This window comes from Lycium ferocissimum, chromosome 4, assembly GCF_029784015.1.
Source record: "Lycium ferocissimum isolate CSIRO_LF1 chromosome 4, AGI_CSIRO_Lferr_CH_V1, whole genome shotgun sequence".
Lineage (NCBI taxonomy): Eukaryota > Viridiplantae > Streptophyta > Magnoliopsida > Solanales > Solanaceae > Lycium > Lycium ferocissimum.
In genome coordinates, this window is record NC_081345.1 from 49,223,340 (window position 1) to 49,295,428 (window position 72,089).

The window sequence follows — 72,089 nt, forward strand, 5'->3', positions numbered from 1 at the left end:
ATTTACATTTTTACCCTTCACCATATAAATTGATTTTTTTGCTTTAGGGCTTTAGGAATACGGTAGTTCTAGTTCTGTACTTTCTCTTTATTTGGCCAGCTGCTGCCTCCAAAAGCTAAAACCAGAGAAGTATCAGATACTTCGATGTTATTTTTTGTCTTTATTTTTTTTAGGATCTTATTTTTCCTTGAAAGAGTTCTCGTAATTTATAATTACAAGGTGAACTATGTATCATGATCATAGTATCAGAAACCTTTACAGAGTATGTCGAATCAACCGACAACTTAAGTGACATTTATAGCCTGGTTGACCAAGCTTATTTTTCCTCCAAAAGTACTTATTTTTTCAATTAGTGCTTATTTTGAAAGAACTGAGGTGTTTTACCAAACTTTTGGGAGAAAATAACTGCTTTTGGCGATGTTAGCTTTTTTTCATAAGCTAAAATAAATAGTTTTTGCTCAAAAGCACTTTTTTAAAAAAGTACTTTTGAGAAAAATACACATAGAAACACTTTTTAAAAGCTTGGCCAAACACTAATTGTTTCTCAAAAGTACTTTTTAAATTAATTGGCCAAACACAAACTGCTTTTGGCCAAAAATTTTTTAAAATAAAATTTTTTTAGAAATAAAACAATTATCAGGTTTGATTATTTAATTTATCAAACTTAACCTTAACAATATAAAAATTACCCCAATTTTGGTATTTGGTGACCAATGTTTTACATTTTTTTTTTTTTTTTTTTTGTTGGTAATATTGGTGACCAATGTTTAATTGTTACTTAAAATGATCTTTGTATTACAATAATCCATTGCTAAAATATATAACCAATCGATAACCGCTAAAACAAAAAACAAATCGCCTCTATTTTATCGGTTCAATAATGATTTAGCATATTTAAAAAATAAAAAACTTATTAACTGAACTGATAATTGCAACAATTTAATCGAACTAAACCATGAGCATGACACCCTTACAAAAAACTTATTCGCACCTAATATTTATACCAAGCCAATAGATGGATGATATATGTTTATACATATACACTTTTCACACTTTTCATTATATATAAGCGGCTTGGGGGGACGAACACGGCTCCCCAAGCTTGTACCAACAACACGAATTGTACCCACATTAAATTCTTGTACCATGAGCTATATAATTTGTACACTTTATCCAACTATTTTTATATCCCATGTAGACATGTGTCATAGTACGTACTTAATATTTATTCTCTTCTCATGTATAGACGTATGCACTTTAAATTTAATTCTCCGACACATTTATTTCCTTCGTGCACTTTTACTTGTTTACTTTTGACTTTTCATGTTCTAGCTGAATATTTATTCTCTTCTCATGTATAGACATATGCAGTTCAATTTTAATTCTCCTACGCAAATTTATTTCCTCCGTGCACTTTAATTTGTTCGTTTTTGACTCTTCACATTCTTTGAGAATTAATAAATCCCACGTGCATATATGCCATAGTACTGAATATTTATTCTCTTCTCATGTATACACGTGTGCACTTCTATTTTAACTCTCCGACACATATTTATTTCATCCGTGCACTTTTACTTGTTCATTTTGACTTTTCACGTTATTTAAGAATTAATAATGAAGTACTCCTCTCGTCCCATATTACTTGCCACATTCTTATCTTGACTTTTCACGTTCTTTAAGAATTAATAAAAATGACGTAGACATGTGTCATAGTACTTAATATTTAATTCCTTCTCATGTATAGACGTATGCACTTCAAATTTAATTACGGACACATTTATTTCCTCAGTGCACTTTTACTTGTTCACTTTTGATTTTTCATGTTCTAGCTGAATATTTATTCTCTTCTCATGTATAGACATATGCAGTTCGATTTTAATTCTCCTACGCAAATTTATTTCCTCCGTGCACTTTAATTTGTTCGTTTTTGACTCTTCACATTCTTTGAGAATTAATAAATCCCACGTGGATATATGCCATACTGAATATTTATGCTCTTCTCATGTATACACGTGTGTACTTCTATTTTAATTCGACACATTTATTTTCTCAGTGCACTTTTACTTGTTCACTTTTGATTTTTCATGTTCTAGCTGAATATTTATTCCCTTCTCATGTATAGACATATGCAGTTCGATTTTAATTCTCGTATGCAAATTTATTTCCTCCGTGCACTTTAATTTGTTCATTTTTGACTCTTCACATTCTTTGAGAATTAATAAATCCCACGTGGATATATGCCATACTGAATATTTATGCTCTTCTCATGTATATACGTGTGCACTTCTATTTTAATTCGACACATTTATTTCCTCCATGCACTTTTACTTGTTCACTTTTGACTTTTCACGTTATTTAAGAATTAATAAATGAAATACTCGTTCCACCTCATATTACTTGGTCATATTACTATACTTGACCTTTCACGTTCCTTAAGAATTAATAAAAATGAAGTACTCCCTTCGTTCATATTACTTAGCCACATTACTAAAAACATATGTCTATTTTTCTATTCTATATTTTTTTTTTTCTATTTCTATTATCCTCGTTTTTCTTCTTTGTCAATACTTTAAACGTGAAGAGAGGACGAACAATAGCAATGCAAATTTGTACCAAAAGTTATTTTAATGCTCCTACACATAACTTTCACTTTTGACTTCGACGTTCTTTGAAAGTTAATAAATAAAGTATATATTTTATCATAATATCCATATTTATTGGTATATAGTCTCACTAGCCTCAGAAAATGAATAATTAATGTGAAGGGTTAAAATAAGAAGAATAATTTTTTTTTCCTTGATATGTTAACGTTGACAAGTAAAAGTAAAGGGAGGGAGTGACATTTATCCCCGTTTTCCTTCATTATCAACACTTTACTTATTTACTTTCTTTTGCAGTCTTTGATTATCGTTTCTTTACATTTATAAAATATATTACTTTATATCTTCATTTCAGAATTAAAAATTGGTGATTAATGATATAACATATATCTTTCTAATTTTGTTTTCTTTGTAACAATTAATATAAAAAATTATAATATATTTTATAATTAATTGAATAAAAATATTTTAATCTAATATATACACCAAAATGATTCTTATGTTTGGATCTGAACAGTTACTTAATTGAAAATGGATATCAACCTGTCGGTAAACATATAAAATATTAAAGAATTTAAAAGAAAAAATTTAGAATCAAAATATTAATTTTTCCTCGCATCCTTACTAATTTTCTTTTACATCAACGAACAACTTTCATTGTCATGATAATGATAAAAAAGTCTGACTCTTTCCATCTCACAAACTTTTAATTACAAATAAAGTGATGGTACATAAAATACATTTTGTATATATAATAACAATTAGAATGTTTTTAAAAGTTATTTTCAAAATACAAACCTTAAAGACTGGCTAATTAAAGTGAATAGACATGTTCGGCTCGTGCATTGCACGGGCATGTATTGCTGGTATCAGGATTAATTAACATGCATTTGTACCTTATTAATTTACTTAACTACACTAAATGTACAAAATTTAGTATAACGTGCTACAAAGCACCCAAAAGAATGACTACCAGGGGCGGACCCACGTGGTGTCAAGTGGCTTCAATTGAACCCACTTTGTCCGGAATTTATTGTTTATATAAGGAAAATTATTATTAAATGTGGTTGTATAGAAGAAATTGAATCCACTTGACACAAAGCTTGGGTGTGGAGCGTTGGTCAAGTGGGTTCAAATTTGTAGTTACGACGCGGGATCGATTCCCTTTATAACGTTGCACAGGCTGCTTTTTGCTTTTTTGGGTTCTTACTCCATGTAAGGCAAGGCAATTGGCCAACAATTTTACGAAAAGAAACAAAATAATTGACCGTTAAACCAAATCATAGTCAATTAATGCTAGTCAACTGCTAGCTAATAAAATTCATTACTTTTATATTGTCTTTCTTTATTCTATTTCATCTTTTATATTTTGATTTCTTACTCAAATTCACTAATAATAATATTCTAAAATCTATTTTAGTTTAAACAAAAATTAAACTTTTTACAAATTGAATTTTGGTACTCTGTTCATAGTTTTTTGCTACAACATAAAACTATATTTGTTGAAACTATATATAGTTTGTTAATTTATTTTAATTTAGTTAATTTTTTATTATTTTTGTTTAGTTTAAAATTTAGTGGTATTGTTCTTTTGTTAGTAAATAAAATTTATAATTATAAATGATTTTTCTAATTACATAGAGCTAATAATTTTTAAATTCTTGTTAGTAAATTTTTTGAATTAGATAGTTTTTTTTAAATAATAAATGTAAATATTTTTTCTGATTTTTTTCAAAAAAAGAATTCTCAACTTTGTTATATAAAAAAGAGTGGAGTTTAAAACAACTTTATTTTAAGGTTACATTATTAATAAAAAAGAACAAATAAAAGAGCAACGGACAAATCTAGCTTGTTATGCTCGACGTTGATTACATTATTAGATATCTATCGTTGATCCTTATTCATTAATTGAACCCACTTGTATAAAATCTTGGGTCCGCCACTGATGACTACACTAAGATACTACCTCCATTTCAAAATATTTATCTTGTTTTGACTTGACACGAAGTTTAAGAAAATAAAAAAGATTTTTGAATCTTATGATCTTAAATTAAAGATGTGTAAAATGTATCAAAATGCCCTTTAATTTTGTGGTCTTAAATATGTCATGTGAAAAGTTGAAATTAAAGAGTTATTAAAAAGAAAAGAGATATTTTTTTAAAAGGTAAAAATAAAAATAAGACAAATATTTTGAAACGGAGAGAGTAATAGTAAGATTCTTTAAGATCTTGTGGAAACTTCCTTTTATTTTTTTCCACATACTTGAACGGAAGCAAAATGAAGAGGCCACCACAAACAACTTGGCTTGGAATTTGACCAATAAACTACTCTATAGTCTCTACTTAACGTATTAAAACGTACCAAACAGTAAACCTGACGTTTATTCTCACGTCACATCCGTTGACGTTAGGGCACTACACCACTCCCATCATCACCTTCAATTATATATGCACCAATTTCCTCTCCATTTTACTTCCCTTTCTTCCCCTCACCCCACACCCCCGCCCCCATCTCTCACACATTCAACCCACTATGCAACGAACTTTACCATATAGAAATTGGCTTTCATCCACCACCACCACCACCGCCACGACCGGAGGTAGTTCCTCGGCCACCTCTAGCGGTGGTTCAACCACCTTCGAGTCACGTTCAGGTTAGTAGAAGCAGATTCAGAATTTAAATTTGATGAGTTTAACTGAATTGAGAATTCTTTTATTTTTCAGTATGATCTCTATCATCACCTCTAAGCGCTGTAAAATATGCACCTATATATTGACTCTCTCTTTATAGCTTGCTTATGTTAGAACTACAGCAATACTTTTGAAAATTTTGATTTAAAATTTAATATCCATTAAATTTTAGTTAACACATGCCTCTACGATCCACCTCTAGCAGTGGTTCTACTATCTTTGAGTCATATTCAGGTGATTGCTGAAAATGGATTCAGAATTTAAATTTGATGAGTTTAATTTTTAGATTATAAATTACTGAAGTTATTGTACCTTCAAAATTATAAGTTCAGAATTTAATATTTAATAAAATTTGAGTAGTTTTTCACATATATTTCTACGTTCCGTCTCTGCAGGTGAGAGCAATGAAACCAACTCCATTGGTAACACGAGATCACAAAACAAGAACTCCGTCATCACTATGAGGGTAGCGAAATCAGTCTCGGAGAACGCGATAATCGTCATAGCAACACGTGGGTGCTGCATGTGCCATGTCGTGAAGAATTTGCTATTAGGGTTAGGTGTTAACCCTACAATTTTCGAAGTAAACAAGGAAGATGAAGGTGATGTGATGAAAGAGTTGTCAAAAATTATTGGCGGCGATGGTGGTGGTGGTGGTGGTGGTGGCAGAAGGACGGAGTTGCCAGTAGTTTTTGTAGGTGGAAATTTGTTCGGAGGACTAGAAAGAGTGATGTCCACACATATTTCTGGTGAATTAGTGCCAATACTTAAACAAGCTGGAGCTTTATGGCTTTAATTAATTTTTGACCTAGTCAATTATTGTGTCTGTCTTTTAGTACATCTTAGGTAAAAATCTGATATTTGATAGAAAATCTGGAATTTTCTTTCATTATTCGTCTTCGTATTCCTCAAATTCTATTATACTTAACCAAGTTAAAAGTATAGCGCTGTACTTTTAACTTGGTTAAGGGTAAAACAGGATATTTTTAAAATGGAAAAGAATCTATCTAACAGATTATGATAGCAAGCTCTTCCTCTCTAAGAGCTTAGTACAAACTAAGAAATTAAAATGATTGTTTGTCATTGATTTTTGAGATTTGTATCGACCAATAGATCTCCGAATTGACAAGATTGTTTGTCATTAATTTTCGGGATTCATATCAATCAATAGACCTTCGAATTTGTCAATTCGCTAAGTTGATCTACTCACTTTATTGAGGTAAACCGTAAACCCCACCCTTGCTACCACTTCCATTAGAAAAAAGGAATAAAAAGGAGAAATTGATTCTATTTTCTTCTCGTTTAAAATTGAAAATGAAAATGGAACACACTTAATGTCTCTGGACAAACGAGTCTATATAGAGAACCTTTAAGAGTTTCACTATTTTGTTCATATGAAATTTATTTTATTTAGTTTCTTTGATTTGATGCATCATCCATGAGATTATTAAAGGAAACATATAATAAAAGAAATCAGGAAAATGAATAAAACAATTCATGATGATGAAATAAGGCATCATTTATCAGTTAATTAAAGACAATTATCTGGAAAAAGTTTGTTGTATTTGATGAGAATAAGATTGCTAATTTTTAGTCGTCGGGAGGGAAGGTATACAACATCATAGCATCCATTTTCCCAAAGTTAGGCATTTGGATAAAATCATCTAAGACCTCCATTTACCATATGTTGACTTTATTGTCTATTATAGTCAACATTGATATAATCTTGATCATGACATAACTTCGTCTTCTTTTTGTATGTCTAGAAATTCTTGGCTTCGACGGATGGTTGCTTGAAGTTAATTACAATAGGAGTCTTTCCCTATGGTTTGTGTTTATAGTTTGACAAGTAATCTGAAATAAATTTAAATGAGAAATACGATTTGTCGTGAATATGGGACTGGATCAGTATTGACAAGGCAGCCTATCACCAGATTAAGTGATTACATTTGAGATTCGGATTGATAATAGCAATTGTGAAAGTAAGATAGGCTTTTCTCTGTGTTCTTTTCACTCCTTTTTGAGTCTATTCCTTCTATCATCTACTACCAATTCCCTTATTATCTTTTCTAGTAGTTTGTTTGAGCTTTCAATCAAAGGAATTAGTTCCATGTTTTAGTACACTAAGCGTTCACAGCACTATCAGTGAGGATTTATATAATCAATGTTACCTTGTTGTGGGGCGAAATTGCGAATAGGCAAATTAGATTCTTATCACCGAAAAAAGAAAAGATTGGTCCATTATATCTTTTTCAGTGTAAAAAACATTACATTTTTTATAATTATTTTCAATTTTCAGTTGCAATTTATAACTACTTACATACTTTGAAAATCTTACCAATGTCATCAAACACATTACTTACCATGAAAGTAAAATTTTAATGGTGTAAATTAATAGTATTGAACATCTCACGAACCATGGAAGTCAAATTCTAATGGTAATCTATACATAATATAAAGTTTGCAAGATGGTGATGTGGATGCCTATACATTTCTGCCAAATTGCATTTATCGGTTTTGTGATTTTTTTTTGCCCTTTTCTCCTAATTTTCTGTTCAACAATTTTTCTTAAAAATATATAAATGGCTAAATAAATATTTAATTAATGAAGAAGACGTTTTAAAGGTGACAAATGAAAGAATTTAGTCCTCTAGGTTTCTTCCCATAAACTGTAACAATATACTTCATGGAATAATTTGCAATAATGATCTCATCAATTACTTAAGTAACTGAAGTGACGTTTAGAAAATGCAAGATGATAAGATTTTAGTCCTCTCCATTCTCTTCCCCGAAATTGTAATGGCAGAAAGCTATTATTTATATCATGATATACTTTTCAAAACATATCTCATCATATCCAATGACTTGATGAAGCAATTGCTTTAGGGGGATAAGGCGTTATCAACCCAAGATCATGCTTATGGCAGTGGAAAAAGACAAGGTGGGATCTAAGGAATTTCATTCTACTTGCTATGCATTTGGGCTATCACTATCATTTCCATGTGCTTGCCAATTGCCACTCATATCTATAGATTCTTTTAGCTATCTGATTTTGTTGTTTAAGCTTCACTATTTACATTGTTATTCTAGACTCTATTGAAAAGATTGTCTACAATTCAATTCACCAACGGGTAGCTCTCTATTGTAGACAAAAGAGTACGTATTTCATGAAGGTTGTATATAGACAATTGAGGGGACAGAAGTATTAGGGCTATGATAATAGCATGCAAATATTTAATAGTTTTTGATGCCGCTCAACCAAAAACATGTTATGAACTGACGAAAATCTATCTATAATATAAAGTTAGGCATTAAGGAAGTGATGTGACACTTATCTTTGGTTAAATCCTATTTATCTTTATCTTTTTTCATTGGTTTGGCTTTTTGCCTTTTTGGTTTATTAGTCTCTAAATATTTTTGTTAAAACTTTCTCCTTTCCCAATAATAGAGGTGATTTATTTGTATTAAATTTTATTAGTAATAGCGAATAAGTTTTCCTCACGTCTAAGATCAGTAGGTCACCAACTCTTCTTTTATCCTTCTCTTTTAATGTGATTAATTTATATTAAAGTTATTAGTAAAAGCAAATAACACTCCCTCTTCCTCACGTCTTTATCAACAAAAGCAAAGATCACTAATCATTCTTTTCATTAATTAAAAAAAAAAAAATGAAACCTCAAAATTCATTATTAAAGGGAAACAATTTGCATACTGAAATGCTACAACTATTACTGAAATTCATAACGAAACGATAAATCATAATGATTTAATAACGTGGTTTTTCAGTTATTAAACTCTTTAAAAGAATCAAACTTACTTTGTGCATTCTCACATCTATATAAAGGTTTTCACACTATCATCAACTGATTAACAAGATACAGTTTGAAATTTTTTTGCCAGAAAAATGATTGATAATGGAATAAAAAGAAAGTTTTGCAAGGTTCGACGAAAGAAACATGAAATAAAGAAGGTTACAAAGGCGTTGGGCGATAGTGGAGAGGAGTTTGGACAACTGCGGTGACGAAGAGCCGTTAGTTTGATTCTATTGAGGTTTTTACAATCAAAGAAAAAACTACTCAGGGAAGAACGGAAAATGCAAAATGTAAATTGAGAATCGAAATCAGATGAGTAACAAATAATGAAAAAGTGAAACCTGAATCAGGATCGAAATGAATAGTATGTATTGAGGGCCGGACAAAGTTTTTCCTCCCTTACCAAAGTTTGTTACTTTTTTTACAAAGAAGTGATTCACTTTTTTATAATATTCAAAATCATAACAATAATTTTAAAATTTATAAGCCGGCTGATATTTCATGCTAACTAGGGTGTGCTTAATCTGCTCATACAAATATTATATGTACAAAATTACTTAATTCCCAAAAAAATGATTTTGTGTAGCTTATAACTTTTACTTTCAAATAACTATAAAAAGACAAAAAAACAAAAAAAAAAGTAACTAAAGAAAACCAAAAAAACAAGGAAAAGGCGTACCACGTCGTTAAAACACATGAATAAAGAGGGAAAAATAGAAAGGGAAAAAAATGAAAAATATTTTGAAGATAAGAGGAATGCATGGCCAGATAAATCTGTTTCAAATTTTCTTTTTCTTTGTATATCACATTTCTTCTTTGTTATTTTTTTTTTCAAAATATAGTAAACATCATAAAATCCTTAAAAAAGTAAAATGCAAATATGCATATATAATTTTTATAGATACATATAAAAAGATGCAGTTTATCTTTCCTATTTACAAAACTTTTCTATCTAAAGATTTTTCTTATAACCGCAAGAAGAGCGGACAAGTTTACTAGTTAATAAATCCATTCAGGGTTCCTCTTTCATATATCACCAAAGGTTAAAGTGGTAAATACTACTCCATGTTTAATCAAATATCCCGAGTTCGAGTTTTGGAATAGAGTCGTCTTTAGTAAGAAATGTTTACCTCCAACTTAGACTTCTTGATGCAAATCCAAATTAATTGGAGTCTCAAAGCGAATATCGAACGCCACATGAAAACCTCAAAAAGAAAAAAAGAACAAATCCTCTTTTGTAAATATACCGCCATTCCCTCTGTTTGATATAAGACAGGTTACTAAAATCTTGCCTTAGTCGACTATATATGAAAAACTAAAAAATTTGGATGCACTTTTTTGTGATTATCTAGAGCCTCCACCTTTATATCTTGTTTGATTTTCGAATTTCAATATTTAAGGATAAAGTTCAGGTGATTAACCAAAACCGTCTTCTTTGGATTCTAATAATCTTTACTTTCACAAAAAATAGAAGTAACATTTTGCTTCAGCAACTTTTGAAGTTTCATAATTTCTCCAAACTAATATAAATAAATTCTCAAGACAATTCCCGGACAAGAATCAACTACTCATGAATTTAGAATGCCTCATTATTTAAAAGTACTCCCTCAGTTCCAATTTAAGTGTCTTAGTTTAACAACACAGAGTTTAAGAAATAAAAGAAACTTTTGAATTTTGTGATCTTAAATTAAAAATATGTGTAGTAGTTTAAATCTTGTAGTCTTAAATTTGTCATGTAGAATGTTGGAATTGAAAAACTTACTAAATATAGAAAGAAATACTCTTTTTGGGAAAAAAAAAAAAAAAAAAAAAAAGATACTTATATTGGGACGGAGGGAGTGCTTTGTCATTAAATGGTTGAGTGTCAAAGTTAAACTACGTATGAAGTGCCAAAAACACTTGTCATTACATTATTATTTGAACGGACACTATAATGTCCAAATCAACAATAATACAAAACCTTGTGATAATAACAAGGTATACAATTTGCCGCATCACCTGCTTATATAGCGCCTGTTGAGACAACCTCGTACAAAGAGGGTTATTTTACACCGTTATATGTATATATATATATATATATATATATATATATATATGAAAAATTAGTTTTGTTGTTTGTTATAGGTTGATATGGTTAGATATATGATACTCTTTGTAATTTTAATTAATAGATAGATGATTTTTACTCCATCATTATGCTAATACAACCCAAAGAACAAGAAAAGAGAGAGAGAGAAGAAAAACCTATGCTAGCTATTAACAAAAGCACATATGACATATATAATACCCTTGGTATTTTTCGATTACACAGTCAAATATGATGTTCCATATCATCTTTTCGGTGTTTAAAATTTACTGATCCGACTAATTCGAATTCATGCTAAGTAGATTCACTAAAGATGAATGGGGAGTAAAGCACTTCTTACTAAGAAGCTCTTTGTCCCCAGAGCTCCAATCCCTGAGCTTTTATTACAGGTTAAGGGTTTAGGAATCACAATCATTACACCACACCCCTTTGTAATTTCGTAATATCCATTTGATCCTGATCTCCTAGAGCATTTCGACATACAAAGATCTTCTCTCCTTTTTTTGGGTGAGGATTTAGCCATTTAAATGCGGAATTAGAATTTTGAGCTTATGGGTTCTGAATTTTAAAGTCAGTTTTTTGTATTCTGAATAAATTATTTATACATAATAAATGAATCTTTTAACACAAATACAAGGTTTGAGCTGAGCCAGAGTTACTGGTTCTGCTAAACCGTAAGAAAGAGCTGTCATTGTAGTCTTAAAATTTGACTAAGAAAGCGCGTTTAGGTGATAATGTGAATTAATTCATGCTTAGTGGTCATAATTTAGTACGCGTGTCAACAAATATTTAGATTAAACGTAGATAACCCACTAATTAAAATCATCATCACCACCTAGAGTAGACTAGAATGGCTACTAAAATCCAGCTACTTGGTATGATTAGGGAGTGGGGTTTTAGTGCTTTTGAAAATAAAGTCCATGAAATTAATTTGAGAAAAAATAATCAATGTTTAATGTCATTGTTAGTATTTGAATTGATTCGTTCAATTTTGACAAAGAAGCAGGCTTTAATTTTTATTTTATGAGCTCACTGTGAAGGAACAGTGGTCAGGCTCTCAAGTCAACTATAACTGTACGTCTTTACCAAATTTATAAGATTACAACTATGATTGTGATGATTAAGATGATAATATAGTTATGTTAATTTATTAATTGAAAGATCTAACTAAGATTAATTAAGTCCTTATTAAGAGGATTCTTTAAGTCGTTATTGACCATTATGAGTTGAGAATCTTCGTTAATGGACAAATCACAAATGTATCTACCAACCGACCCCATAGCTTCACATAACATTTTATTACTTTTTTAAGTTTCCTAAATGAATGGACCGTGATATAATTCAACAGTTCCAGAAGAAAATAATTCGTATGACGGAATTAGGTTTCATGGAAAATATTTGTTGGAAAATATCTTCTCTTGTAGTAAGAATTTTCCTAGAAAATGATATTATGTGTTTCATCCGTGATTGAAAATTATTTATGTAAAACTATATACTATTAAAAATTAATAATAATATTAACAAATTGAATAATATTTTGATGAATTGTTCGAGTATTAAAGATTAATAATAATATATAAATATTATTTGGAGTAAATGATTCGAAGTTAACAAGTTAGTTTCAAGCGAAATAGTTTTGACCCGTATTTATTTTTTCATTTGAAAGATATTTTTTGATAACCGAACACCACATAGAAATCTCACACACATACATCTCATATACATGTTTTATTTTTAAACATCTCTATTTCTTTCAGAATTTTTACACTGTATAGCCGGTCACCAAAATAATAGCCGACAATATATATTTTGTATACTAATGATAATATACATATAATATACGTAGTTAGTGTTATTTTGTATATTGGCTAGCGTATGTAATTATCTTTTATCGAGTGACCCAATATGTTAAAAGTCATTTTTTTGCTCTTGAGAAATGTTTTCTTAAAAAAGGCTTCCATCATATCAAAGGTACCTCGAAAATATATTTCAATTTTTTTTTTTGGCTGAAAGCAGTTATTCCAGAAACATTGTCAAAATCTTAATTTTTGCTGAATAACCGTTTCTAAGAAGTTATATTTCGTCTTCAATATAATGTCTTGACCTCATACAAATGTTGGACCTTTTCTCCTTGTGTCAAAAAGTTTCTAACAACACACACATCTCCATATTCATATTTTATTTTTAAAATATAATTTACCTATATAAACAGTGTACTTTTTTCTGATTAATAAGCATGGCCCCCAACAAGAACAGGAAATCATCGTCTATGTCTACTTAAAATTCAAATAGGAAAAACCCTGCAAGATCTCTAGTGTTTAATTTACAAATCTTTCGTATTTTTATTAATATCTTTCTAAAAAGCCATATAACCAAAATAGTGTATTCATACTGAATTACAAAATCGAACTCTTCTCGCCTCCAGCTCCCAAAGATATTTTTGGTGCAAATGGGCTGATAGCTAAAGAAAAGTGGACGGACCAACTTTGACATGTTGGGCCTTGTTTCCCTATTCTTTGGTTGTTGGGCGTTAGCAAGAAACTAAATTTTATTTGGGATGGGCAATTAGCACGATTGTCCTTATTCGGGGATGGTCTTTAATATTTGTCCCTCAAATTGCTGGTCTTTACTTTTTTTCCCTTCGCCTAAAAATTCATGAGTTCTAGGTTCGAACCCTCTACTCACTCAAAAATTTAAAAAAAATAAAAAATCGCAAGGCAAAGTTTGGATTTCGCAAAGCAGAATTTGCCTGCAAAACTCTACTTTAAGGCAGGCAAAACTCTACCTAAGGCAGAGTTTGCTACCTTATAACGCAAAGTTTGCCTTCAGGTAGCAAACTCTACCTCAAGGCAGAGTCTGCATACCTTATAAAGCAGAGTTTGCCTTCAAGCATAAGACAAAGAATTCAAAACTCTACCTTGCGAATTTTCTTTTAATTTTTCTCTGAGCGAGGATTCGAACCCGGAAGTCATGTGATTTTAGGCGAAGGCCAAAATTAAAGCCCAACAATTTGAGGGGAAAAATTTAGTAAAATTTTCACAAACAGCTACCTTTTAACTCTTTCTAACAACCTATAACTACATATTCTATATTTACAATTCGTAACTAGAGGAGCCTATATTTATCTAGTAGTCGGGTATACCAAAATATAGCATAAATATAGCGGAAATACGGACGCGAGTTTTACTTGTGATTGCTATATTTATGGAAACAAAATCGTTTCAATTTTAATTAGAATCGGTTATATTGTTCCCCGATTCACGCAAATATCCTCCCATTCCATATCGATTCCATATCTCATTCAAACAGTTGCCTAACAAATTCAAAAAAATTTGAATTCAAACAAGACAATCATATTTTTAACCAAAAATAAAAAGGCGAAAAACCTTTGAAAAATAACAATATCAAAACAAAGAACATAGCTTGATTATCACGACGAATATATATTTGATTTCATCAAGTTGAGTTCATAATTGAGGTAACGATTTTTTTCACCGCAAACTTTTTTTTTTTTTTTTGTTCGTTTTTCCGAAATTGTTTTAGCTAAATTGAATTTAACACATTGCGTATTCGAAAACAACGGGATAATGACAAGCGTAATCGCGTTGATCCGTCATTCGGTTTTAGAACGATCAACTTGTTTTGTGAATTACAAAATTGATCTTTGTTGTGTTCATTGATAATTGCAATTACGATGAGTTAGTTTGTACGATTATAAATCAATTAGGCGTGGATACTTGTTAGGAAAACTATTTCAATAAAATATATCTTGTTGAAGGCGATTTTCAACCAATTGAAATACACAACGATATGGGAGTTCGTGTGTACGTTGAGCTTAAGAGAGAAAACAGAGTTTTGGGGATGTATCCGATGTGCGTTAGTATTCATGATTTGGATGTTGAGGATTGTGCAACCGGTAATCGTATTATTGGAGATGATGTCTTTATGAAATTGGATATAGCGAGAATCGGGATGATATGAAAGTTTGTGATTCTACGCGAAAATACCGTTGTTTTGTTTGGGAATGATAACAATTTGATAATTTCGAAACCGGAAGCGAAAGGAGTTTTTGTCGATCAAATTTACCAGGATAAGGAAACTTTGAAAATTGCGATGACGAAATACGCAATTCGTGAAAGATTCAATTTCAAAACGAGAGATCGAATGCTATAAGGTATGATTTTCTAAATGTATTCGGTATCGTAAAAGTGCGGATGTATTTTTGTTATATTTGTCCGTATTTATATGATCTTTAATTTTCGCTATGCACCACCAAAGATACAACTTGTTAAAGGAATTACACATTTTATCTTGGACCGGCAAGATAATGTACCTTATCGTGCAGACTTGGCATAAGTATCGGGTCCGATAACTTTGATAATTCCTTCACAAAGTTATCGCGCGGGCATACTTTTAATGGGCAAACTTTTATGCCGGATCCGCATAATTTTGTGAAGGAATTATCAAAGTTATGCGGACCGGCATACTTATACGGGTGCCAAATCCGCATAAGGCGTAAGTATGCGGTCCGCATAACTTTAATTCCTTCACAAAGTTATGCCGGTGGGGGCATACTTTTAATAATGAACACGAAGGGCAATTCCCCGCGAATTGCCCATTTTAAAAATGTTTGATGCAATATATTCGATATATTTTTTTTATATATTTATCTTGTATTTAATTGATTCAATATGTACTATTTGAATTGTATTATGTAGCTACACTCGGCATCTTGGTCGCCGGAATGTAAATGGAAATTCGGAGCGTCGAGAATTGGGGATTCCAAATGTTCGGGGTTAGAGCTTTCGATGACGAACATACATGTCCGTTGAAGGACAAGGTGTATTCTAAAGCGAGGCAACAAGTTGGTTTATTGGAGAAGCGGTTGTAGCGAAAATAACTAACCATAAAAGGAAGGTCACACACAGGGATATAATAGATGATGTTAAGAATGAATTCGGCGTAGATGTTTCTTATATGATGGCATGGAGAGCTAGAGAGAAGGCTATAAAAGATTTCGCAGGTGATCCTACCGATTCATACAAGAAGTTGCCGGCATATATATACATACTTGATAAAACGTATCTGGATCGCTCGTTAAAATGCATAAATCACCGTAAAATGAGTTTATGTATTTGTTTGTAGCACTCAAAGCATTCATAAAGGGATTCGAGTGTTGTAGACCAATAGTTGTAGTGGATGGTGCACACCTTAAATCAACGTATAATGGTACATTTGTGTCGGCAAGTACTTTGGATGGAGCAGGTATGTGTAATTCTATTCTACGAATGTTTTTTTTTTATAAATACAACATTATGCATATTGATTTGCAAATAAAGTCGCTAAAAACATACTGATGTATTCTGGTGTAAATTTGTGAATATTATATGATGAAATACATCGTAAATATGAGGTAAATATATTGTAAATATATACTTGTTGTTTTATAAATGATGGTGCTAAAAATACGGTGTGAGATCAAATTCGGTTGAAATATGTTTTGAATATAATATAAATATAAACCGATTTTTGTAGGTAATATCCTACCACTAGCGTATGGTGTGATAGATTCCCGAGAATAATAAGTCGTGGACGTGGTTCTTTGAACTGTTCAAACGGTGCTTATGGTGTTAGGCAAAATATGTGTGTCGTGTCCGATAGACATGAAAGCATAACACACGCAGTTTCTAAGGTGTATCCTACATCGTTCCTCATTTGGCTTGTGTATGGCATTTGTGGAAAAATGTGACAAAGCAATACACAACAAACAAGTGAGGTGTTGAGTCCTATATTTTATTCACTAGCGAAAGCATACGACGTGATGAGTTCGATAAATTGATGGAGAAGATTGGGAATGTTGATATTCGGGTAAAACGATACCTAGAAGATCTTTGGAAGAGATAAATGGTCTAGGCTTTATTCACCTGTTAATAGAGGATGGACAATGACTTCGAATATAGCCGAATGTATTAATGGAAAAGCAAGTTGCTTTGCAAGAGAGTTACATATTTTTGATTTCCTTGAAGAAGTGAGGAAGATGTTTGGTAGATGGAATTGCACAAATAGAAAAAATGGTACCTATACATTCACAACACTGATGAGGCGGTATCAAGAGATGTTGTCGATCAACGAGTACAAATCAATACGAATGAGGGTAACTTTGTTTGCAACACAAAAATTTAATCTACATTTTTACTATATGTAATGTATATTTATATATATTCCTAATATGGTAAAAATCGCTCGTGTAATGCTTGTTTATTTGTTAAATGGTTCTCGGGTTGAAGCGTCAATCGAATATGTGTACACGGTGAATGATGGACCGAGGCGTTTCATAATAGATTTGAAGAAGAAAACTTGCGGTACACGCAGGATGTTCCAACTAGACGAGATACCGTGTTCTCATGTATGGCGTATTGAAGAATAAAAATTTGACCGCCGATGTATATTGTTCGATTTATTCAAGCCGGAAACGAGTTGAACACATATGATGTGCCGCTTGATCCTCTTCCCGATGAGACCGAGTGGAATGTTCCTAAAAGTATATTAGATGAAGTTGTTATGCCACCGATCTATAAGAGACCCCCGGGAGGCCAAAAAAGAAGAGGGACAAGCCATTACGGGAGTTGATGATTGGTAAACGCGAAATTCGTGCGGTAAATGTGGACGTCTTGGTCATAATAGGCGTTCGTGTGATAATCCGCCGCTCAATAAGAAGAATAAATAAGTCCATTTTGATTTTATTTGTTAAGACAATTCTACTTTAAATTTCGAGTTAAAAATAAAAAATGAATTCATCTTGAATTCATATCGTTCTAGTATGATTGTATTTCACATCGTCGAACATCCGATGTTTTTCAATGTAATGCTATATTGGTGGTTAAATTTGGAAAGTTATGCCAAGCGGGGGCATACTTTTAATGGGCAAACTTTTATCGTTGACCCGATAACTTTGTGAAGGAATTATCAAAGTTATGCGGACCCGCATACTTATGCCAATGCCCATAAGGCATAAGTATGCGGGTACGGCATAACTTTGGTAATTCCTTTACAAATTTATGCCGGTGGGGGCATACTTTTAATGGACAAACTTTTATCTGCCGGACCCGGATAAACTTGTGAAGGAATTATCAAAGTTATGCGGGACCGGCATACTTATGCCAAGTCCGCCCACAAGGCATAAGTATGCCGGTCCGAGATAACTTTGGTAATTCCTTCACAAGTGTATGCCGTTGGGGGCATAGCGAAATTTAAACTCTGCCTTGTGAATTTTTTTTAATATTTGTTTTTCGTATATATTTTGGCTATATTTTAGTTGTATTTTGTCTGATCTCGGTAGATAATACTTATTACGGTTTATATCGTTAACTATATTTGATATATATTTTACATATATTTGAAGTGTATTTAGATGAAATTTTAACTTTTGTAACACAATCGCGTACATTAAAAAATGGACTTATGAAATATATCCGAGTTATATTTTATGTATATTTACGTATTTAACCGGTTAGATATATCTTGCTTTGTTAAATGAATACATTTCACGTAAAATGAAAAATGGAATGTATACATTGAAAAAATAACATACTTGAAAGAAACAACAATATAAAAACCATAAGGTGGTGTTCAATATTAATCATCCTAAAAAAGATTGCTTTGCACATGAAACGATATGTCCAAAATTAAAAAACAAAGAACAAAAGTCGCAACCAACTACGCTATTGTTCAACATGAAAATCAAAAACACAAAAGACTTGGTGGCCTAATCAAGATCTCGTTTATCAACTCGCATCGTAATCAATCTGGTCTTTATCTAATTGGTCTTGGAGGTCGCTCGTTATCACTTCGACGCATTGTTGTTTGACTTATCCCATGCATAGTCGCATAAAAGGGCGCCGTATCTCATACGGAGTAACTTTGCATCGAATTCGGTTGGGATGACGCACTTGAGCTCGAGTATTCGGCGAAAGGCGTGCCACATACACACCACAATCCTCGGAACAAAAATGATCAAAAAATTTACTTATCAAAAAACCACGAAAAAAAGATGTATTTATTGTGTTTTTTATTGGAAGAGATTCTTACATGCTAGATGGAGCTTGTTGCGGAGAGATTGTCTACATTCACAATGTCAAAGTTGTCGGTTTGTTCTCTATTTACTCAAGAAGGATGTGTGGCAAAATCTATATCCGCCTTCTTCTCATAGAAATCGATCATTTGTAGACCGTGTGTCACTAGAGTAGCCAACATTTTCACTCCGACTCTAACGACGCATCATGCCTATGACTCGGTATGAGTTGTATACGTAGATGGACCCGTTTGTAAAAAGAAAAAATAAGAAAAAAAACAAACATATAAAATTTGTAGAAAAATGAATGATCTTTTCATTGGATGAGAGCGAGACTTGTCGGTGAATGATATCACAACCAAAATCCAATGATTTTCCTCTTTTATGTTGACGAGAATTAGTACGTTGTCAACGGTATACCATGGTACATTAGCCAACAACTTGTGCCGTTAATGTACTCACACGACCATCTTCCTTGGGCGACACATGTGGATGAATCGGGGTTTTCCCAAGATTTGTAAATTTCGGCAACTAAAGTGTGAAAAATACAAATCGGCAAGGTGAATCTATAGTTGCTGTTATTGTGATACTTCCTTCTTGCGTAGGTAGTAGAAAATAACATCAATATCTTTTAAAAAAACATCAATTCAGTGACTATAATCAACACTATGTTCAAAACAAATATTGCTGTATAGATATCAAAACCTCATCAGTCCAAAGTTGCCCATCCATAGATAACAAGTAGAACCAGTTTTTGTCGGCTACGGCTGTAACGCCTAAATGAAACCGAAGTTCGGCATCCGCAAGATCGAGTCCTTCCTTGTTCTTTCGTAATGATTTTCATTTGGCTTCGTATATCAACAATGGAAAGAACATACGTTAAGTTTATTGATAATTGAATTACGGGAAAATAAAAAAACAAGTTGTGACAATAAGTACCTTTTGTCATGCGATTTCAATAGATCCTTCTCAAGCCACTTTTGATATTCTTGAAGAAACGAAGTATCTAACGGGGCATTTATAGTGGTGGTCAACAAATGGGTGTTTTTTCCGATAAATGCAAGGACCGATATTTTTGGCGGAAGAACCGCCGAGCTAAAATTGGGACAATAAGGGGACGGAGTTATATTTGCTTGGTTTTTTCTCGGGGCAAAGACTGATGGACAATGATCTCGTTTTTCGAGTTTGAAAACTGGTGCGCCTCACCACTTGAGCTTTGGCCCGCATTTGGTTGTACGGGAACTTGTTGTCCGGTTCATCACTTGAACTGTGGCAACTATCGGTTGTACTCCAACTTGTTGTTCGGTTTCATTAGTTGAACTTTGTCCGGTTGTTGGTTGTACTCCAAGTTGGATTGGTATCCGAGAATCGTGAATCATCCACCGAGACATGGTTACCGGTTATTGTCCACATTAGAGGAGTCCTTAAACTTGACAAATCGGTTTGATCATCGCGTGGTACCGGAGGAGGACCGAGAGGAATAACACATGCTAAAGGGCGTTGATTAGCAAGTCCGCTACCATTTCCTCGATGCGGTAAATTCGAGCATTAGCATTCTCCATATCGATTTCCGAGATTCCTAAAAAAAAAAACAAAAAAAACACGACTGGTGTTTGTCAATTATTGCTTATCAAAACGACATTTCAGTACTTAAAAGCCACATTTCGATTTACATCAAAATTTAAATGGATTGGTGTTATGGGAACTCCGTCATTTGTGCATCACTTTTAACTCCGATTTCTTTATCCACATCAACAACGAAAACCGGATCATTAATTGGCAACTCCAACTCCCGCAACCTAAAACAATAAAAACATGGTTCAAATGAATTTAAAGGCATCGACAAAACGTATACACATATACACATATATAGTACTGCTTTAAAAGTTAAAAGTTTCAGTTAAATATAGAGAAAATATATGGTAAATATGTCTGAAATATAGTAAACAGAAACCAGAATAAGTAACAGTGAACATAATAATCAAAATACAATTAAAATACAGCCACAACATATATGAAAAACTAATATTAAAATATCAATCCAAAACAAATATAGCAACGCTAGTATATATAAACACAATCATAACAAAAATAGCACAAATAGATACATCAAAAAGGACACTACTAACAAATCACCATGTGAAAACTATATATGTAAATACACTATAGGTAAAAATCCAATATTGTCACTTTGAATAATATACCGCAAATATAGAAAAGTGAAAGAAAAATGAGTACCACCGGATGACTCCTCTCAACGCGAAGTGGCACCACCACCTTGATTCTCTTTGGTTGAAAGCTTTCTTGTACCGCCACTTTGATTGCCTTGATAAATCCCACCATCACTATGTAAGTCGCCTTTTAACATTGTGTCACCGACCTTTAAAATTTTCCAAAAGAAAATATAAAGTCTTCCAAATATATCAAAATAACTTAAAAAGTAAATAATTTCATTTTAGTGTTGATTTTTACCTTATCCTGGTGTTTGATTGTCCTTTATCACATCTAACAACTTTTTGAAGTAGTTATCCATGTAGTCAAACACCCAGCTTTGAAAGATAAAAAATAGAATTAGAATCGTTAATTACTCGACACAAGCAACATGAAGTAAAAAACATATTGAAAACAAACGCCTACTTCTTCTTGAAATCAATCTCTTCCTTATCAGATTAAACTCATCCGTTCGGGTGCCGTAGGCATCTTGTTTCCTTGTCCCTTATCCCTGATTCCTTCCGTGATGGTGTTTCCTGAAGGAGGAATGTGAACCGGAAATCGCGTCCGTTTCTTGCCTCGCGGGGGAATCAGAATTGGCACTTTGTTGCGTCGTTTTGCCACCGGACGTACGCGTGGTGTGGTACTAAAATCATCGTAATCATCGCCTACCAACCGCATAATGTACACCATCAACTCCATGTTTGACGTCCGGTATGTCATGTGCAACAGAGGCAATTTAAGAGTTTCAAACTCATGGGTGTTGGCACAACTTCCTCGAATCTACAGACTGTGAACAACAAAATATAGAAACTATATTATCGTATATATCTACATTGCAACATACTAAATTATATGAGAGAAAATATAGTCAAAATATATTGATCACAAATGACTTATTTCATAAATATAGACAAAATATAATCAAAATATAGCATGTAAAAACAAACATATTAAAACAAGCAAATGGTAAAAGACACAAAACTGTTAAAAGACTCTTTTTACGGATTTTTATCGTCTCTGAACATGCCATCCATCAATTTCTGAATTCGGTTTTCCTTCCGTAGTCCGCGCTCAAAAATTCTAAATTAAATTCCCCGCCTTAACTCTAATGGTGGACGGGACTTTTGAGCAACATTCATACAATGTACCCATTTCCTCTGCATAGCAATGCGGCAAACCATGAATCCTATAATATTTCTTAAACCAGCATATTCTCGCCCGACGCTTTACAACCAACTCTCTAAACGCAATCTTTACCCCAAGGATACCATTATATCTCCCGTCCTCTACAACATCAAAATGGGATCCTTGGTATGTTTGTTGAGTTCGACCACCACAATGTACCCACGTATTTATGAAATACAATATTGCCATCTGATCGCGTCATCCCCTTTATCATCCTGCATAAAGTCTTGTTGTTCACTCAATAAGCTCGTGTCTTTTAACCGGCAATTGATTCTCCGATTTCTACCAAAATACTTCGCCATAAGCCTATCTGGTTTTGAGTTATCATAAACAAAATCATTTTCATCGATACACAATTCAGCCTGATCGCGTAAATTCTCTAACAAAACGCAGAACTTTACCATTTATTTCAAATGTAAAGCACACTATATGTACTGCCCCTAAGTTCTTGACCATAAAGCACCGAAAATCAGGCGTTTTTGTACATCCAATTGTCGCATTCGAGATATTTACCAAAACAAGAATTCCTAAACATATCCATCCGTGGATCTGTTAGTTTGCCTCTTCATCTTGCATTACATTAACATTCGTGTATCTACACATAGATGGTGCCACAAACAGGTGCTTGGTAACCAAAAAAATTTAGATACCGAAACAACATGCCAAAAAAACACGTATGATTAACATATATCGACTAAATGTACTTAAAAATATATACACAAAATAACCACAACAAAATAATAAAATCGAATGTACTTAAAAATCTTAAAAATCACCGTAATAACTGTCAACAAAATATACACAAAAATAATCGAACGTACTTAAAAATCTTAAAAAATCACAAATATGGTGAAGAAAAATACGCACTAAATAATCGAAGAAACAAGTGTAAAAAACACAGAAAATATACTTAAAATGCACACAAAATATAGATCCGTTTAATTCATAGATCCGTAATAACTGAACAAAAAAAAAGAACTAAATATACCGAAAATACAAACAAAAATATACCTCTTCATCATCATCCTCATCCACATTACGTTTGGCTTTAGCAATTTTCTTGCCCTTAACATTAACAACATTGTCACCAAATTTTCTCTTCTTTTTGTTTCTCCATTCGAGAAACATTTTTCAATTTTTCTTTTGTTTTTACTCTTCTAATCAACATATTCCTTATAATGCCTAGGATCGTTAATTCTTTTTGAACGATTCTCAAGATAAGAGCCTCCAATGGCGCTTGATGTTGAGAAATTCCCAAAGAAAAATTAGGAATCGCAAATTCGGTTCTATACCTGTATTTCATGGAGAAGTAAATTTCTTTAGTCATTCCAATTGAATCTAAGAAAAAACAACCAAGAACAAACACCGATAAGTTACTTACTTAGACTTGCATTCCCGATTCAAACGAAAAAAAAAACCCAAAATATAGGTTAAATACATGTAAAAAATAAAAATCAGATAGAATCTTACTTTATTTTGGAATTAGATTTGAAACGCGAGAGAAATCAATGAGTAGTTAATTAGAGATATAAAAGGAAGTTGAATAATTGAAAAACGATTTGAAATTGGATGAAAGTAATGGATATGGTGAATAATGCGTCTATTTAGGATGAAGGAGAGAGAGACACGTTTTTTTTTTGCTTAAATTTAGGGTTATAAGTATCGTATTGAAAAAAATGACAGAATTATGTAAGTAAATATGATATATTTTAGCTATTAAATATAATTATTGAAAAGTTTAGTTATGTTCCATAAATAGGTAATAATGGAACCTATGCCAAGTAAATTTTACAAAAATTTAAAAACCTGGGCCTTTGAAGGCAATCCGCACAAAATGATTTGGGATGTACGACGCCAGCGTCCTTCTTCCAAGTGAAATGAAGGCCTAGCCCATTTAAGGGAGTTTCTTAAGGGGCGTTTGATTAAAAGACAAGTTATACAATTTTTATAATAGAGCTATGCACAGTATGGATATAGACGAGAATCCAAATCGATCTACGCTATTCGGATGGTCGAATTTTGAATTTCGGATGTTTGGTTCCAATATGGGTTATGTTTTTTAAAATTTCGGATAAATGAATCGGATGTGGGTTGATATAATTTTAAACTAATCCGATTCGAAATTCGAAACATATGGACACATATAAAAGGTTACACTTTCATTTATTTATCTTATTTTAAAGTCTAAACTAAAATTATGTGCAGTACTTGGATTCAAAAAACAAAAATATATAAAACGATACTCACTAAAAAAAAATAAAAAACTTGTGTTGAACTTTCTTAGTATTAAAACTTGTGTCAAATTCTTTTATATACCCTGAACATGTCAGTTTAGGAGGTGTTAAGCAAATCATCATGCTTTCTCTCTCTCTCATATTTTTATTCCTTCTTGAATTAATTTTGTGCATATATACATGAAATTTTGTCTCTTCCATATAGAAAATTTATTATAAATTTTTTATTTAAACAATCAATGTGTTAAATACACTAGTTTAACATAAACTGATGGATCAAAAGTGCATTTATTCCTTGATTTTTTCTTTAAATTCTTTATAATTTGTCCAAACTGAAAAAGACGTCTCTTGACTGTCCTCACTCCTCACGGCTCAAACACCTTATAAAAGTGAAGAAATCATTACTCACACAGATTCTTTTCCCTCTTTTTCAAATTAAAACACTCTCTCTCTTTTTCTCCTCTCCTAAAAAAGTCACACTATGAGGAGGCTCTTCCGCAGAGGTTCCGTCGGAGAATCACCGCAACAACCATCTCCGTCACCATCGCCGCCACAGTCCTCTCATCCTTCCTCCGTCAACATTGCTGCCGGTCCGGCAAGACCGATCCGTTTCGTGTATTGCGATGAGAAAGGAAAGTTCCAGATCGATCCTGAAGCACTTGCCATACTTCAACTCGTTAAAGAGCCTGTTGGTATTGTCTCCGTTTGTGGTCGCGCTCGTCAGGGAAAGAGTTATATACTTAACCAGGTAGAAAAAAATTCAGTAAAGTTAGAGATAAAGTAAGGCTTTTTTGTAGTTAATTATGTTACTTAGGGTTTGTAATTTAGTGTTATTGTTCGATTTTCGGTTTGAATTGCTAGCACATTGCTGTGGAACTGGAGATACAGAATCATTAAATCAATCTATCAACTATGCCTTAATCCATAAGATAGATTGCTTAACCAGTTATATTTCAGTAAAGTTAGATATATTAAGTCTTTTTTTAGTTAATTGCGTTACTTAGGGTTTGTAGTTTAGTGTTATTGTTCAATTCTGTATGAGAGTGAGAGTAGTGACTGTATTGCTAGGGTTAACAAACATGAAATTAAGCAATTAATTGAATTCAAACGCAATATTATCAAACAAAACATGATTAAGTATTGTCTCTGTTTGTGGTCGCGCTCGTCAATGCAAGAGCTATATACTTAACCAGGTAAAAAATACAGTAAAGTTAGAGATGAACTAAGTTTTTTTTAGTTAATTACGTTACTTAAGGTTTGTACTTTAGTGTTATTGTTCGATTCTGTATGGAAGTGAGTGTATTGTCCAATCAATAAATTAATCAATCAACTATGCCTTAATCCATAAGATAGTCCATAAGATAGCTTGCTAAATCAGGTAAAAGATACAATAAAGTTAGAGATAAATTGAAGCGTTTTTTGTGTTTTTTCAGTAATTAGGGTTTGTAGTTTAGTTATACTGTCGATTCTGTATGAGAGTGAGTGTATTGCTAGAACTATATACTTAACCAGGTAAATTTCAGTAAAGTTAAAAGAGACTTTTTAAGTTCTTAAGTTTAATTACGTTACTTAGGGTTTGTAATTTTAGTGTTATTGTCCGTCTGTTTGAGATTACGGAATCGTTTGGTAGGGTGTATAAGAATAATACTGAGTAAGGATCCGTTATGCTGGCATTATTTTTTATTAGACTGTTTGGTTTATTGTGATAAATTTCAGTGAAGTTAGAGGTAAATTAAAGCCTTTTTTGTGTTTTTTTAGTTAATTACGCTACGTAGGGTTTGTAGTTCAGTGTTATTGTCCAAGCTAAAGTTCTAGGAAAATTTCGTTGAATTCATACGCAAAACAAAAGAAATATCAAAGAAAACATGACTAGAATAGCCATTAACAGCAGTAAAATTCAACAAACACAAATTTAAAAAGCAATTAATTGAATTCAAACGCAATATCAAACAAAACATGACTAATTAATCGAATTCAAACGCAATATCAAACAAAACATGACTAAGTATTGTCTCCGTTTGTGGTTGCGCTCGTCAAGGCAAGAGCTATATACTTATCCAGGTAAATTTCAGTAAAGTTAGAGATAAATTAAAGCATTTTTTTTTTTTGTGTTTTTTTAGTTAATTACGTTATTTAGGGTTTGTAGTTTACTGTTATTGTTCGATTTTGTATGAGAGTGAGCGTTGTGACTGTATTGCTAGGGTTAACAAACACGAAATTAAGCAATTAATTGAATTCAAACGAAAAATGATTTAAGTATTGTCTCCATTTGTGGTTGCGCGGGAGACAATGCTTCTCCGTCACCGTCACCGCTCCTTCGTCCGTCAACATTGCTGCCGGTCCAGCAAGAACGATCCTTTTCGTGTATTGCGATGAGAAAGGAAAGTTCCAGATTGATCCTGAAGCACTTGCGATACTTCAACTCACTAAAGAGCCTGTTGGTGTTGGTATTGTCTCCGTTTGTGGTCGTAGTTTGCTTAACCAGGTCTATTTCAGTAAACTTAGAGATAAAGTAAGGCTTTTTTGTATTTTTTTAAGTTAATAATGTTACTTAGGGTTTGTAGTTTAGTGGTGTTGTTCGATTCTGTATGAAAATGAGTGTATTGCTAGGTTTTGCTTGTCAGTGCTGTAGTTTTGGTTAGAATTGGTATTTTGGAAGCTAATGGTTAACTATTTAATTGTTTGAATACTCGAATTATCAAGCACATTGCTCTGGAACTGGAAATACAGAATCACTTAAATCAAAAAATCATCTGTTGCTTAATCCAAAAGATAAGTAGGGCTCTTAGAGGCCTACTTAAAATTAAAGGTAGTTCTTTAGTTAAAGCAAGGAGAGCAGAAACTGAGGGAAAACACTATGTTCTTACGCGGATGGGGATAAAAGCTACTGAGATTGGAACACACGACCTAAATATTAGTTAATTCCGTTACTTAGTGTTTGTAGTTTAGTGTTATTTTCTAATATTGTATGAGGGTCCTTAATAGGGTTTTGCTTGTCATTGCTGTAGTTTTGGTTGGAATTGGAATTTTATAAACTATTGGTCAGTTATTTAATTGTTTAATGACTTGAATTATCAAGCACATTGCTCTCAAACTTGAATATGGAGAGATACAGAATCATTAAATCAATCAATCAATTAAGGATTAATCCAAAAGATAAGTTGAGCTCTTAGAGTCGTAAAAGGCAGTTCTTTAGTCAAAGCATGGAGAGCATAAACTGAGGGAAAAAACCTATGTTCTGACATGGCATGGGAATAAAGACTTAGGTCGGAACTCACAACCTAAGTAGTAATTAATAACCTTAGAATGGAGATGCCAATGTTATACAGAAAATACGGCTATCTAAAGTGAAATTTGGAGAATTGGGATTTGGAAGCTAGTGTTCAACTAATTAATTGTTTGATGACTAGAATTATCAAGCAAATTTCACGGAGATATATAATCATTATATATCATTCAACTATGCCTTAATCCAAAAGATAGGTAGGGCTCTTAGAGTCCTACTTAAAGTTAAAGGTAGTTCTTTAGTTAAAACTAGGAGAGCATGAACTAAGGGAAAAAACTATGTTCTTACGCGGATGGTAATAAAGGCTACTAAGATTACAACTCACGACCTAAGTAGCACTAAATAACCTTAGAGTGGGGATGCCAATACAACAACAACATTCCTAGTGTGATCCCACAAGTGGGGTCTAGGGACGGTGGGGTGTATGCGACATTGCCCCTACCTTTTGTGAGGTAGAGCTTCCGATTCCGATAGACCCTTGACTCGAGGAAAATGTTATCAGAACAAATATAACAAATACAAGTGTGTAAAAGCTATGGTGAAAATACGGTGGAAAAGAAAAATACTGACAACAAAAATTGTAAAGATAATCCAATTAAAAGAAATAACAGTAGTAATACAATTGAAGAATACGAAATAATAGAATCATGATACTGATACTGCTAAGTAGAAGAGGGAGTAGACAAGGTGCTCTGAGCTAGAGCCATACTGTCACACAAGAAAAAGAGAGATCGATTGACTACCTACTAACCCTCTTACCCTAATCCTCAATTTCTATGCTTTCCTATCTAGGGTCATGTCCTTGGTGAGCTAAAGATGCGCATGTCTAATAACCTCTGCCCAATTCTTTTTCGGTCTATTCCTACCTCTTCTCAGACCTATCACTACCAACCTCTCGCAGCTCCTCCTCACTGGGTATCTGTGCTCCTCCTTTTTACATGCACGAACCATCTCAGTCTCGCTTCCTGCATCTTGTCCACCACTGAGGCCACTCCCACCTTGCCTCGTATATCTTTGTTCCTAATTTTATTTCTCCTGGTGTGCCCACACATCCATCTAAGATCCTCATCTCCTCTACACTCATCTTCTGATTCTATGAATTCTTGATTGGCCAACACTTTGCTCCATATAATATAGTTGGTCTAACCTCTATAGAAATTTCCTTTATGTCTCGGTGACACATTCTTATCACACAAGACACCGATGCGAGCCTCCCTGTCATCCACTCCGCTCCAATACGATGTGTGATATCATTGTCGATCTCCCCTTCATTTTTTTGAATTGTTGACCCAAGATACTTGAAGCTTCCTCTCTTGGGGATCACCTGTGTAACAATTCTCACTTCTACGTTTGCCTCATGTGATGCATCACTGAACCTGCACTTCATGTACTCTATCTTAGTTTTGCTCAACTTGAAACCCTTAGGCTATAGGTTCTGTCTCCAAACCTCTAAACTATTGTAACTCCGCCGCGTGTCTCGTCAATCAATACTATGTTGTCTGCAAAAACATACACCATGGCACCTCCCTTTGAATATGCCGTGTCAATTCATCAATCACCATGGCAAATAAAAATGGGCTTAGAGCTGATCTCTGGTGCAAGAAAATGGGGATGCCAATATTATACAGAAAATACCGCTATCTAAAGTAACCCTGGATGGGAGCTGCGTATAGCATTCTACATCATAACGAATGAAAAGAAAGAGGTAGAGCAGAAATGTGTTTAGAAGAATTCACTCAGCACACTGGATTAGATTGTTGGGAAATATACTTATGAAGGATGTAAGGTGTACAACCTTGACTAATTTATGTTTAGCTGAACATGTTTGTTTATCAAGATGAGTTAGATATTTCTGCACGAGACAAAAGATATTTGCTTCAGTTCATCTACATTGTTTGTTAAGGTTCCAGGAAAGGATTATGACCAAGGAGTCCGGGGATCAGATTCACTGTAATATTCTGCTTAATGTAGATCTGCCCAATGTCAAAGAAAGATACCTTTGTTCCGAGGATGGATGAATAAGAACCTATATTTTTGAGGGTTTCAACTTTCAACTGGTGTTCGCTATATGTGGATGCATATAGTTTTATAGATTTAGGGGTTTATTGGAGCCACTACGAAGAAGTTCCGGGAGTTACGAAGGAAGCTTCGAGCTTATATTGGTCATGGGTTGGGAACGGGAATTGAACTCTATGAGATCGAATGCCTTGGATGACAGGTGGCTACTCTGATTTGTTGTTTTGAGAAGCAGAATTCTGAAGCTTTTTTTGAATCAACTCCTGTTTTATCTAGTTTTATGTGTTGGGAAGTTGAAGGAATAGTCTGTTAGAAGGAGACCATTCTGATTAACCATATGGCATTTTTCTGTTCCCACTGTGTTTCTTCTGAAACTCCTGTTTGCTTTCACCTTATGCAGTAAACTTGATAAACATAGATTGCAGTCAACTCATGGGTCAAAGCTGTAGAACAGTGACTGTTGTTCTCTTGAAAACTCAATTCATTTATGTTAGTAACAAGTCTATTACAATGGGATCACAGTTATCGTTACTATTTACTTATATCTGTATACTTCCGCATGTAACAATCGAATAAATATATACCTGTATACTTTCGCATGTAAATTTAATTACCATATGTAACTTAGTGCTACTTCCTACTTTGCCGAAAACATGTAACTGAGAACCTGCTGTATGCCCAATAGCTTCTTGGCAGGAGTAGTGGTTTTCAAGTGGCTGCAACTCATCGGCCATGTACAAAAGGTATTTGGTTGTGGAGTGCACCTTTAAGGAGAACAGCTCTTGATGGAACAGAGTACAACCTGCTACTGTTGGACACAGAAGGAATTGATGCTTATGATCAAACGGTTAGTTTCCACCCTTTAACATATCTATTATTGGTTTTCTGAAGAAGGATCACATGCATGCTGATAACAGTGTAAAGATTTTGCTACTTATTAACCTGGCACATGCTATATGGCTTATATATTACATTCTTATACATTTTGTATTGCTAAACTTTTCACAAACGAAATGAACTAGTTCTATAACCCCAGAACATGTCTTGTTTTTTCCTGTGTCCTTCCTATCCTTCCTCTCGCTGACTCTTGCCTTTTGTAAATTTCTGTTTTGTTTTGCTGTTTTACAGGGAACATATAGCACACAGATATTCTCCTTGGCGGTCCTTCTTTCAAGTATGTTTGTATATAACCAGGTTAGGAGCACACAAACATGGATCTTGTTTGCTTTTTTGGATATGCCATCCTTACCCCTTTACCCTCACGATTCAGTGAATTTCCTTGTTGCTACAGTCAGTTCGTTTTAGATGTCCTGATAATCTCTTTAATCCTTCAATTTAGATGGGTGGTATTGATGAAGCTGCACTTGACCACCTCTCTCTTGTCACTGAAATGACTAGACATATTCGCGTTAGAGCCTCTGGAGGAAGGGCCAGTGCTTCCGAGCTTGGACAATTCTCCCCAATCTTTGTTTGGTTGCTTAGGGTAATTCAGAGTTTATTTATTATCACTGTAGATTTTCTTCTGTGCTTGCTTGTGAAACTATTAACATACAGATGTTTCTTTCTGCAAAAAGGATTTTTATCTGGATTTGGTCGAGGACAACCGCAAAATAACTCCACGGGACTACCTTGAACTTGCTTTGAGGCCAGTTCAAGGAAGTGGGAAAGATGTTGCTTCTAAAAACGAGGTATTCACTTTATATGAATGTTTCTTTTGCTTACCTGTGCTGTAATTATTCAATTTCTTTTATAACCATCCCTGTTCTGAAAACTGGTTCTTTGAACTTGCGCATGTTTTACTTAAAAATAAAAAGAACTTGTACATGTTTTATGTAATTTCGAACCATCCCTTTTTTCCTTCTAATTTGCTAGCCCCTAACAGTAGATTAGGTAACCATTTGGAACTTCTGACTGCAGATTAGGGACTCCATTCGTGCTCTTTTCCCTGACAGAGAATGCTTCCCCCTTGTGCGGCCTCTGAGCAATGAAACTGAGCTTCAACGGCTAGATCAAATACCAGTCAGTACTTAATATTCTTGCACATGTTCCATTCTCTACTATCTATGGTCTATCTGATTGTGGAAACCCTCTAAATATTCTAATTGTGGTAATTTTCATATGCAGTTGGAAAACCTGAGGCCTGAGTTTAAAGCAGGTCTTGATGCTTTGACAAGATTTGTTTTTGAGAGGACAAGACCCAAGCAGGTTGGAGCAACTATTATGACAGGACCGCTCTTTGCTCGTATAACTCAGTCCTTCCTGGATGCTCTTAACAATGGTGCAGTGCCCACCATCACCTCTTCATGGCAGGTCAGCAATGTTCTTAATGGCAGATATAGTGCTTTTTCCTTTATTTTTCCCACTTCATTGATGTTCTTTCTCTATCTGCGCAAGAGGTGTGTCCAATAGCAATTTTATTCTTTTTCATCACCAACATCTTTGACCCAAAAGAGTGACAAATAATAAACCACTGATTATGGTTTCATGATTATTTCTCAATCATTAGTTAGATTGACATTTGGCACCAAGAAAGTGGCCCTGAACAGAAGGAACAATGACAAATAGAGATACTAAATCTAGGGCTTATACTAGAGATAAGCTATTGGAGAAGGTCAGGTAGATCATTTACAATGCACCTAAACTAGCCATAAATAGAATTCTCAGAAACCAAGTTTTAGAAGAAGAGTTGCAGGTCCTCTCCTGTAAAGGTTGGTTATTTCATAACGAGGACACAACACCATCGAGATATTATTTATTTATTCGAATATGATCTTATTGACGTCTTAAATATAGTGTTAGAATATGTTGATTACTATGAAGAATATGTTTTACCAAATTAAGTCAAGATCACCCTAAAATTGATCCACAGTTCCAGATTAAATATAAAAAAGTATTCATCTAAACATCACACCTCAATAAAATGTCCCAATATATGTGTTTTCTTAGGGAGGCTACTCGTTCTTCTTCTCGTGTTAGAGTTACTATAATGTGTTCTTAGCATTCTTGTGAATTTGGAATTTAATTTTGTAATTTCTTGTTATTGCATTAGATTCGCTGTCTCTTTGTTTCATCATTATTATGGCTCAGATTATTATGTAGGGGAACAACTGGCACTTTTTTTTCTGTTTGGTCTCCATTTTCAAGGACATGAAGTCAAAAAATCAAAAAGAAAGTTTATAGTCTGGACACCAATTGATTTCTGATAAACGACATGCAAGTGTTTGATATCTGACATGTCACGGATATGTAACCATAGCTTTGGTGCCCGTGCTAGTTCTTGCATGTTTTTTGTTTTACCAGACGAGTGAATTAGTCCTCTTCAGAATTCCTATGATATTCACTCTTCATTTTTCAATTTAAAAAAAAAAAATAGAAGGGAACAGAAATCGAGGAAAGTGAAACAACATGACAAACCTACAAGTGAATGATTTTAGTGGAATCTTATGGATGTTATTTAACTAGCCCAGTGCTACCGTGTTAGTTCACTCAGTATAACCAGCTTAGGCACCATAGTGTATGCCAATGCATGTTTTCCTTTTTGATTTTTGCAGAGTGTTGAGGAAGCTGAGTGTCAAAGGGCATACGATTTGGCTGCTGACAGATACATGGCTTCATTTGATCGTTCTAAGCCTCCGGAGGAAGTAAGTGCTGCTTTAGTTTCAATGCTAACATTATCTGGTTGCCTCTAATATTTCAATCATTGCAGGGTGCATTAAGAGAAGCACATGAAGATGCATCTCAAAAGTCCATGACAGAATTTAATTCTACTGCTGTGGGGGCTGGATCCATCAGGATGAAATATGAGAAGCGTCTCCAGAATTTCATAAAGAAGGCATTTGAGGTAAGCTTTTCCTCCACCCTTTACTTCAAATATTGAGGATAAAGTGCATATGAGTGATATAAGCATACATGACCGTGTCATAATACATTCCTTAGCGGAGGATAAGCTGATAATAATTTTTTTTTTTCTTCCGCACCATATTTATCCCCCAAAAATACCAATTTTATTTTGGTAGAATGGCTGGTTCTAGGAAAAATTTCCCAAATAACCGCTTTTATGATTGCTATTTGAAAATAAGTCACAGTTCCCAAACTAATTGAAATGTAGACACTTTTTTATGCGGAAATAATATTTGGACAAAATACCTTCAACTTCAAAAGCGGCTGCAACCTGCTACTTCATCTTATCTGCTTTTTTCAAATTCCATGACGCAGTCCTCCAGTTTCACTAATAGAAGTTTGAAACTTGTCCTGATGTTCTGTAAACCAGTGGATTTCTTTTGCAACTAATTTATTTCCATTATCATGATCCAAAGTTACTGTAACCGACTTCAGTGCTATTAATGTCATTGTTGTTTCTCATGTTTATATGCTCCAAGTAGGCCTAGGCGCTGAGCCGAGCTCAATTGAGCTGCTTATAGCACCAAGCCGAGCTTAATCGAGCTTTCAAAAGAATAACCGACCTCGAGCGATGATGAGCCCGAGTCAGTTTTTACTCTTTAGTTTCGTGTAGTAGTGCTACACTGTTAGAAAACATTAAATCATAATAAGTTTGTTGATTAAGAAAAATATCAACATTACTAGTTAAAATTGGTAATTGCATTCAAATGTTATTAAATTATATACTTTATTACTTTAAATTAGAACTCAATTCAAATGACGTTAACTTAATATTGAACATAGAATAGAACTTTCAGGCCAAAAAGAAAAATTAAAAATATAAAGCAACAAATTCAAAAATAAAATAAAATTACAATATTAAATTTCTTTAATTTCTGAATTCTTAAATTTAAAATGTTAATTACATTTCATACCACCCATAAAGTAGTCTTAAGTAACGATGTGTATAAATTTTAGATACATCGAATTAATTAAAGAAGTACAAAATGACAAATTTATTTTACTAAATAATAATTATTGAATTGACATATAGCTAACTTAATTATACTTAATGGATGAATTTAGTTTCAAAATAATCATTAGCCAACCAAGCTGAGCCGAATCAGCTCAACCGAGCCCGAGCTTCACAAAGCTGAGCTTTAATCGAGCCAAGCCAAATTTTGACTGAAACGGAGTCAAGTTGAGACTACCTAAAATACAGGTGAGCAAAGTCGAGACCCGAGCCGACTCGGCTCGTTGCCTAGGCCTAGCTTCAAGGCTACCAACCTTGAACTCCGACCTAGTGGAAAGGAGAGGACTCCCTCAACCACCATGACAAAGAATGGTCGGTCTCGTTGTTCCTCATGGTGGTGTCGTTGACCTACTTCAGCCAATGGGGAAATAAAGGCTTGGAAAAGAGAAAAAAAACATTAGTTGCTACATTGAAGAAACATAATAACACGGTGAATGTATTGGCTATATAGAGATGGATCAGTTTTATTTTCACGAGGATGTGATGAAAATTTTACTATGAAAAAGGGAGGAATGTCCTGATTTTATTTATATTGGTTAGTGGTCATTTAGAAGGCATAAGGGTGCCATTTTGTACTTATCCACGCTATATTTACTGGTTCTAGTGATACTGGCCAATAGGTTGGCCAACATACAACACTGGCTAAGTTCTAGGGAAAGTGTCGTACGGGAAAAAAAAAAAAAAGGGGGGGGGGGTTATGCTGACAATTATTAAGTGAGATTAGGATTTGAACGATGGAACTGGTGACATGGTTTTTCTTATTATTGCTTCATTGGGGGGTTTTTAAGATGTTGAACTTAGCAGCATTTATTTATTATGTTTTGGCTTTGAACCATGGATTGGCCTCCTGGCTTTCAGGGATGGTTCAAGTAATGCTTTCAGATGGAACCATTATCATTTCTTTTTGAGTATCTTTACATGGAGGGCGTTTTCTATTTTTCATAGAATGGCAGAACTTATTTTGCGCAGAAGTCAAGCTATAGAGGTTTTGGTAATGTTAAGATATTTTTATTGGAAAAACCAGCATATAGGACATTCGTCTCCATTTTGAAGTTGTGAAAGAAGAGAAGACGAGATAATGTTTAATGAATTAGTGAAAGATACACCCAATACTGCTCTAGGATAACGAAATAAGGAAAAGTTCCTACATAGCAGGACTCTGAATTAATCTGTACAATTGGTCTGCTTTTTGTGCAAGTGTACAATTATTTCGCTTAGGCTGGGTATTCTCATCATAACCCTTAAATTTTGGAATGGTGAAACATTCTAGTAAATCTCAATATTGAGTTTAAGTCAATTGCCTAGTTATGAAGTTATTGTTGCTTCTTTCTTCGTATAAGTGACCTGTAGAATAAGGATCTTAATTGTCTCCATTTACAATCCTTTCTCTGCTAACCAGGTGATAATTGAGTCAAAGTTTAGAAATATGTGTTAATGCCTTGTGTTTGATCTGTCTGTTTCTTCCTGGATGTGTGCTTGTGCAGTATCGTTTTTGTTCTTATCAGTTTAATAGCTGTACATGGGCCATCTGCCCTCATGATATTGACTATATGTTATATGGACTGAACCCGTTGACATTCTTGCTGGGATCCAGTTAAAGTTCCGTGGTCCATCAAATGGAATGACTTTTCGACCTCTAGATAGTTTTATCAGGATGTTCACGTTTATGAGTGTGAGTATCTAAACTCTGCTACTGAATAGCTCTTTCTAATTGCTGATTCGGTTTTTTTGTTGATGGCAGGATCTTAAAAAGGATGCCTTTAGGGAGGCTTATCTACAATGTTCAAATGCCATACAGGACATGGAAAAGGAATTGAGGATGGCTTGCCATGCTCCTGATGCAAATATAGATAATGTGCTTAAGGTAAGCCCTTATTCACTATAGATATCAGCCTATTTTTAGGTGGCTAAACTGGAATTCAGGCTTATTGAGTTACCAATATCCTAAATGCATATGCTATATGTAGGTTCTTGATCGTTTAGTGTCCAAGTATGAAGCAACTTGTCAAGGTCCTGAGAAGTGGAGGAAATTGATCGCCTTCTTACAACAAAGGTTTGTGTATTAACAATTCTTTATTGAAGCACTTGCAATTGGAAATGTATATGTCATATCACTTTGATTTTCCAGCTTGGAAGGTCCACTTTTTGATCTCATCAAGAAGCAAACAGACCAACTTGGATCAGAGAAAACTACTCTTGCATTGAAGTGCCGTTCCATTGAGGATAAGATGAACTTACTTAACAAACAACTGGAGGCTAGTGAGAAGTATAAATCCGAATATTTGAAGCGTTATGAAGACACAATCAATGACAAGAAGCAGCTTGCAGATGATTACACTAGTCGCATTACAAATTTGCAGAGTAAATATAGTTCTTTGGAAGAGAGATATTCAAGCTTATCAAAAACTTTCACTTCAGCTAAACATGAGTCCGCAGACTGGAAAAGAAAATATGAACAACTTCTGTTGAAACAGAAGGCTGATGAAGACCAATCAAGTGCAGAAGTATCTGTTCTAAAGTCCAGAACTGCTGCTGCTGAAGCAAGACTTGCTGCTGCCAAAGAACAAGCTGAATCGGCTCAAGAGGAGGCGGAAGAGTGGAAACGTAAATATGACATTGCCGTCAAGGAAGTTAAGAATGCTCTTGAGAAAGCAGCATCTGTTCAAGAGCGTGCAAACAAGGAAACCCAATTGAGAGAAGATGCTTTAAGGGATGAATTTTCAAGCACTCTGGCTGATAAGGTGAAAATATTGCTATGCATATTCTTGATAAAAAAGAAAGTATTGCTATGCATATTGGTTTAATCTTAATGTGCTGCTTTGTATCATTTTTCTCCTCTTCCCTATTGTGCTCGCTTAGTTTTCCAATATGATATTTAAAGTTCTCGTTGTTGATGAAAATGCAGGAAGAAGAAATAAAAGACAAGGCATCTAAGCTTGAGCATGCTGAACATCGTTTAGCAACACTGAATTTGGAGTTGAGGGTGAGTTTCTGCTTTTTGTAAACCAACTTAACTTTTATTTGCACCAATCTTGTGTATGATAAAGGGGTGAGGGTGGGGTGGAGCAAAGTATGAGTCAAAAGAAAAGGAAGGGGGGGAGGGGGTGTGTGCACTCTCTGTTATTTTAAAATGGGCGCGCTGAAAAGGGGATCCGAACGCGCACATTGAGAATAAGACCAAAAGAAACTTCATTAAGGACCATTTGAGCTCTGCAGATTGTAATGCTCCTAGTATTTTGGTTTTCACGAGCTTGTGATGTTTCTTATGTTGGCCCTCTGAACTAGCTTTAGCATTTGGAATGCAGACTTTTATTTGGCGGTTTAATAACCTTCAGTTGTGTTGTAACCTTGTGAATTGAAAGGTTAGATTGCCGAATGGATATCTCAATTTAGGTCTATTTTTGGGAGGTGATACCAACTTGTCTTTAGCAATACAACTGGGTTTCAAGACTATGTAAATATATGGATATTTACACTCATTATGTATGTGTTAAAATTAAGAGTTTACATGGATATTTGTCCTAATGACTGCCCGAATAGATACAGAGGATTCATATAACCGAACACAACTAGTTTGGAATTAATACATTGTTTATTGATTATAGTAGTATTAATGACTATTCTATTCTTACCATTCTCAAAAATAAAAAGAGTACTAATGGCTATTCTGTGATAATTACTTTTTACAGGCTGCTGAATCAAAGGTAAGGAACTATGATCTAGAAGTGTCAGAGTTAAAGGTTGAAATCAAGGCATTGGGTGAAAGGCTAGAGAATGTAAATGCTACTGCACAATCATATGAAAGAGAAGCTAGGATTATGGAACAGGAGAAGGTTCATCTGGAGCAGAAGTACCGGTCGGAGTTCACTAGATTTGAGGATGTTCAGGATAGATATAAATCAGCTGAAAGAGAGGCTAAAAAGGCAACTGAGCTGGCTGATAAAGCAAGAGCTGAAGCAGCTTCGGCCTTGAAAGAAAAGAATGAAATTCAGCGGTTAGCTATGGAAAGATTAGCTCAGATTGAGAAGGCTGATAGAGCTATTGAAAAGTTAGAGAGGGAAAGAGAAGACTTGGCTGATGAAGTAGGGAGGTATCATCGTGCTGAGAAGGATGCAAGGTCAAAAGTTACAATGCTGGAGGCTCGAGTAGAAGAAAGGGAAAAAGAGATTGAGATGCTACTGAAATCAAATAATGAACAGAGGGCCAGTACTGTGCAAGTCCTTGAGAGTCTGTTGGAGACTGAGCGTGCAGCACGTGCTGAAGCAACCAATAGGGCGGAAGCACTCTCTGTTCAGTTGCAAGCTACACAAGGAAAGCTAGATATTCTTCAACAACAGTTAACTGCAGTTCGGCTGAATGAAACTGCACTGGGTAGCAAACTTAGAACTGCTTCCCATGGCAAACGTGCCAGGATAGATGAATACGAAGCTGGAGTTGAATCTGTCCATGACATGGATACAAATGATAGACCAATCAGGGGAAATAAGAGATCCAAGAGTACAACCAGTCCCCTAAAGTTTAGTTCCCCAGAAGATGGAGGTTCTGTATTCAGGGGAGATGATGATGCTCATAGTCAACAAACAAATGGTGAGGATTATACCAAGTTTACGGTGCAGAAACTAAAGCAGGAGCTTACAAAGCATAATTTTGGCGCTGAACTGCTCGAACTGAAGAATCCAAACAAGAAGGATATCCTAGCTTTATATGAGAAGTGTGTCGTCCAGAAATCATAAATTTCAGCTTGCTGAGTTATGTAGAAAGGTTGTAAGTATCTCAGTTGTAGGCAAAGGCATACAACTTATTGATCAGAAGTTTGGGTGCTGACATCTTCAAAATATCTTTTTAAGTTCTTAATTTAGGGCTTATATCCCCGTCAGGTGGCTACACAAGTTTGCTATATGCTGCTGCTGCCATCGGAGCTTTGGTGTGACATAATTTTTTTCATTCTGGTGTGCAATCTAACTTAGGGATTTTGTTTGATCCTTCCTATTGTGGCGGTTTTAGGGAGAGATGGTTTAAAAAGGCATTGAAAGTCAGATGTTAAATTACCGGACCTTATTCTCTCTTTCTTTCTCCGTTTGTGCAGTTTTTGATGGTTAGTGAGGTTGATGTTTAGTATTTATCATTGTGATTAGTAATATTATGGTTTCTTTACTCTTCCAGGATTTATGCCTCGTTTCCTCACTTGTCCCTTTTACACTGTATCTTAATCAATTACTTTCGTCGTTTTAATTTGTTTGTGTGGTTTTGATTTGGCATAGAGTTTAGAAAGTAAAGAAACTTTTGAATCTTGTGGTCTTAAATTAAAGATATGTAGAATGTATCAAAATGTTCTTTAATTTTGTGGTTTTAAACATGTCATGTGGAAAGTTGGGAGTAAAAAGTTGCCAATAAAAGAAAAAAGGTGCTTTTTTAAACAGACTAAAAAAGGAAAAGTAGGACAACAAATTGAAATGGAGGGAGTATATCTTGATCCCAAACTCATTTGGTAGTAAAGTTGCTCATACGTCCTTTATCATTGGTAACATCTCTTGAAAAATGTTAGAACCACATGATACGCTTGTCTGTTAAGCATGTTGTCTTTTATTAGCTCTAGTTTCTTGTTTGTGCTTCCTATTTGGTGTTTAGTACTTGCTTTGCGCTCAACTAATCTGGATTGGGTAATTCGCAGAATTGCCCTTCTTTTAAATGGTCTTTAAATTTTGCGCTTCATTTGAAATGTTTAAATTTTGCCCATTAACACCATAGGTTCGGAGTTCGAACCACGCGCGGTCAAAATTTTAAAAAAAAAAATTCGCAAGGCGAGTTTAAATTTCGCTATCTGTAACAAAGATACACTTGTTAAGGAATTACACATTTTATCGGGACCGAGCATACTCATGCCTTATGGGCGGACTTGGCATAAGTATGTTGGGTCCGCATAACTTTGATAATTCCTTCACAAAGTTATGCGGGGGCATACTTTTAATGGGCAAACTTTTATCTTGGATCCCGCATAATTTTGTGAAGGAATTATCAAAGTTATCTGACCCCGTATACTTATGCCAATCGTTCCATAAGGCATAAGTATCTCTTGGGTCCCGCATAACTTTGATAATTCCTTCACAAAGTTATCGGTGGGGGCATACTTTTAATGGGCAAACTTTTATGCGGACGGATAACTTTGTGAAGGAATTATCAAAGTTATGCGGACCCGATACTTTATGCTATAAGTCCGCCCACAAGGCATAAGTATGCGGTCCGCATAACTTTGGTAATTCCTTAACAAAAAAGTATCTTAGGTCCGCATAGCGAAATTTAAACTTGCCTTGCGAATTTTTTTTAAAATTTTGATGCGCGTGGGTTCGAACCCCGGAACCTATGGGTGTTAGCGAAGGGCAAATTTTAAAGATTTCAAATATGAAAAGAAATTTAAAGACTAATTCAAACGAAGGGCACTCCGCGCAAAAAAATGATCTGGATTTGCTCCGCGAAGGCCTGTGTCATAAAGCGCGCTCTCGTAATTGGCTGCTTCTCTTCATCGAGCTCTCCTTTCTGGTCTTTTCCAATGTCATGATACAGCTTGTCTTTGGTGAGGCTGTTCTCATTAGCGAAGATGTTCTTCAGTGTCTAGTTACCTTAACCTCTGCAGTGCACGTTTTTTTATCACAAAGGACAAAATGGCCTTTTTGGCTTATGGATGGAAGTTGTAAATAATTGAAGCACTATTTAAGTTCTGAGACTTCCTTAGAAACTTCCCAAAATGTTCTTTTTCATTTTTATATGCGCGGCTTGTCCTTTATGTGGACTGGTTTTTAATTTTTGTCCCTTGAATCACTGGTTCTTAATTTTTTGTCCTTGCTTCTCATTTAATAAAAATTTGTGAGCTAAAGTATCCTCATTTGCTGGTCTACAAAACCAGAGATTCTGGGTTCGATCCCAAGCAGAGCAAGAAAAAAAAAATTCGCACGGTAAGGTTTCATAGGAACTATGCCCATTCAGGCAAAATTACATAGAAACTATGCCTTTTCTGGCATAGTTCTGTAGAATGTAAGTTTTGTAGTAACTAATTCACTCGGCATAAACTTATAGAAACTATGCCTATTCGGGCAAAGTTAAATAGAAACTATAACTTGTCCGGCTTAATTTTTGTAGAAATGAAGTTATGCCGTATAACTTAATTTCTACAGAATTATGCCGGACAAGACATAGTTTCTATGTAACTTTGTCTGAATAGACATAGTTTTTATGAAACCTTGCCTTGCGAAATTAGATTATAGATCCAATTTTTTTTTTCCGATGCCAGAGATATATTCGACCACTTTTTTATTACTTAAATTGCCGAGGAACAAAATTTAAACGCCACCCCAAGACAGGGGCATTCGTGTGAATTGCCCCTTATTTTTTGAAGGCATACCCAAGGTAGAAGAAATAAGCTAAGCAGAGTTTATATTATCACTTGAGGAAATTAGAAAAAATTCTAGAAAAAGAAAGAGGGAAGATGAGCATGGCGTCAAGAAACAGACCTATGAGTCAACATCAATATTAGAGGTCATTTTGTCAACTTAATATTGCTTCTGTAAATCATGAAATGCTAGTATCCAAGATAGGCTAGCTAGGGATGCCTTAGTCCTTCAAACTATTAGATATTTTAATAGCATAGCAAATAAATGGGAAGGTCGACTTTATGAATCAATACAAATATTATTTTAGTTACATGACCATTTTCCTTCTTCGGATCTCGCGCATAGTGAGAGCTTAATGTATTTGGCTGTCCTTTTGCATGATAATCGATAAATAAAGTATATAATTTTTTTGTAGAGTCATTTCTTTTATATTCAAATTATAACTGGTTATATAGGAGATAATTTCTCCAAATAAACTTAGAAATTTTCTAAAACCTTTTATTGTTGGCAGCCAAGAATAAGAGTCTGTTTGGATTGTCTAATTAAAAATAGCCGATAAGCATCAAGTAATGAAATTATTTTTATAAATAAGTAGTTCGGGGTTGGATAAAAGTGCTGAATTTGATAATAAATAGTTGGAATGTTTGGTTACTGCAGCTGGTTTAGTACTTTTACTGTTGTTTGAATACGTGCACAAGAATAAACTTGTGAACTTTAATGGTTAAAAATAATCGGATGATGTATGCACCACAATGAATCTCCAGATTTAGAACCATGAATTTTAGTGATGGATCATGTGGAACTTATTATTTAAGTTGAGGCAAAAATTGTTAGAAGTGCGAATACAGTCCCGCATTGTAAGTTGATAAGAATATTATCAGAGATTACATAATAAGGTACTCCCTATGAATACTATTAATAACGTAAGGACGTTTGAAGAAAACCGTATCAGTTTGACACAGAGCAACAAGATTATATCATGTTAAGAGTGTCATTGGATTGACTTAATCCCACAAATAACTGTCACATACTTTCATGACCTATGCAATGTTCAATCTACCTGAGAATTTTACTCAATCCTAAACCGAGAAGGATAAGAATACCCCTTCTCTTGCTAATCAATATAGAAGGTGGAAAGCCTGTTCTACTGGTGTATTTAATGCAAAAATTTCACTCTTGATCTGCAATGTTGATCATCTAACTACGTGATAGTAGAGGCGGATTTTATTTTTAAACTTTACATATTTGTGTTTGGAGAGTTGCTAAAATGCCACACCAATTTGATCCAAATTTGGCCACACTTATGTAAAAACCACCCTAACCTCTATTGTACAATTTTAAATTAAGATAAACTTTGAGGAGAAAAGATAGAAATGACATTAAGTAAGCATAAATTATTAAATTTGACCTAAATAGTCTTATGAATTTACCCCATTTGGGCCATTGTGGCCAAAATAGTGTGACAAAAACTGATGTGGCAATTTAGCAACTCCCATTGTTGTGTTTGGGAATCTACCATAGTTCATTTGATTTATTGGTGGATTCAAAATTTATCATTCACACAAAATTTGAGACAGAGCTTTTGAATTCAAATAAACTCATAAGTCATAACTTAGCTCTACGTCCATCCCAGCATGACAGAAGATATATAGCAAGTTTTAAAACAAGTGTCAATTTACAGCTAGCTAGGAGTTCCAAATTAGCAAATTAAATCCAAATCATGAACAGGAACATGATGAAATTCTCAAAAGTAATAAAATAAGTCATTAATGTTCACATTACATTTTAAGTACATAACTCATCAATAACAAGTATAAACAATGAACACTATTCACTACCTTAGAAACAGGAAAAACAAAAAAACAAAAAAAGGTCCTAAGCTAATATCATTGCTCACATCTCTCTAATTTTTCATAAGTAAAAGGAAACTACACATCTATTTGGTTACAGGTAACAACTCTTATTCCTCCACCCAAATTATTGTTCTTTTCAATGTTTAAATTACTAATATTAATATCTCTTCCTTATAACTTCCTCATTGTTCCCTTGAATTTGAAGGTACATTAAAAATAGATGAGCTATCACAGTTTTGGCTCCCAACATGGTATGAAATAAAAGGAGGATGATTATAATAATCAATAAAATCTGGGGTTTTTATAATGGGACTATGATCTTGCCTGTTTAATGATATTCTTGGTGACTTGTTGAGTGATTCTTTAATACTTGATCCACATTGTCTAGGCTGTGTTTGGTAAAAAACTTTTGAAACCACCAATTCACCATCTTTTTCTTCTTCATTATCACCTAAGTGATATTGGTGCATTACCCAATTTGTTTTTTCAGGTTTCCTTTGCCTCCCATAATTTGTGTAGAGTACCAAAATCTTCTTGTAACCTTTTAAATCTCCACTTGTAAAAATTGGCCTAGTTTTTCCTGTTTTGTGCCATCTTGTTTCACCACTATCATCATCATGAGTACTGTCTATATGAATTTTTCTCCTTTTTCTATTTCCTGTTGTGTATGCCTTTGAAGGCCTGTGAAAAAAGTGACGCACTTGACCATCCTTGTTCACTCCTATAAGGGAAGAAAAAAGGGAAGTTATGACGACTATTTACGTTAATTTCCCAAAAAAAATATAGGAAAGAAGATTAATGTTTCTTGGAAATGAAATTTTTAATAAAATGACCATGGTAAAATTTATGTTGTTTAGACTTTTCAACAGGTGTGGATCGATTCCTTCAAACATACTCCCTCCATTCACTTTTAGTTATCCACTATACTGAAAATAAAGTTTCACTTTTATTTGTCCATTTTAGCATAATCAAGGAAAAATAAACTTTTTTTTTTCTTCTTGTTTTACCAACATTAATTACTCATTTCCAAATTATTTTTCAAGTTCAATGAGACTATATACCAATTAATATGAGTATTATAGTAAAACACATATTTCATTTATTAATTCTTAAGGGGCGTGCAAAGTCAAAAGTGGACAAGTTAAAAGTGAACGGAGAGGGTATTTTTTTTGGTGGATTAGACACGAATATAGCAAAAATTTTGAAGTCCAAGCAACATAGGTTAAAATTCACTTTTCCAGGCTAGAAATGTATAGCATATTGCAAATCTTGTGGTAAATCAGTTGGTGACATTAATTCCCGTCCCTACTCTCCTGTCTCTCTCACCCTGGTGGAGCTCTGACTTAATGTGATTAAACTGTGAATTGATTAGTCAGGAAAAAGATGTTCAGTTTTAGGCTTTAAAGAAGAGAAGAAAGACCTGTCAAGCAAAATGCTTTAGGAAAGAAAAATCCCAAGCTTATGTATTAGCTCGAGTCCGTATTATTTGTCTTTTAAAGTCATTACACGTCTCTTAAGAAAGACATTTACTAATCTTAATTATAAGAGTGTTTGACTACGTTGCCCTTCATATCACCTTAAAGAAATCACTAAATTAATTAATAATCCATTAGTCAAAACAGTAAGGGCAAATTTAGAAAAAGCTACATAAACAACTTCTTGTTAAAATAAATAAAAAAGAAAAAGAAAAAAAACAACTTGTCAAATGTTCAAACTCAGTTTGTCAAATGACTAATACTGGAGAGTAGGAAGTATGTAATACATGTATATGATACATCATTATAGTTTAACTAGTAGCATGTTTAATATATATTATAATTTTTACCACGTTACAGGTTAATGCTTATCATTGAAATTCTCAATACTTACCTTATAAGTGATCATCTGATTTTTCACACCTTATATTACTCCTCCAATTTGAAACATACAATCGCGTATAGCAGCAAGACACTACAATTTAATTAGGGACTTATAACACACTAGATGGACATTTCCTAATACTTTGTTATTTTTTTTTCTCGCCAAACAGGTCACTTCTTTTCCTTAAACCAAGTATTTCCACTTTTGGAACTTTAAAGAAAGAATGAAATTAGATACAACCAATATGGGTTTTCTGTTAAACCAAATGACTAAAGTGCATAAAATTGGTTGAATAAAAGCCAGAAAATGTGGGAAAAGAATAGATCTATTAACAGATTTTCATGGCTAAAAGAATGAAACAAGTTAGTATGGCCAAAAAGGAAATTATTTAGTGAAATATCTATGACGAATCAATATATCCGTCACAAATCTCTGACAAAATTGTAACATATTTTCTTTTTTGTCATAAATTTTAGATGTTCTTGTGACAAATCGTCATGTTCATCATAAATTTATAACTGAATTGTGATAAATAATCATGTGTCCTTCCCATAATTTAGTCCGCATTAATGAGTTTTGTCCTATAATTGTTATAGGATCCGTCACGAAATTATGATAGACTTGTCCGTTGTAAATATTCACAGATTTGTATTATGAAGAAAAAGAAGGCACTAGTTAGCAAGCAAAATCATATTCTTACATAGGAAATTTCTAAACCATTAGCGGTAGGAAATAAGATAATACTAGTAATATTTCCACACGAATTCCCACTAGACGTTGAAGAATTCACAAAACAAAGACTAAGAAGAAAAGGAAAGATTAACCATACGTAAAGAGAATATATGGGCTAGCTAAATTAGGCAAACTTTTAACCTCAAACTAGGAAGTGAGACCCCCACCCAGTTATTACCATTTTTTAGGCTATATTAACATTGATTTAAGTTATATATACTGACAGATTAAATATTACTTTACACTATTTGTGTGATCCAGCATGTTAGTTGCCAGCTCCATGCGTCTCATTTTATGTAATGGTATTTGACCAAACATAAAATTTAAGAAAGAAAGAAACTATTTTCAAATTTGTAAAGAAACTATTTTCAATTTTTTTTTTTCAACCCCTCCCCCAGGAGGTCCCCTTTTGCTCCATCGGTGACTCTAAGTCACAACCTTCGGGTACCATATTTATTAGAAACCAATTATTAATGTTTATTATAGAGATTTACATGTGATTACCTTATAAATGACAAGATTATGTGTTAATATGTTTTGTATTATTCATGCACAGAACTTAAATTTATTGAAAGTTACACTATTAGAAACAAAAGTTTTTCGCACCGATCAGTGGAAAATTTGTGTTATAAAACATGATTTTCCCACCCCATTCCCACCGAACCAGCTCACTGGGAAAATGCATGGTGGGAGATAGGTTCCCATTGAAACGGTGGGGAACTTTCTAATTTTTTCGTGTGAAAAACCTACTATTAAGCTTTTCCCACCGACATGTCGTGCGAAATAGCCACTAAACATTTTCCAATGGGAAATTCAGTGGGGAAATAGAGATTTTTTTGTAGTGATACACAAGCACATTGGATTAGATATGTTTTTGCCTCAAATGACAATAATCTGAATATAAATCCAGAAAAAAAAGGAATAAAATTAGGACAAGAAAACATGATGAATCTTCTCTTTTTGGTTTATTCCTTTCATTGAGGGGTCATAAAACTTCAATATTAATAAATAAATTATAGAAATTACCTGGTAGCTTCTCTGGATGAGTGTAGCAAATTCCATTTTCTCCATCAATGGTTGGAATGAATTCATCAATAAGAGGATGAATATTATGGGTATCTGAAAAGACTTTTGCTTTCAAATGCTCAAGAATTTCTTGATCCGAAGGATCAAACTTCACTCCAGCTGGTAGACCAGGCAAATCATGTATTCCCCTCTATTTTATGTTCATAGCAATTAAAGAACAAATGAAAACGAGTTTAATTTCTATATACTGACAACATTATAGAATAAATGAAAGTCACTACTATATGAGTTTAACTTTTATTACAGATAATGTAAAAGAATTTTATATATAAAGATAACATATGTTCATGATATTGAATTAATAATTTGGAAAATAAGGAAATTACCTCAAAGATGAAAGCTATGTAGCGTAAAAAACTTAGCCTTTCGTAATACCTTGGGGTCATTATGTCTTTTGCCATTAGAAAATCGTTCCTTATTTGCTTATGTCTTTTACAGAACTCAACGGATTACACATTGAAATATTTCGAGAAAATGTTCGAATTTATCTCACTACTTTTGACTATTAAAATTACCATCCGTTATACTTCAAAATTGAAGCTCTGTTAAAGACTTAAAGTCAAAGATAAATACGAAATGATTTACTAACAACAAGGATATGAATGACTTTAAAATATAATATTATCGACAAAGGCGGATCTACATGTTGTGAACACCCTCGGCAAAAAATTACAGTGTATATATAGGGTACATTTTCTGTGTTTATGTGCATATATTAACTTTTGAACACCCTGAATAAATTATATTTAACTTCTTTTTTTCTGAACACCCTGAATGAAAATTCTAGATCCGCCACTGATTATCGAGGACAAATTAAGACATTTCAAATGATAGAGGGGTATTTCTAACCCTTTTTCCATCAAGAAAAGGTCCCAAATTGCTAGTAAAAACCTAGCAGCTAAGAACTTTAGTTTCCATATTAAAGACATGTATAAATCATGAATACCTGATCTTGAAGCTCTATGTTATGGCCACATGAAGGACAGATTATTTTTCTAACTTGATGGTCAACTAATGTTGAGGTGACTATAACACTTTTTTCCTCTAATGGAACTTTGATAATTTGGAGTGATTCTTGATCATTTGATTCATTGCACCATGTCATGATGATCTCTCTTGTAATAATATTGCTCTTGTGCTCATTCCAATTATGGTCAACTTCCTTCTCCTAACTTGAAAAAAAAAATCAAGAACAAGGTAAACTACACATAATTATAATATAAAGGGCAAAAAGAGGAAGTAGAAGGGAAATTAAATAGAGGGAATATTTATCAAAACTTAATCACTCTTTTGGAGTTAACCAAATCTTTTAAAGAAAAAATTTAACAAAATCTTGTTTCATTTCTTATTTTGTTGTTGTTGCAAGGAAGTAACTGAAATATTTTCTCTTACCTTTTTTTTCTTTTTCTTCTCTTCTTTGTGATGGAAGTGATCTTTGGTCAAGTAGACTAGTAGCTAAGTGAAAAACCCTAAAGAGAGAGAGGGAGAGAGAAAATAGATGGTGAGTGCAGGGGTAGGGGTCAAATTATCTTGCTTGTGTTATGTGAAAGGAACAAATGGAAAGAATATTTTCTACCTAAAAAGAGAGGGAAAAAATATATTAGAGTAGGTTGCTTAGACGTCAAGTTTGGTTTTGTTTGTGTGTATACACATGTACCAGAATATATGCAGTTTAAGGTGAAATTACTATTCTATGATTCTTATCTGTATATATTTCTTTGATATGTATTGATGGTGCTCATACATTAATAGTGTACATGCGAAAAAAAAATTCTGCATTCTAACTTGTTGGAAGTCTGATAATAACTAATTTTGTTTTTTATGACAGTGATAAATGGGCCACGCATGAACGAACATCCGACTATTTTACCGGCCGGATTGTTGTCTCCGCAAATCCACAAAATTTAAGTAGATGGAAAGAAATTAGCTAGTGTTTGTTTAATTAACTTCACTCTTATGATTAACTTACTGTAGTTATCTTTTAAGCGATCTAATAATGTAAAATATACGGAGTATTATTATACTATCAATGTATTTTATCTGTATTTATAGATCGTTGTTTTACAAAAGAAGTAAACAAATGGCTAGTAAATCTCATAGTAAACTAGGAAGAGAAGGGAGTTAGAGTAGAGAAGTGGCAAAGACCCGATTAATTTGGGACGTTTCACCTTTTTTTAGCCCACCATCCACAGAAATATAGAAGAGTGCTACTAAAGCTAATATTATATAATATAAGATGGGTAATTGAGATGGAGGAAGAAGTTTGGTGTGTATATATACGTACCAACAAATGTGAAAGTAACAAATGGTAATATACAAATTTGTAAAACTTAGTTTAGCGTTATTAAGTATAAATTTAAGTAAAAGTACGAATTCCTTCTGTTTCATTTTATCTAACACGTTATTTTAATTGGTCCATAAAAGAGATTACATAATTTTCGCCCGTTTCCTTTTTTGAGACAATTGTTTAGTAAATAACTTTTTTTTTATTTCTCTTTTAATTATGAACCTTTTAGATCATGGTCTAAAGATCTATTTTGAGAAAACCGAAAATCTTAGCATGATCTAAAATTTTATAAGTTATTGCAAGCGTCAGACAACAGTCTAATGCTTTGTTTGTAAAATTGAGAAATATATGAGCAAACATTCATATATTCCCAAAGGATATATTTTCCCAACTTGTAAAGATAGGGACAAAATCTAAATGGTGGCCTAAAAAGAGAATTTGCATAAAGCAGCCCAATAAAAATAACATATTTCTATATTTAGAAGTAATTTAACTTTAAACTTCCTATTTTACTCTTAATGTTATGATTTTAATCTAAAGCCCCATAAATGTCATGGCATGTTTAAGATTACAAGTACTAAATGTCTTTATTTTCTCAAAACTCTATTTCCATCTAAACACCTCCACATAAAATGAAACGAAAAAAATATTAGTTAATTAAGTTATAAACTTTATGCATATGTATGTATGTCATGTGATTACTCCCTCCGTCTCATATTAGTTGTCCACATTATTAAATATTTCCCTCTCAAACTACTTGTCCATTTACAAAATCAAGATAGAATTAATTCAAAGTTTCCTGTTTTGACCTTAGCATTAATTGTTTTTTAAAGTAACCAATATTGATTAGAGTGCAATTTATTGGAAAGAGATAGAGGCAATGTAGTAAAAATATACTCTTATTTATGATTTCTTAAAGGGCGTGTAAAAGATAAAGTGGACAAGTAATATGAGACGGAGGGAGTATTATTTTAGTGCATACACCACCCCTGTTTATTCGCACTAAAAGTTATTTTAGTAAGGTATTACGCACTTGAGATTGGTGTTGTTTTGGTCATTCATGCCAAACAAAGTCGACTTCCTGAGACAAAGTACTCAAGAAAAGAAGGAGATTGACAATAGAATTTTTTTTTAGCTGTTTCTAGGTTTATCAATCATGAGACATCCGAAACTCATTAAAATGGCGTGCACTAAGCTCCTGTTGTGCGCCCGTACATTAAGTTAATATACGTGACCTTATATATTGCAAGAGGATATTTTTTACGGCATAAATTGGTGGTGATTCTTAATTACACGATGACAAATCTCTTATCATATCGTTTCATTAGCCCAACTAATTGTTATAATTCACGCTAAATAGCCAGATGAAGCAGCGAATACCCTCTTGGTCACACGTACGGTACAATTTCATTCATGACACTAAAATATTCAAATCTACTGGTCTAACTAATTGAAATTTGCACTGAATAATTCTATTAAAAAGGTAAAATGCTTTCTACTAATTAAGACTAACAGATTATAGAAACTTGTACTAGCCGACATTTGAAAGTTGTGTATACAAATTGGCCTTGTTATGTAATAATGGAAAAAAGCTTATCAAGGAAGCAACGCAATACAACTATAGAAGAGCTTATAGAGGAAGCTAGCTCTGGTTTTAGGGTTTTACTTGACGTATGGGAGTGGGGTATTAGTTGAGTTTAAGTTTCATGTATTGATGATTATTAAAATATTAAAATAATTAGGCCATTTTTTAAGTAATTACAGGCAAAGAATAACTGGGTTTTAAATATATGTGTATATATTTAATGAATTTTTGACTTAAACACACTGCTTAAACAAAACTATTGAGTTTGATAAACCGGTATCCAAACTTCTACCTTCACCCCTGGTTACAAGTAATCTTTTAATAAACATTAATTAATAATTTGGTAAAAGTAAAAGTTCATCAATGATAAAATAAAATCTTTATACTGTCAGAGGTTATTTGAATGGAGGATAAAGGATATGAAATTATTTTCTCCCACCTTTGATTATGGGTATTAATTAGCCTCCAGAACTATTTTATACTAAATTGGATGAATTAGCTATCCCTAGATAACTAATCTCATAAGATATCCCAATCCATGAAATATTCTAATCACCTCTTGGTAACCAAACGACCCTATATAACTTAAATTTTTTGTTGTTTAACAGGACAATGTCAAAGTTTTCTATATGGCAAAGAAGGCCATGTTTTTGATAAGGGAAATTTCACATCTTCTACACAATTTCCTCTCTTTAGGAATTTTCTGTGCTTCAACTCAGAATTGCATATATGGTGGACTTTCTTTCTTCATTCTTAGGCTAAGATAGTAAATTCCTTAGGCTGAGATAAAATGATGATTACAAATTACAAGGCAACCAAGTTTGTCCCACACGCTTTTAACATATAAAAACAAATTGGTCTATTTTCAGTAATTTACAAGGAAAAGAAAAAACATTTTCGCACAACAACCTCGGAAATAAATCTCTGAAGACCAAATCCAAACGTTAAAATAGGAAAATAAAAAAAAAAAAAAAAAAAAAAAAAAAAAAGAGGAAAACCATTTAATATTCCCAATAAATGACCAAATTTGGTTGATGAATTAAGGCTACACACGAAATTGTTTACAAACATCATTGGTATGTCATTGTTATACTCTTAACGGTCTATATGTTGCTCGAATCCTCCGAGAATGAATAACTTTTGTAATCCTACACATAGCTGTCAATATGTTTAAAGGATTCGAACAACATATATCCCACAATTCTTCTCTATTGGGATAATTCCAATATACAATCTAGCATAAAATACAACATCTACGTAGCCATATTTTTAATTTACATCCTCATAGCCAACTATTTTTTGCAATAATGTTTATACACACGATATACAACATTATTTACTTACTGTAGACAATGTATAAACCTTGTATAAAAGTTTATAATAATGTATAAAGGGGCCATTTTAGGTAATATTAGAAATATGGCCATTTCGGGTAAATTTTTTCTCCAAATACACAAAGAGTTTTATTTTCCTTTCTCGAGAATTCCCTAATTCTGAGATAATCCTTTTGGAATTGGATTACGGTTGGGTTTGATGAAAGGGATCCCTTGATGAACACTAGATTGGGCAATTTGCAGGATTGTCCTTCGTTGGGGGTAGTCTTTAATTTTTGTCCCTCAAACTGGTGGTCTTTAATTTTACCCTTTGAGGCAGAATTTGCAAAGGCAGAGGACAAAAATTAAAGATCACCAATTTGAGAGACAAAACTTAAAGACCACCAATTTGAAGACAAAAATTAAAGACCACCCCAAATGAAGGACAGTCCGCGCAAAAAAAAAAACTAGATTACTTAGACAGGTTTGTGTATGGGATGAGCCCATTTTCCTGGTGAGGCTCTCCAGGAATCAAACTTAAATGAGCCCATGCCTAACTACTAATTAACAGAGAAATTTCCTTTCTAGATATTATTTAGTAAATGGTCAAATGTTTACATTTTTTAATAATTTATGAATCTTCTAGATCACAGTCTAAGAATACCTTTTGAACAAGTTGAAAATCATATGAAGAAATATTAAATCACGGTCTATACGATTATAAGTTATTGAAATGTAGATAAGAGTCTAATATCTTGTAAGATTGAGAACGTATGAGCAAACACTATACCTAAGTCTAATGTTTTTGGAAGGTATTCTTTAAAGGCTATAGTTGAATAATTTTTAAATTAGGAACAAAACCTAAATGATTACTAAAAAAAGAACAATTATGTCATATTTTGCACGGATTACCCTTCAAAGGCGCTAGTTTTTAATTCTTTCCCCTGAAATTGCTGGTCTTTAATTTTTGTCTTTCGCATAAACAAGTGGCCGAAAATATCTAGAGATTCTGGGTTCAAACCCCGCTCAGTAAAAAAAAAAAAGAAAATAGCAAGGCAAGACTTCGAGAAAAGTCTCAAAAAAAAATTTCATTTGCCTTAAAGGCAGAGGTTTGCGTGAAGGCAATTTATTTATTTTTAACTCTGCTGGAATTCTACAAAAGTTATAAAGCCTAATTTTGCAACGAAACTCTGCCTTGCGATTTTTTTTTTACTGAGCCGGGGTTCTAACTTAGAACCTCGGGGTATTTTAGGTGAAAGCCAAAAATTAAAGACCACCCACAAATAAGGTCAATCGTGCAAATTGTCCAATTAGGCATACCTCGAGGTTGGTCTTTAATTTTTGCTCTTCAAATGGGTTGATCTTTAATTTTTATCCTTCAAAATTAAACTTATGCCTAACAGGGCATAAGTTCTTTAAGAGTGAGGCATATAATTTGAGAGATATTATGATGCAAAAAAATATAAATTTATATCCCGTGAAAAAAATATTTCCCTTTAGGGACAAAAATTAAAGACCAGCACAAAATAGGTGGGGCAATTTGCAGGATTGGCCTTCGCTGGGGGTGGTTTTTAATTTTTATCCCTAAAAATGGTGGTCTTTAAATTTTGTCCTTCATGCAGAATTTACATGGCACGAAATGAAATTTGCATGGGCAGAAATTCTACTTGTTATTCTGCCTTAAGGTAGAATTTCGCGTATTTGCAAAATTCTACCTTGCGATTTTTTTTTTTTTTTTTTTTTTTACGGAGCTGGGGTTCGAATCCACAACCTCGGGCAGTGGCGGAGCCAGGATTTTTACCTAGGGGTTCGAAAATATGAAGAAGTAAATACATGAAGAAGCCAAGGGGATTCAACATCTACTATATATACATAAAAAATAATTTTAATCGTGTATATACATTGTAATTTTTCATCGAGGGGGTTCAGATGAACCGCACAAGCCTACCTAGATCCGCCCCTGACCTCAGGGTGTTAGGCGAGGGATAAAACTTAAAGACCACCAAATTGAAGGATAAAAATTAAAGACCACCCCAAATGAAGGCCAATCCGCGTAAAAAAAAAAAAAAGAAATAGGTGCACATAACCCAGCACTTATCTTATGGGCTTTCTAACTGAGCCCCAGATGTTTCGTAGATGCACTCAATACTCAGTTTTCATTATTTAAGTTATGTGTTTTAAATTAATTTAATTAATAGCTGATTAGACTTAACACAAAAGTGATTTTTTCCTATTCTGTTTTTTAAATGCCCCCCACCCCCCCCCCCCTCGCCCTCCAACTTCGAAAGCTTTTTTCGGTGTTGGTTAACAACTTAACATAGATAATATAACATTAATCGCTATGTGAAGTACCGATTTATTCAGGGACGGATTCACAATGTTACTTGTACATTCACATGAATTCAGTAGCTTTAATTATTTATTCTTAGTATATGTATTGATTAAATTAATTTAAAACACATAACTTAAATAATGAAAACTGAGTATTGAGTGCATCTACGAAACATCTGGGGCTCAGTTAGAAAGCCCATAAGATAAGTGCTGGGTTATATGCACCTATATTAACTTGAAGTTGTTGGAGGAACCATAAATTTAGAATGATGGATTTCCGCCTCTGAAAATATGTAATGCTCTTTTCACTTTCAATTCAGTTAGGGTAGGAGGGGTCCAAGGAGGGATAAGGGGGTTATATACAGTGGCGGATCCACCCTAAAGGGTAGGGGTGGCATGGCACCCCCTAGATTAATAAGTTTTTTATATACTTATGTTGTAATTTACTTAAATTAGGTTAAATATTTGATCCTGCCACTCTCAGTCTTAAATTAGACAAAGGTGTCGCGATTTGTGACAAAAAGTTGAATATATTGAACATTTTTCGACTCACTTGTTTTTCTTTGTCTTTTACTTCCTTTGTACCAAGAATTTCTTTTTTCAGCTCTTCCAATTTTCTATTTATCTTTTTATTATTTATATTGTTTTTCCTCTTTCTATTATTCTATCTGTGATCTCTAGCGAGAACACACAAATAGAACTTCAAAATCTCTTAAATTAAGCATTTTTCTTAATCTCAAATCTGTGAGTATTTAAATCAAAAAACTTGGGTCTCAATGGGGATTTTGGATTGAGATCAAAATTCAATTTTTTTTTATAATTTCTTTTGTTTATTACTCCCTCCGTCTATGTTTACTTGTCTATATTTGACTTGGGACACTCTTAATAAGCAACAAAAAAAAATGAGAAATGAATGGGAATACTTAGTAATAAGGGTAAAATAGGTATAAAATGTTAAATTATGTCTTGATTTTTCAAACTATATAACTCACAAGTAAAAGTGGACATATATTTTTAGTATAATTGACAAATAAAAATGGATGGAGGGAGTGTATTATAAAAATTTATGCTATTCTATAATTGTTAAATTCAATTTAAATCACTTTACTAGTTAAATTTTGATGGAAATTTCGTAAGTATTGCTTAGAAAAAACATGAAATTTATGATTTATTTTTGAGAACTTGTAGTTTATCTAATTCTACATTTACTTATGGGGTGTATTTACCTATTGAAGAATTTTTCTATTATTTTTCTTATTTTGATTGGTGTAATTCCCTTATTGAAGATGTTATTTTATTTGTGCAAATTCATTTTTTAATTTACATAAGAGATGCAAGTCCCATAGTGAAAATGTTGATTTTATTTTTGTTGTTAATGGGTGTCATTCCTTGTTTAAGATGCTAATTATGTTCGTTTCTTGATTTTTGAGATGTAATTTCATATTTACAAATAAAAAAAAGTCTATTATGTTGACCCGAATAAACTAAAAAGAGATGAACCCGACTCAAATACACGTTCCTAACAAGATGTATATTAAAAAAAATTGTGGCACCCGCCCCCTTCAAATCCTAGATCCGCCTCTGGTTATATAAAAAAAAAATTGGACTTCTAAAATAATGTGTCATTAACACTAATTTTAAAAGGAGTTCCTACCAATATCTTGAGATCACTTGAATCTTTGACATTTAAATAAAAACTCAAAAGTCTCTAATAATTGAATGTTCCTATTTTCTCATTATTCCGTTAAAAGTATGATATATTTATATTTGATAATGATATAACTTTAAACTTTTATTTTATTTTTGATGAGAAATTTTTATAGCCACACGTGTTATGATACATTTAATAGCACAACTTTACAAAAATTTTATTTCTTCTTTTAATTAAATTTCATGGGGCGTCAATATATGTCACGTAAATTAGAGGATACAAATATCAAATTTCACCCACCCCTCCATAATTATATATGCATATAGCCATATAGGACATACTATTATTTAGTGACTTTTTGAATTATTCTATGTTAAGCGACAAGGCTTCCCGAATTTGTGGCTAAGAAGTATAGTCTTATTTATCAATATTTTCGTATCTATTGATTCATCCAAAAATGAATAATGTAAGAAATGACAAGCTATAAAAAGTGTCACTACATTATACTTTAGAAGGAGACAACCAAAAAGACATTAAGAAAAAAAGCGGTCCCCTTAACAATCAAGATTAGGAATCTCTCGTCCACAAGCAAAATAACAACAATAAATCAATTACACACCGTCCTATTGACAAACAGCCGCCCAAAAGCATTTACAATCAAACTTTTAATTATAACAATATCGTTTTTTCGGATATCTTTTTGATTGATGTAGTGAAATACTGCGACAGAAAACATATAATATAATATGAAAATTTTATTTAAAAAAAAAACTTGATTGTTATAGTGAAATATTATTATAAGAAATGACTGTTATGAAAAGATCTTACTATTATAAAAAGGTTTGATGGTATCCCATTGATTTGTTCTTCCCTCAGCAACATCCTATAAAATTCCAGCACAGCATTACAAGATTCAAAGTCAAAGTTCATCTACATTGCCAAATTGTTAATTGCAAAGGCCGCAAGTCCTTCACGGATTGGTTTGACATGATTGGTGTTTGATGTTTTGGAGTTTTTTTTTTTTTTTTTTTTTTTTTTTTTTTTTTTAAGTTTATGAACCAAATCTTGGAAAAAAAAGTTATTTTTTCTTTGAGAGCTTTCAACTCAGTTTTTCAAATCTTTCAAAACCTCAAAAGATCAAAACATTATATAGATAGTATGAACTGCTTAAATAAAAATTGTTGAACAACAAATACCAGATCAGATAATCACAACCACAATGTACTGGATAAAGCACTTTTCTCTCTCTCTCTCGATCGAACGCCATTAGAATAAAGCTTTCTCATTGATGCAAAAACTGAAGAACTTTTCTCTATTGATATTTGGTTGAAAACTAAATTTTCAACAAAGTTTCCAGAAAAAATAATTTTGAACCTTTTGTTCAAATGCTAAAGTTTTTGAAAGATTTGTAAAATAGAATTTAGATTTTCCCCCAAAAAACACTTTTTCAAATTTTAACTCAAATGAGCACTTATTTACAAAAATTCAATAAATAAATAAATAAACAAATTCATATAAACTTTGACATTTCAAACAAATGCCACCTCAGCATGACAATATTTTGTGACTTGACTAATGATCAGAAGCTTAATAATCCAACTTCTAAGCTGTTCAAAATGGCAGCAACTTGGACAATTGAAGGCCTACTCTTTCTTGAATTCCCAACACAAGCTAAAGCAACTTTAGCCAATCTAACAAGTGGCCTAAAATCACTTGGCAACACAAGTCTATTGTCCAAAAGTTCACTAAATTTCATTTCTTTAATCAATGGTAATGCCCATTTCACAAGTAACCCTTGTTGATCACTTCTCCTCCCACTCAACAACTCCAACAAAACCACACCTAATCCATACACATCACTTTCTTTAGAACAACCCCTTTTTTCATTACCAATCCAATATTCATCATCAATATACCCCATTAGCCCTAATTTCCTTTGATCATAATTTCCCAAGAAAAAGTACAATCCATAATCACAAACCCTAGCACAAAATTTGACATCTATTAGAATATTTGAAGGCTTAATGCAACCATGGACTATATGTGGCGCCATAACTTCGTGCAAATATTCTATTCCTCTAGCAGCACCCGCAGCAACTCTCAACCTACAATTCCAATCCAATAGGGACGTGCCATCATCGCGATTTTGATGCAAATAAAAATCAAGACTCAACATACCTCCGAATTCCATAACTACAATTCTCTCCCCGGGAGCCTCCGAAAACCCTAAAATTGGCACGATGTTAGGGTGATCAGCTAAAGAAAGCCATTTCATCATCGACGAGAAACCAAAGCCAGCATTGCTCAAAACTAGCCTTGGATGAATCCTTTTGATGGCAACTTGTTGATCTCCATTTGGCAATATACTTGCATATACAGTTCCTATACGCCCTTGACCGATGATTCTTCGATAATTGAATCCATCCGTGGCTGCATGAATATCCATTAAAGAATAAGAGCATGCAATTTGCTTAGTGGGAAGAGTTTCTTCAGCCTTGATTGGTTTTTTCTTGCAACAAATAAAGAGGAGGATCACAAGAATTGTGATGATAATTGCAAGTAGAACCAAAATAACATTATAAACAATTATGATCTCTCCACGGCTCATCTAGGATTTTAATTTTTTGTTTTTTTTCTCTATAAACTTTGGTGTTGTTATTCAAGGAGAGAGAGTTTAGAAGAAAAGATTTAGCTAGTTGGTTATAATGAATGAGGTGAGAGTATTTTTTTTATGTTTATATATGGAAGTAGAAAGTGAAAGAAAAGGGGAGTATCTTATATTGGACTTGGTGTGTACTCTTTGAAAAAGGTTGATTGGAATTATTGGGAAAGGAAGTTGGAAAATCTAAAGCATTAATTTGGTATACTTTTAGTTCAGGGTTGGCTGCTAACTGTCATTTGACCAAAGAATAGGGGTTTGGTAAAATTCTCATTGTTAAAACAAGTTTATTCTTGTAATATAGTAGAGATTTTTTTTTTCTTTATATATCTAGTATTCGAAATTTACTTGCAAGATGAATTTACATTTGCATCGATTAGACCCCACTAATTAAGGGGAAGCTTTGTACCACTAGTTTTTCTATTTTAAGGTTCGAACCAGAATATTTAATTAATGGAAGAAAGATCTCATTTGTCTCATCGTATTCCTTAATGGTACCTATCTTATAATTGTTTATAATTATGCGTATTATATTTTCTTAGTTTTATTCTTATTCTATGCCTAAAGAGGTTTGAATATTAGTATTTTAAAAGAGAACTAGTTATCGCCCTGTTCTAACTAAAACTTTTACCATGGTAATTAATATGATTGTGAAGAACATTAAAAGCTCCAGTTGACACGTGTCTTTAATTTACAGTATTAATTTTCACAGTACACAACTCTTTTGGAAATATAATCTACCCCATTTAACCAATTTTATAGGGAATTTCCGCCAAGGGCGTGTGGGAAAATATTTTCTGAAAAATATTTTAAAATTTTAATATTTGATTGGTCGAAATAATTTAAATAATTTATTTTGAAAAAGAAATTTCTTAAAAATAAGAAAAATAACCTTTCTGGTGGAGTATTTATGAAAAATAAGTTTCATATATAAGTGACATTTCAGGTTGATGGTGCTCCCCACCTCCAATACCCCATACCCCACGCCTGCCCCAGCCTACTCCCACCCACCTCACCCCCAAACTCCAACCCCACTCTGCCGCCCCCGCCCCCCTCCCCCCACCCCCAAAAAAAAAAAATCCCCCTAACCATTCCTCTATTTCTGGCCTAACTACACAAGAGAATCCGCTCTTAACCACCACTTTAATAGGAATTGCCAGATTTATAATTAATGAATTTTATAATACAATTTTTTTCCTGTAACTATGACTATGAACTATATGAATTGAGCTGTCAAACTTTCAAATCAAGGCCGAAAAAGCTCAATCAATAAATTAAAGAGTATTTTAGAGTGGCTTAATGAAGTTACTTCAGAAGGGGCGGAGTCAGAGACTAAGGTATGGATCCGGTGGAACCTAGAAACTTTGGTTCGAGCTCTGAGTTTGTCTTAAGAAGCTCAATTAATGTACCATCATTAATTTAGAACCCAGTATCATAAAAGAGACTAAGATTCTGAACTCATAAACTTCAATCATGCCTTCGCCTCTACATCCAAGCCTATACTATTTGTCTTAGATTATATACAAATACTTTTGAGACAATATATTTTACTTATCAAACACCAGAATATAAATAAGAAAACATCTTATTTTCAAGAAAAAAGGTTTTTTATTCCTTCGTACCAAACATACCCTAAGTTTCACTGTATTTGATTTTTCCAGAAGGGTACAAAAGTTTGATAAGCTCCTATCATTCAAGAAATATCTATTTTTCGTAGATAAAAGTCATGGCTTTGATGGAAATTTTTTACTACGTGTGAGGCATGCCAGGTATTTGCTTGACAAATGGACTGATGTAGGTCTCACTTTCCAAGCAATTAAAGACCCATACTCTTTTCTTCTCTATATGCAGTTCACTATTTGGTTTTTTCCTTTCTTTTTTGCAACACCTCTTCTTTATTTTATCTCAACTATTTCTCTCTTTTACTTAAATTTTCGTAGCTCTTTCTTATAGTCCTATCAAACAAATGGACCGATATCATTAATATTTATTTCTCTACCCTTCTTTATTCATATACTCTTCTGTCCTTTCACAAATTCATATGGCTGGCTCTTTCTTTTGCCATTAATTCTTGTACTCCTCAACCAAATCAACAGGGAAAAAAAAATTAATCCTTGTACCTCAGAATAAAAAATTAAATTTGTGAAAGTTTTCATTTCACATCTAAAAAAATTAAAGGAACCTCAAAAGGATAAATCTTAAATAAGAAACTCACACAAAATTTATATTTGTGGTAATCACCGGATAGACACCAATGCAACGAGAAAACTACTCCCTCCGTCTCAAAAAGATCGTCTTGATTTGGATTAAGAAGGTAAAACTAACTAACGTTCGGTGTGAATTCGGACATAAAATATTTAATTTTGTTGAATTAAAATTACATATTCAGAAACTATATAATAAGTACTATAAGTCACAATAGTTAACACTTCAAAATAGTTAGAAAGTATTTGAAAAAATTATGGTCAAATAAAATATTTCTGACTATCCAAATAGTGACTAAAGCAGTCTTTTTGGGACGGAGGGAGTAAAAAATATGAAAAAGAGAGAAAATCGGGCACATAAATTGCTCGGCAAGTTCTTCTTCTAATCTCTCTAAAAGTTTCACCAAAACATATCCTTCTTATCTATGAGCAAGTGAAAGCACACACGTAAATACTCTAAAACCTCATTGTCGTTTTCTAACTTCATTTTAAAAAAAAAATCAAATTCTATAGTGGAGATGTACTTATTGTTAAAATTCTCTAAGTTTTGAAGTCTAAAAATCACCAAAAAGAACATAAACAAGGAAAAAATGACTGGAACCTTTATAACGTTCAGTCTTTAGGGGATAAATTTCATAAATCATCATAGATTATGCATTATTTTCATCAAATTAAAGTCACATAATTATATTTTTTTAACAAGAAAATCATTAAAAAATTCACCTTACTACAAAAAAGTCCCAATTGCTTGAAAACCCAACCTTCCGATTAGTGAGAATTTTCTTACTCTACATTTTAACTCTTTTTTTAATTTTTAATCTAATTTATACGGATCCAATCAAATGAGGACTGACTTGACCCAATTTTTTAACTTTCGATAAGTGCTATTCCATCAAAAAAATTATAATTATATTAATCCATTTACGTCTATTTGATTTTTGATAAAAGAAAAGCAAGACTAAAAAGAGAAGTGAAGCTAAAGGAGAGAGGGGCTGACAACGGGACCCACAAAACACTTGTCAAAAGAAAAGGTGCCCTCACACAACTCTTTTTGATTGTGCCTCACCCATAGTAAAAAATTTCGTTTTGATGTTATCTTTTTCTGTTTTTTTCTTTTCTTTCTGAAGTTGATTTTCCATACTGTTGTTTTGCTAAACGAAAAAGCAAGCCTCAATCATTTCATAGCACTATGCAGAATATTCTTTGTGCTTTTTGTACTTTATAAATTATAATGCATTTTCGTTTGGGATGCTTTTTGTCGTTTTAAACAAATTAAACTTGAACGTTTGGTGGAACCAAAAGTAGACATGATTAGAAACAGGGTGCGTTTTGTATAAGATATACTCCATCGTCCCAAAAAAATTATCCTCTTTTAATTTGGCACAAAATTTAAGAAATAAAAGAAGACTTTTGAAATGTGTGGTCCAAAACAAATCTTAGATATTTGTGTGGCTGTAAATCATCTCATAAAGTTAAATTGTTTCTAAATATAGAAATGAGACAATCTTTTTGGGACAGACTAAAAAGGAAAGGAGAACAATCTTTTTGGGACAGGGGGAGTATAATCTTTCAATTCATGTGGCACATTTTTTATTTTTTTTTAGTTTGTCCAAAAAAGAATGTTACATTTTTATAATTAGACATAACTTAACTTTAAAATTTTCCTTTTACCCTTAACGAAATGTTTTATAACCACATAAATATCTAATATTTATTTTAGACCATAAATTTTAAAAGTCTTTCTTCTTTTCTTAAACACTGTGCCATGTCAAACGGTAGCACATAAATTTGGACGGACAGAGTATGTAACATTTTATGCTGACATGATAATCTTTTTTATTACTGTGAGTATATCTCAATCGGCCAAACATATTATTTCTTGCATTTTGATGTTACTAAACTAAGATTATTATCGATAGTAGTTATCTATTGTTGTAGGTAAATCTTAACCAAAGCTAATGGCTAAAAAAGTTGTACGTTGTTGGTGCATATGAATTAAAATCTTTTGCATATAAGGAGTATTTAGCAAAAAAACATGGCCAATATCGGTTTCTGTAGCTAGTATCTTTTTTATTTTTCACCCGGTATCTGATATCTACACTGAGGTTCGATTAATTTAGATTCGTAGCATGTAAGATCCACTAAAAGAGAGAAGCGCTCCTTATATCTGTAGAAATAGTGTCCAGTGGAACCTTTTCGATCCTGCATTTAAGAAATAACCATTGTCATGAAGTTTTAATTCAATGGCAATGTCAGAAATTTCATTTATGAAAATTCGGAACTTCATAATAATGACTTTTTTTCAATTACAATAGCTGAAAAGAGTCTATTTGTAACTTTTATGCTATTTTTTTCTTACAGAGAATTCAAACTCGAAAAACTTTAATTAAAAAGTGGAGGCATGCTGTCCACCCTAACCGGGAGTGGTAGCTAGTACTTCATTTTCCTGTTTATTTATTTGTCGTGACAACTCCTTGTTTCCTAACCTATTAGCTTTTCTGGGGTCCCAATTCCTTGATTTCTGTTTGGTTATTGAGTCTTAGTTATAAGAATATTTAGTTACAACAACCCCAGCTTCCATTCAACCAACCTCATCTAATGCAAAATTCAGATGTGAAAAATCGTACTATTTCTTTTAATATATGCCAATTGGGCTGGATTGCTGGACAGGGTTTGCAACTCTTGGATACTCTGAAATGCACTTATTATTTAGTAACTAGGGTGTACATCGATCAGGTTGGTTCGGATTATTTAAACACCAAACCAAACTAAATGCGTCGGGTTTTTAAATTTATAAACCAAACCAAACCAATAAAATTTGGGTTTTTCAACTTCGGGTTTTCTCGGGTTATTCGGTTTTTTCGGGTTTTCGGGTTTTTTTTCCGAAAACTTCATACAAAACATATGACTTTTATTTCAAATATTTCTTTAGTCCAGGTAAAATACAACTATATAACTAAGGTGTTTCTTAAGAAAATAACACAAAATGTGAGATGGGTGATGACAGCGTATTAAAATATTCAACAAAAAAGACAATAAAATCGGTTAAAATAAGTATTGCTAATTAATAAGCCATAAAGAAAATGACTTTAATATAAAGTTATGCTAAAATAAGTACGCTAATAAGTATTAATTACAAGACAAAAAAAAAATTAAGCTATATATTTTTACGCTCTAAACCAATTATGCAAAATTGAAGAATAGATATCCAAAATTATTGTCATTCCTAGTGTTAGAATTGAATTTCTTTTGTTAGCATTAGTGTTGAGTTGGTTTTGATTTAGACTTTATTTGAGTTACTAACATCCATGGGATATAAAACTTATTGGCTTTAAAGTTCAAGCTTAAAATAATATGATAAAAGACAAAAAACTATGAAAAAAATTAGGAAATATTTACAAATTACATTACAAATAAATATTTTTATGTATAAAATATTTTAAAAATCGAATACACGTAACGTCGGGTCGGTTTGGTTCGATTTGACTTTTTTTAGGTAAAACCAAACCAAACCAAACCAATTATGATAGGGTTTTTTTTTTTCCAACACCAAACCAAGTCAAACCAAACTACTAGTCGAGTTTTTTTCTCGATTTGACTCGGTTTATCGGTTTGGTGCGGTTTGTCGATTTGCTTTGTACACCCCTATTAGTAACAAAAGACTTAATTATATTAGATATTATGTATCATAACAAAATACGGTCATACTAGACTGAATGAGTTAAGGTATTGGAGTGGTGCCTACTGTTATTATTACAAGCCGTAATGTTCTGCCGAAAAGTCCCTAATTTATCTGCTATAAAGGCATCAACAACAAATAAAGAAAGAACCGTAACGTGGACTAATTCCCCAAAAGTTTGGTCCATTCTTCTTAATTTCTTTAGCCAATATGTCCACTACATAAGATCCTCAATCTACCTCATCAGCAACCTGCATTCTCACAAAATTGGGTTAAAATTAAGTTCTTGTGGTGGAACTAGAATTTTGATTCTTGTAATGCTTAGTCCCTGAAAGCTAAAAGTTCTAATTTTATGTTTGTTGTATATGATAAGCCTTTCATGAAACCCAACACATATTTGCATTATAGAATATTTGGTTCAAAACTGATTAAGCGCATTCTCCTCTTTCTCATTTTCCCCCTAGTCGTGGACAGTATTCCTAAAATGAAGTAGAACAAAAAATATATCAATTAAAGACACAAAGTCCCAATTGTATTTGCGGGGAGTTAAATACCAAACTAGGATAACCTATAATGTAACACGAAAATGCAAGAACAAATTAATGATATGAGGTAGCTGTGTAGAGGGGAAAAGGCAAAGAAAAGAAAAGAATAGAACAAGAGCAACGCACCATCAAATCTTGAGTTAATGAGTTCAGAATAATTAGTTAATAACAGAAAAATAAGTACTGAATAATTAGTTAATAACAGAAAAATAAGTACTGAACTGTCTACGAAAAACAGAAAATTATACTCAACGGCATTGAAAATGGGTGATCTTAAACTTTTGACCCTGTTTTTCCCATGGCCAAACTTTTAAGGTAAAAAATCAAACCTTGTTAAACTTGAAGTTTTAACCATGGAACAAGCGAAATCAAACTTAAGATCGCTCACCTCCAAGACCATTCTTGTAAATCACCCCCACGTAAGCCTAGAGAGGCTGACAAATATTGAAAGGACGGAATGAGCTTAACATATTCAAGTAATTGCACGGTTTTCCCTTCAAATGGACTAGTCTTTAGTTTTTGGCCATCAAAAGCTAACTTATGCCTAGTGAGGCATAAGTTCTTTAAGGGCGCGGGCATAACTTTCAGATATTATGATGCGTAACTTATTCCACTCTAGGCATAAGTTCGATTTTGTAGGCCAAAATTTAAAAACCATCCCATTTGAAGAACAAAAATTAAAGACCAGCACAAAATAGGAACAAAAGTGCAAATGACCCTTACATGTTTGCAAAAGTGGGCCACGAGTAAACTCGTAAAAGGACTTTAAAGTTGGGCCTCATTAGCCTGCTCAAAAGCATACAGATCTATGGGCCTTCGAGTAAGCCAGCCCAATAAAGCTTTCTTGTCCAAATCCAATAATCATCTGCTGAAATAGCAATGGAAGCAATTGGGTGAAGTACACGAATAGCCATTTTTAGTGTGTGTAACTGACAAATGATCACATATCCAATAGTAGTTGAAAAATAATTATTTTAACATGAAAATAGAATTTGGACAAAAATACTTCACGCTTAAAAAGGATAATTATCATGAAGTTTCACTTGTTAGGAGTTCGAACTCCAACATTTTTTTCATGAATTCTGGGATTTTTTCATCAACTCCAGCTTTAATTAATTAACTTCAACATTTTATCATGAACTCCAACATCAATTCGAGTATTTTTTTTTTCCTGAATTTGAATAGTTTTTTTCTGAACTTCAACATTTTTTTTTTCATAACTCCAACATTTTTCCTGTATTCCAACAGTTTTTTGTAAACTCCAACACCTTTTTCATGAACTTCAGCAATTTTTTTTCGAACTCCAACACAATATGTTGGAGTGTCTCTATGTTTTAGTTAAGGGAAATTTTGTCCAAATTTTGGCTCCACATTAAAAATGGCTAATTTTCAATTCCTTTTTTTTTTTTAAAGAGGCCACAGCTATTTTTCAATTCCTTTACTAACTCTGGCTATTTTTCTATTACATATCTGAAATATGGCAAGCACTGAGTACTTGAAGTGCAAGTTCAGTGACGTACTGCATGAGGCTGACGTGGAAGTGAGGCTTGGTACCCAGGCCATTCAAAAGAAAGGAAGCTTCAAGTATCTTGGGTCTTTTATACAAGGAAATGGGGATATTGACGATGATGTAACATATTGTATTGGTGCAGGGTGGATGAAATGGAAGCTCGCTTCTGAATTGTTGTGTGATAAGAAGGTGCCACCTAAACTTAAAGATAAGTTCTACAAAGTGGTGGTGAGACTGACTTTGTTGTACGGGGCGGAGTGTTAACCAGTCAAGAACTCTCACGTTCAAAAGATAAAAGTTGCGGAAATGAGAATGCTGCGGTGGATGTGTGGGCACACTAGGAGAGATAGGATTAGGAATGACGATATCCTGACAAGATGGGAATGGCCTCGGTAGAGGACAAGATACGGGAGGCTAGGCTGAGATGGTTTGGGTATGTGAAGAGGAGAGACACTGATGTCGCAGTGCGGAGGTGTGAGAGGTTAGCTATGGACGGTTTCAGGAAAGATAGAGGTAGGTCGAAGAAGTATTGGGGAGAGGTGATTAGACAGGACATAGAAGACTCATATTAGGGTAGAAGGTTAGTAGGTAGTCCCGCTTAGCCTTTTGTACTAGTAGTCGCAGTTTTGCTCTTTAGTTTCTTATCATCTGATTTGTGCTACTATCTATTGTTTCTTGTACTTCAATTATCTTATTTATTTGTGGTAGCTATTGCTTCTTTTTTCAAACTGATTTATCATGACTTTTTCGCTTTCGTTATATTCATTTTCATACTGCTTTGAATTGCTTGTCTTTATCTGACCTTTTTTGCCATGTTTTCTCTTGAGCTGAGGGTCTTTCGGAATCAGCCTGCCTACCTTCCAAGGTAGGGGTAAGATCTGTGTACACTTTACCCTCCCCAGATCCCACAATGTGAGATTTCACTGGGTATGTTGTTGTTGTATCTAAAATATGGCAAGCCCACGGCATTTTTACTTTGATAAAAGAATAAAACTTTATCATTTCTTTTGCTTAATTAAATTGGACTTAGGCCAAACAAATTTGTTGATGTATGTCACGAGTCTCTTGTCTGATGATGATATTGTATACTTTCAAACGAAGAGGTGACTCTAAAGTAAAATCTTCAATTCGCATATATTGTTGCTGAAAGAATAAGAAGAGCAAGAAAAAGCAAAGTTTGTTACTTTCTATTCTAAAGCAAGAAACCTTCCAGAAAAGCAACAATATCATCCATTTGCAAACGTTGCTGACGGTTATCAAATATAACAAATTAAAGGATTCACCGATAAGGATTGCGATGGAGCGATAACTGATTACAACTCCTTCATCCTGAATTAGAGCTCTCGTCTTCGGGCCATGTTGGATACAGAATCACCTTCGTTAGGGAGGTTTTATTCCTAAATGTGAAATTTCTCTTCGCGAATCCGAAGTTAAACTTTATGGGTTCAATCTTTAAGATTAACGCATTGAACATTTTGTATTTTAAAAATATGAGTTTAGACCTACTTGCTACTTGCTGTAATTTTAATGATTTTTTACACATAAATTTATATTATATAGAAAGTATTGAGTTCAGATAAACCTCGCGCACCTGACTGCATCCGCCCCTAGTTAAAAATTGCACTAATTACTGGAGTATAAAAATCTTTGCATTATCAATATATATAACTTAAATATCAAGGCAAGTTCAAACTTGCTTTTCTTCAAAAATCCTAAAAAGAAGCAAATTCCAGAAAAGTTAAGATTTGCTAACAACAGCTAATGTTGCACACATTAAAAGGGTTAGCTTGTACATACTTTTTATAACTGTAATCACCAAATACGGAAACCGCTTATGAGTTTTGTTCCTTGCAACTTGCAAGGCATCACTCACCATCTTGTGCTCCATTTTTTTGCATCTAAATTTTATCATTCAACTTTCAATTTATTGCACTAAAATCATAAAACTAACCATTGTATTATTGAGAAATAACTCAACTATGCTGTCAAAACAAGATTAAGAGGGTGTTTGGATTGACTTTTTAAAAGTAGCTTATAAGCTAAAAGCCAAAGCCATAAGTTGATTATACTCAACTTTTGACTTTTGACTTTTGACTTATTTTTGTACTTTTTAAGCCTAAAAGTAAGTGTTTAAAAACACTTTTTATCTTTTTCATACACCATAAAGACTAAAAAAGAGCTTAAAAGCTAATAAGCACTTAAAATAAGCCAATCCAAACACCCTCTAAAATGAAAAATGCTAAATTCGATCCTCAAAAATGCAAGTTGATTGCCCCATGTATAAACCTGTCATATAAGTATACTTACATCAGCTACTTACCATACATAATATCCATGTGGAACCAATTAAAAAACTAACTATTTTCGACCCGACCAAATACCTCATGTCTTTCACCATGTGGAACATCATGAGTTATTTATTTTAAATGGGGTTAAGAAAATGAGTTTTTTTTTTTTTTTTTACAAATTGTGCGACGTGGATATTATGCAAGGTGAGTTGCTAAAGTGGCAGATGTACTTTTCTCTTACAAAGTAAGTTTTATGACTTTGATAAATTGAAAATTGGTGATGCATGGTCTATGAAATCAATCCTTTCCTTCACTTATAAATGCATCTTGAATTGACACACAGCAAGAATTCTAGCACAAACTTGAAAAAAAGTGAGGATATGGAGATCAAGGTAGAAGAAGAAACATCCCAAAATCTTGATCAAGAAAGGAAATCTCCCCTCTTAGAAGAAAATTTAACCCTGCCAGAAGTAGAAAAAAACCTTATACAAAAGGCAATTACTCAAACATTTCAAAGCACAGCCCACTTAGCCAATCTTCTCCCTACTGGCTCTGTCCTTGCCTTTCAACTTTTGTCACCAATATTCACAAATCAAGGCCATTGTGACAAAATTAGTCAACTTTTAACTATTGCACTTGTTGCAGTATGTGGACTATCATGTTTCATATTGAGCTTCACAGATAGTTTCACAGACAAGAAAGGAAAAATTTGTTATGGATTAGCGACGATACGAGGGTTGTGGATAATTGATGGATCAGCAAGAATTTCACATCAAATTGCAAAGAAATACAAGCTGAAATTTATTGATTTCTTGCATGGTTTTATGTCAGTGTTGGTGTTTGCTGTTGTTGCTTTGTTTGATCAGAATGTGGTGAATTGTTTTTATCCGAAACCTTCTGATCAAACAGAGGAATTGCTTACTTCTTTGCCAGTTGCAATTGGGGTCATTTGTAGTATGTTTTTTGTTGTGTTTCCCACAAAGCGCCACGGAATTGGCTTTCCCCTCACCTCTAATTAATATATTTAATATGATTAGTGAGGATTTATAAAGCCGATTCCAACTTGTTTCACTACTAAAGAACGTGAATTTCCGACAGATTCTTCCATCGGAATGCTGCGAGAAATATGAGATTTCCTACGAAACGTCACAAGCCATTATCCGACAGATTTCGTCGGAAAATTCCATCAAAAGTTTTAGTTTGAATGGCTAGGTGCATGTCTTCATTATTCAGCTTTTGTTTTTTGAATGACTGTTTTTTTTTTATCATCACTTCATGTCCCAGACCCACTTTGTGGGATTACACTTGGTATATTGTTACATCATCACTTCATGTACTTTGGTCATGCTTAAATTATGGAGCTGTAGATGACTACAATGCATTTCTGCTTTTGTTTTTTGAATGACTGTTTTTTTTTATCATCACTTCATGTCCCAGACCCACTTTGTGGGATTACACTTGGTATATTGTTGCATCATCACTTCATGTACTTTGGTCATGCTTAAATTATGGAGCTGTAGATGACTACAATGCATTTCTGCTATGAGTTTAAGTTCTACGCATTAATACGCCGAATTGGCCGTTCGACTCAAAGTATTGCCAAGCGCTAACCCAGCAGCCTATTCGCTACCAAAAAAAAAAAAATATCAGACTTAGTCGCCACAAAAGATAGAAAAGTCGTCACTAAAAGATTCGCTACAAAAAGAACAAAGAATATTGTGGCGACTTAAGATTGAAAAGTCGTCACTAAAGATCGACTTAAAAAAATTCATATCGAGCCTTCAAAAAATATCCCAAAACATGTATATATATGTATAATTAGTAAGTATACGTTAATTGAGCCTTCAAGAAATATCTCAAGACATGTATAATATGTATAAATTAGTAAATATACATTTGTTAAACATAAATTATACACCAATGATATATTTTCTAATTATATGTTGATTATACATTTATTATACACAAATTATACAATAATGATATATTTTCTATACATATACTGTAGTGATACA

General features: G+C 33.3%; 5 protein-coding genes across 5 annotated transcripts; 3 read left to right on the top strand and 2 right to left on the bottom strand.

The window, feature by feature from the left end:
- The first annotated feature begins 5,071 nt into the window (after window positions 1-5,071).
- LOC132053425 (glutaredoxin-C9) lies at window positions 5,072-6,176 on the top strand. Its single transcript, XM_059445455.1, has 2 exons — window positions 5,072-5,253; window positions 5,686-6,176. Exons 1-2 carry the CDS (start codon window positions 5,133-5,135, stop codon window positions 6,084-6,086), a joined length of 522 nt encoding a protein of 173 aa, XP_059301438.1. The 5' UTR covers window positions 5,072-5,132; the 3' UTR covers window positions 6,087-6,176.
- A 19,113-nt stretch (window positions 6,177-25,289) lies between these two features.
- On the top strand, window positions 25,290-40,268 carry LOC132053426 (uncharacterized). Its single transcript, XM_059445456.1, has 14 exons — window positions 25,290-25,640; window positions 30,880-31,041; window positions 31,323-31,388; window positions 31,534-31,677; window positions 31,769-31,882; window positions 32,112-32,213; window positions 32,319-32,504; window positions 33,746-33,835; window positions 33,901-34,035; window positions 36,848-36,970; window positions 37,074-37,159; window positions 37,235-37,847; window positions 38,012-38,089; window positions 38,796-40,268. Exons 1-14 carry the CDS (start codon window positions 25,374-25,376, stop codon window positions 39,837-39,839), a joined length of 3,210 nt encoding a protein of 1,069 aa, XP_059301439.1. The 5' UTR covers window positions 25,290-25,373; the 3' UTR covers window positions 39,840-40,268.
- Window positions 40,269-44,224: 3,956 nt separating this feature from the next.
- LOC132053428 (NAC domain-containing protein 73-like) lies at window positions 44,225-49,560 on the bottom strand. The gene is made up of 3 exons (XM_059445457.1): window positions 48,969-49,560; window positions 47,963-48,152; window positions 44,225-45,065 (listed from the first exon to the last, which is right to left on the bottom strand). Exons 1-3 carry the CDS (start codon window positions 49,125-49,127, stop codon window positions 44,527-44,529), a joined length of 888 nt encoding a protein of 295 aa, XP_059301440.1. The 5' UTR covers window positions 49,128-49,560; the 3' UTR covers window positions 44,225-44,526.
- A 9,126-nt stretch (window positions 49,561-58,686) lies between these two features.
- LOC132054815 (serine/threonine-protein kinase-like protein ACR4) lies at window positions 58,687-60,248 on the bottom strand. The gene has a single exon (XM_059446788.1). It carries the CDS (start codon window positions 59,795-59,797, stop codon window positions 58,769-58,771), a length of 1,029 nt encoding a protein of 342 aa, XP_059302771.1. The 5' UTR covers window positions 59,798-60,248; the 3' UTR covers window positions 58,687-58,768.
- A 10,093-nt stretch (window positions 60,249-70,341) lies between these two features.
- On the top strand, window positions 70,342-71,093 carry LOC132054816 (protein DMP4-like). The gene has a single exon (XM_059446789.1). It carries the CDS (start codon window positions 70,395-70,397, stop codon window positions 71,091-71,093), a length of 699 nt encoding a protein of 232 aa, XP_059302772.1. The 5' UTR covers window positions 70,342-70,394.
- The last annotated feature ends 996 nt before the right edge of the window (window positions 71,094-72,089 follow it).

What these genes read in the sequence shown, in the direction of transcription:
- LOC132053426 (XM_059445456.1), top strand. Translation starts at nt 25,374, where the DNA reads ATGAGGAGGCTCTTCCGCAGAGGTTCCGTCGGAGAATCACCGCAACAA. An exon ending in ATGTTGCTTCTAAAAACGAG is followed by an intron (nt 31,883 to 32,111) that starts GTATTCACTTTA and finishes TTCTGACTGCAG; the next exon opens with ATTAGGGACTCCATTCGTGC. An exon ending in ATCGCCTTCTTACAACAAAG is followed by an intron (nt 37,160 to 37,234) that starts GTTTGTGTATTA and finishes TTGATTTTCCAG; the next exon opens with CTTGGAAGGTCCACTTTTTG.
- LOC132053425 (XM_059445455.1), top strand. Translation starts at nt 5,133, where the DNA reads ATGCAACGAACTTTACCATATAGAAATTGGCTTTCATCCACCACCACC. An exon ending in CACCTTCGAGTCACGTTCAG is followed by an intron (nt 5,254 to 5,685) that starts GTTAGTAGAAGC and finishes CCGTCTCTGCAG; the next exon opens with GTGAGAGCAATGAAACCAAC.
- LOC132054816 (XM_059446789.1), top strand. Translation starts at nt 70,395, where the DNA reads ATGCATCTTGAATTGACACACAGCAAGAATTCTAGCACAAACTTGAAA.
- LOC132054815 (XM_059446788.1), bottom strand. Translation starts at nt 59,797, where the DNA reads ATGAGCCGTGGAGAGATCATAATTGTTTATAATGTTATTTTGGTTCTA.
- LOC132053428 (XM_059445457.1), bottom strand. Translation starts at nt 49,127, where the DNA reads ATGACATGGTGCAATGAATCAAATGATCAAGAATCACTCCAAATTATC. An exon ending in ACATAGAGCTTCAAGATCAG is followed by an intron (nt 48,153 to 48,968) that starts GTATTCATGATT and finishes AACATAAAATAG; the next exon opens with AGGGGAATACATGATTTGCC. An exon ending in TCATCCAGAGAAGCTACCAG is followed by an intron (nt 45,066 to 47,962) that starts GTAATTTCTATA and finishes CTTCCCTTATAG; the next exon opens with GAGTGAACAAGGATGGTCAA.